Consider the following 54,043-nt stretch of genomic DNA (forward strand, 5'->3'; position numbering starts at 1 on the left):
ACATAAATACAATAAAATCAAATATAGACCTGTAAACATTTTACATGATCTAGAATAAAGTGAGTGAACATTTAAGTAAATAAACCATTTAGGCACGGAGGAGAGAAAAACAAAAAACTCCTATGGATGGCATGTCAGTAGAAAATGAATCTCTAGGGGTCCACGGCTTAGGGCCTAGGCCTAATGGTTGCCTCCCCTCCAGGCAGTATAGTTATTACAGCAGCAAGGAGATCAGAAAGTTCTTTATCGGTGCTGCTGCCTGTGCTCTTCCCTCTGGAGGAGGCCTCTCGCTGGCCATCGAGGGTGGAGGGTTTGGACCATCATCAGGCTTTGGGTTGCGATGGCTCGTCAAACCTTGGGTGTGGATGCCCCGTTGACCCTCCGTGGTGAGGTGCTTCTGGGATGGGTTGTGCCTCATCAGACTTCCATGTTGGGGGACGAGGTGCCTCGTTGGACCCTCAGAGGAGGCTGTTGCTGGAAGACAAGAGGGCAGTCGTGCTCAGATACTGGTCATGCAGTACAGGACATTTCCAAAGACAGTTGTGCAATTGTATGTCCATGGCACACCGGCAGCACTATGGGCTAGAAAAACAGAGACTAAACAGATGAGTCTTCAGACGTGATTTAAAGGCTAAGATAGAGGGGGCATCTCTTACATTGGCTGGAAGATCGTTCCACAGCTTCGGGGCCCTATAACTGAATGCTCGACCACCTGCGCTTTTCTTGTGTATTTTAGGGAGCGCTAAGTAACCGGCTTCCTGTGATCTCAATGGCCGACCTGGAGTGTATTCCATAAGGAGATCTTTTAAGTAGGGAGGTGCCAGTCCCTTTAGTGCTTTAAATGTTAATAAGAGCACTTTAATGTCTATCCTGTAGTGCACGGGCAGCCAGTGAAGAGAAACCAATACTGGAGTGATGTATTCATGTTTTTTTGTTGTTGTTAGGATTCTTGCAGCAGCATTTTGGACAGAAGTGCAGAAATAGCTCTGTTTGTGCTGCCTGATAGAATGGCATTGCAGTAATCCAATCTAGATGTAACAAATGCGTGTATCAATTTCTCAGTGTCCTGTAACGAGAGGAATTGTCTTAGTCTAGCAATGTTTCTAAGCTGGAGGAAGGAAGATCTCGACACATTCTGAATGTGTGATTCAAAAGATTATGATCACAGATGACACCCAGGTTTCGTGCCATCTCCTTAGGGGAGAAATTAAAGTTATCATTACTCAGTTTTGTTAGTGCATGATGAACAGTTCGATTTTTGTCTCCTAAAATTATGACTTATATTAAATTAAATTATATCACCTAAAGGCAGCATGTATAATGAAAAAAGTATAGGTCCCAGGACTGAGCCCTGTGGGACTCCGTACTTAACCTCAGTTAAATTTGAGTGGTTCTCGTTAATCTGTACATATTGGAGTCTGTTTGACAGATATGATTTAAACCATGAAAGCACATTGCGAGACAGGCCAATACAGTTTTCTAAGCGTCGATTGTGTCAAAAGCCGCACTTAAGTCAAATAAAATAATAACACTGGCGTGCCCTACATCGGAGGACTGAAACACATCATTCAATACTTTTAACAGGGCCGTTTCTATACTATGGCCGGAATGGAAGCCTGATTGAAGTTCTTCATAAAGATGATTATTGGTTAAAAAAGCTTGCAGTTGGTTTGCAACTACTTCCTCTATAACCTTAGAAAGGAAGGGAAGGTTTGAGAGGTCGATAGTGTTTAAGTTGGTTAGGGTCGGCACTGGGTTTCTTAAGAAGTGGTTTAATTACAGATATTTTAAATGAATCAGGAACAGATCCCGAGGATAAAGAGACATTAATAATATTGTGTATTCTGTGAATAATTAATGGCAGAGACTGTTTTAGCAGTTTAGTGGGTATAGGGTCTAGTGCGCAGGTTGTTGTTTTCATTTTAGTAATTAAGGAGACCAATTCCTGGTGATTTACTACGTTATACGAGTCCAAGGTAGGCAGGGGCTGTGAAGGACTGCATGTGTCGGCTATAGTATCTGTGTATGTTTCCTGTTCTATCTGTTTTCTAATGCTGTTAACTTTGCTATTGAAATGATCAAGTCACTACAGGTGAAATTGGGGGGGATAACCTCTGAAGGCTTTACCTGCTGGTTAGTAAGTGTCGCTATTGTATTAAAAAGAAAACGCGGGTTATTCTTATGCGTCTCTATTAAATTGGAGTAGCAGAGGACAGGGCCTGCTTGTATCTTATTATACTGTCATTCCATGCCATGTGAAGACCTCTAGTTTTGTTTCTCTCCATTTACGCTCATTCTGTTTTAAGTGAGCGAGTGTGTTCGTCAAACCATGGTGAGTGTTTTGTTGGTTTAATTTGTCATGTCCTTAATGGGGCTACTGTATCTAAAGCAGTGCTTAGTGTATTGTTGAAATTATTTAATACTTAATCTGCAGATCCTGTTTTGATAAAGCTAGCATTTGGCAACAGGGTAGTGAATTTATGAATAGCAGTGGGATTTAGGCAGCGAGTTTCTATATTCCTCTCCTGTGTGTCTAATTCTACTCCAGGCAGCTCAAATGTAATAAGGCAGTGGTCGGAAATTGTCTGGTTTTGGGGTGATATTATTAGGTTGTGAATCTGTACCCCACAGGTAATAACTAGATCTAGTGTGTGATTGTGACGATGTGTGGGTCCTGACACGTGCTGAGTGAAGCCTACAGACTCCAATAGGGACAAGAAACTAACAGTGAGGGGGTCGTTTTTAATGTCAATATGTATGTTAAAGTCCCCCAAAATAATGAGTTTATCATAATGTATGGCTAAGTCAGATAAGAGATTGCTAAATTCGGTCATAGAAAAGGAATAGGGGCCTGGTGGCCTATAAATAGCTATAAGCTGAAGAGGTGGATTAAGCCTAAATTCTACCTGGTGAATTTCAAAAGATGTGAAGCTGTCTAATGGCTTAGTAGACAGGCGCCGGTCTGTGCAGTATGATGCTACAAGCTTGGCACACCTATTTTTGGGCAGTTTCTCCCATTCTTCTTTGCAGGACCTCTCAAGCTCCATCAGCCATTTTCAGATCTCTCCAGAGATGTTCAAATCGGGTTCAAATCTGGGCTCTGGCTGGGCCACTCAAGGACATTCACAGAGTTGTCCTGTAGCCACGCCTTTGTTATCTTGGCTGTGTGCTTAGGGTCGTTGTCCTGTTGGAAGATGAACCTTCGCCCCAGTCTGAGGTCCAGAGCGCTCTGGAGCAGGTTTTCATCAAGGATGTCTCTGTACATTGCTGCATTCATCTTTCCCTCGATCCTGGCTAGTCTCTCAGTTCCTGCCGCTGAAAAACATCCTCACAGCATGATGCTGCCACCACCATGCTTCACTGTAGGGATGGTATTGGCCGGGTGATGTGCAGTGCCTGGTTGAATGTCCATTCAAGTTCATGGCATGTGGATTCCTAGGAGGCTTGGCAGTATGGGATCCCCCTACTGCTGTGTCAGCCCCTGGACCAGGCTCTGCAGTGCCACCAATCCTAGGCAGGGAGAAAGGAACAAGGAAAGGACATTCAGAGGGGACGCGTCAGAGGCCAGGTATGTGAAACCACACATACTATAGTGATCATTTTCTCATTCACGTCCCTCCGCGATCCTCTCCACAAGTGCACTGCTTTCCGTCTCAGGCCCAGCTGACCACCGGGGGAACACACCGTCTCTACCAGCCCTGTCAGGTAAGTAGGAAAAATAGGAAATCAGTCCAGTATCTATTCTCAAATTAACTTTCCTTTTCTCCTCAGGATACCACACATGTTACACAGAGGCAGCCAGGAGCCAGGAAGGGTGCACAGCAATCAGCCATAACTAATTCAAAACCAAGGAGAGTTTTCCCATAAGACATCAGAGTACTTCTCCTGCCATGAACAATTCCCCTGTTCCCATCTGCAGCTTCCTCTGTTCCTCAAGGCTGTCTTCTAGTCTTGTTCCCCATTGTCACACACCCTCCTGCCTGGCTCCCCACAGTGCTGTCCTCCTTCCTTCTCACTCCCAGATTGAGGGTTTGAGGGGATCTTTTTCTCAAAACTTTTTCCTTTCCTTTTTGTTTCTGCTAAGTTTCCCCAAAATGGAACAGTTTCAGTATTTTCTCCCTGCGTAGAGTTCAGCTTTGTTTTATTTTTTAATTGTTTATAAACACATTCTCTGTGCTGTCATTTCCACTTCCCCCAACTCCTACTAGAGGAAATGACTCAATGTATTGCCCCAAATACTGCTCATAGCTTCTCTCATGATGTTCACCCTAGTCTGATATTTATGAGAAATCTTAATTAGCTTTCTCTGGTTACATTTGCCTGCCTAACTCTGGAGATCCTCTATGAATTATTTGGCACTATTGTATGTTGAAAGCTCTTAGATATACAAATATCACTAAACAGAATTGTGACCCATTATAGAGCAGGAGAGTGTAGGTTCAAATTCCTGTTCTAGGATTCATAACACAATGAAGCACTTAAGGAAATCATCACTGAAGATTTTGGAAAATATATATATTTTTAAACTAAAATTGTCAGGAGTTCTGAGGCTTCAGGGATGTCTTGCATTTTCAGTGTGCAAGGTGTTCAGTGTGAGGGGTGTTCAGTGATGCCAGGTCTTATGAATGACTTTTCTGCCTCCCAGTGATGAACCGTTGATTGCTGCCTCGTGCATGTTCACATCTCTTTAGTGCCACTAGGCACCGTTGTTGAGACTGCTGAAGAAAACTCAGTCTTGATTCAGCTTGCTGTGTTAATCAAGCCAAATTCTTAATTCATGCAGCATGGAGAGAGAAACAGTACCACGGCAGTGTAACATTCCTCTGAGCAGGGAGTTTAATACTCCTGCACAGACAAAGAGGCTGGTTATCAGACAAAGAAAAATATCTTACAGAAATCAAATAAAACCCTAGATTGAGTTGGCCTTGGGGTTGTCAGCTTTAGCAGACAACAACACGACTTGACAGACACAGATGTTCACATTCCTAAACTAAAAGAACAATTCTTGCTTTGTATTTCGCAAACTAACTAGCTTTAATACTTGCAACTAGAAAAATATTATAAAAGAGAAAATAAGAATACAAAATCTTTCAAAATGTACTTTTACACACTGTTCCCATGTTAATCAAATCTCAGCTGATGCTCTTGAAAGCTCTTGTTTCTGCTTTCTGTTTTCAATATTCAGCTTCCAAAGCCCTAGAAAACACGCCAGTCACTGATCAATTAAACATGAACAGTCACTTGTTCAATGAAGGTTCCCTTCATTATTACATCTTATTGAGAATGACACAACCTATTTAGCTGGTGCATGAAGTCTGTGGAGTTCAGGGCCAAATGCCAAATTATATTTTACTGAGTTAATATAGAGCACAATATACAAGTGTACAACTGTGAACAGCAAGTTAACACTAATACAAAGACTTCCTTGTCTTGACTTCCTCTTTTATTAGTTGGACCCCTGTCCAACTCCACCTTCCAGGGATACCACCTCACCCACCACAGTAGACCAGGGACAGACTGGGAATAAAAAACGGTCCTGGAATTTGACCCAGACTGGCCCACCTTAACCAGCCTGAGGTAATCTACTGCCACCGCCCCACCGATGCACACGTTCACACACCAGCCCCTAATACCACCACCGAGCTGCATCACCACTATTGTTGTACACTAATGCAACCCTAATGCGATCTACATCTAAACTAGCGCTGCAACTAACAATAATTTTTTTGATTAATCGGATAAAAAGCTAAACAATTTTTCAATTAGATTAGTTAAATAAATAAAACACTAAATCAGGGTATTTATGTGTAAATGTGTACTTTAAAAAGTGCAAAAGCCACATAGTGAGTTTTACTAATATGATCTTAAATTTTGACATTTTAAACCTTAAATAAAACACAAATGTTCGTCCACAGTTTTAAACAGTAAAACTTATTTAAATATCCAAATTATAAATAAGCAAAACAAAACAAAATATTAAGTTGTACTCATATAAACTTCACATTATGATAAGATATTAAGCAGTAGAATTTGTTGAAATATCAAAATTATAAATAATAAACGAATGTTAGTTTGATACAGAGGTAGAATGCAGAAGAAGAGTGAAACTGTCACTGTTCAGTGTTGTTCATACAAACATGTTTCTTATTCACTCTTCCAAAACTTTGAATTGGAATGCAAAAATGTCAGCATGTCCACATGCTCCGGGCTGAGGCTGGCTCTGTTTTTGCAAGCTATGTTGCCTGCAGCAGAGAACAGACACTCAGGTGGTGTTGAGGTGCTTTGGATACACAAGTAGGATTTTGCTAATTTTGCCAAGGTGGGTTATTTATCTTTATTATCTCTCCTCCAAACCAAAGGATTTTCATCCTTGGCTAGGGGTCTCTCAACAAAGTAAGCCAGGACTTTATTTCTTATTTGAGTGTTGAGGTCCTCCTCAGCTTTCTCCTCTCTGCTGTCTTCCTCACTGCTGCCTCCAGACTCAAGGAGTGAGTCAAGCAAAGATGTTGAAGGTTCAGCTGCTGTTCTTATGGCTGAGGTGGTCATTTGCTGCTGCTGCACCATCTCCGTTCTTGCTGCAAGTGCTTCAGTTTGCACTTTAGTTTGCAGTTATAATTTGCTCAGGTGACAGAAATTTCAGTCTTCTGAACCTTGGGTCCAGAGCAGAGGAGAGAATCACAGGATTATCTACCTGATCAAAGAGTGTTTCCTTCCATCTGTTTTGAAGCTGCTCAACTGCTGTGGCTTGGAAGGACTTCACCGAAGCTGAATCGAAGGCAGCACCTTCAGTGGAATTCAACAGCCCTTTCACAAGTGGAGGAAATGAAGAGACTGTTATATATTCCTGCCTGCTCATAAAAACAGTGGCACATTCAAAAGGCTTAAGAGCAGTAGAAAGCTTTTCAAGCAGACTCCACTGGTCTGATTTCAAGTCAAGATAGCATTTGCCTCTGTGAGTGATGGAAGGCTCAGATAGAGTTGCAGTTACAGGCCACCTCTAGACATCTTGCAGCTTAAACAGCTCATTCAATGCCTGTGTTCTTTAATGCAGCATTAATCACCAACTGCAAGGTGTGGCCAGTGCAGCATATACTGGTCCACCCATGTTTCTCCTCCAGTAATTTTGCAGCAGTCACAATACCATCATGTACGTCAAACCTGACTGCTACTTCTTTCAACCACTCTGCAATGTTGGTTGAGGTATGTCTGTCTTCTAGTGGCATGATGGTAAGGCAGACAGATGTCATCTTCCAGTCATTCCCAATGTAATGGCATGTAATGCCAAGGTAAGCTTCAGTGGCAACACTTGTCCATATATCAGTAGTTAAAGCCATTCTCCTGTTGGTGGTGTTTATAGCACTCTTATTTTTTTGGAATGCCTCCTGGTACTTCCTCTCCATCAATTTTGTGAAGTGGGTCCTTGAGGGAAGAATGTATCCTGGGTTGAGTATGCTGACCATTTTTTTAAATCTTTCATCTTCCACCATTGACGCTGGCTGCATGTCAGTTACCAACATATTCAGGATGGCATCTGTTACAATGAGGAGCGCATGGGGGATTTCTCCTCTGAACAAATGGTGAGCTGTTTCTTTCTGAAATAAAAAACCCAGCATTTGAGTATGCAAGGAGAAGCAATTCATGTGTAAATCAATATTTGCATTGTTTTTAATAATTGCTGATGGCAAGTTGACAACCATGATTAATATAAAAAATCTAAATAATATATAATTAATACAACATATTATGTTTTAACATAATTTTTGTTACATTTTTTTACACAGATGTTGTTCAGATGTGAAGATATAAACCAAAAACATCTCAAATATATTATTAATTTAATTTTGAATAATAATTAAAGGATATATAGATATATTAAATATAGAAAGACTGAAAATAAGCGTGTGAACATAGTAGAACCACAGTAGGTTGAGTTGAAAAACAGATGAAAGTTAATTGTAGTAGACAAATGCTATAAAAAGAGAACGGAACACAGAAACGCAGCAAGATAACAGGCTTGATTAAAAGGACAAGAAAAAATATGCATTAGTGCACAAGTGCATAAGCATTCGCTGAAAACCACTACAGTGACTAAAAAAACAATCTTTTACTGCTGTTGTTATTAACTGCCTTTAGATTTAGTGCTTCACTTTGTTCACACTGTTTTAGTTTGACCTATTTCTGTGGTAGCCCTATTTTAATCCATCACTATGTTGCGAGCGAGCTGATTCCGCAACCTGATGTTCTAGACAAAATAGATCTAGTGTGACTGTCCCGAAGTTAGTAAACAAAGCTGTTTACACAATAGCATTGAATTAAACTAGACTATACCATTTTCACATCTTCATATAATGAGGATATGCACAGTTTTTGCTTATCGTGCTGATGTTTCACCTTCATCCGTGACACCATTGTGTTTTCTTTTCATGTGCTCGTGCTCCACTGTGGTACTTCCATGCCACAAGCTCAGCTTTGCATAACTTGCAGGTTACCGCCTTCTTTGCTGCATTTAATGTAAAATGCTCCCATGCCTTAGATTACTTGTGGCGCACACTTTTTTTCTGCCTCCGTTTGATCTGTAGTCTCTGCCATTTCATGTGTGACTGTATTTTCATGAAGGTGATGTCATCAGTAAATGCTATCCGTGACGTGAGCAGACCAACTAATCGATAATGACATTCGTTGACAACGATTTTCACAACCGATTATTATCGATTTTATCGATTAGTAGTTGCAGCCCTAACCTAAACAGAGGGATACTGCTAGTAGATAAGTCTTGCATTGTTTGTACCACAATGCCAGGATTATAAGGAACAAGATGTTAGACCTAGAAGCCACAGTGCTGGTGTGTGACTATGATGTTGTAGGAGTGACAGAAACATGGCTTACAGAAAATGATGGCGAAGAATACAAGTTGAAAGGATACACACAGTTAAGGAGAGACAGGCATAACTGAATAGGTGGTGGGGTTGCATTATATATCAGAAATGACATTGAGACTGAAGAACTCAAATTAGATCCTGCTAATGAAACATATTTTTTTGGGGTCAAACTTCTGAATAAAATATCTGGAGGATTAGTGGTAGGAGTGTGTTACAGACCACCCAATGCAGATATTCAGAAAGTGCACTGTACAGTGTAATCAGGACTGCATGTAGCAAGGATGAGGCTGTTATCATGGGGGATTTCAATTTCCTATACAAAGACAGGAAAGAGAGAGCACATGCATTGATGTGATCTTTTCAAATGACCAAGATACAGTCAGAAGGGCGAACTGTGATCACAATATGGTTAGCTTTGATGCATACTTTCAAAAAACAAGGACCAAGTCTAAAACAATGTTCTACAATTAGAAAAGCAAACCTAGAAGGTATGAGGCAGCAGAAGAGAAGAGTTAGACTGGGGCACATTCTATACAGATTCAGTCAAAAATTGATGGTTAGGTTTCAAAAATATACTACTTGGGGCTCAGGAGAAATTTGTACCAAAACCTAGCAAATTGAGAACCAAAAAACACTGGCCAAAATGGTTTATTATAAATATACAAAAAAAAAATATCAAGAGAAAGAAAATGTTGTATGGTGCATACAAAAGAGATAGAGAGTAAACAAAATGCAAAGAATATGTTAAACTGCAAAGAGATCTTAAGAAAGGGATCAGGAAAGCAAAGAGGGAAATAGAAAGAAACAAAGCTCTTGGAGCTAAAACTAATGCAAAGAGCTTTTTTCAATATTACAACAGCAAGAAGACAATAAAGTAGGAAGTGAAACATTGAGGTATCTTAGAAAACTAAAAGGATGTGGCATGTTCTAAATTAGTATTTTACAGAGGTTTTTACAAAAGGAAAAATAGATCACACTTAGAACAGGGGATGTGCCAACTGATTAGAAAACTGCAAATGTCATACCTATCCACAAGAAAGGGAACAAAACTGAGACAGAATATAGAGGAGCATCTTATTGAAAACCATATTCTTGGAGATAGTCAACATGGATTTAGACGAGGCAGATCATGTCTTACCAATTTATTCAAGTTTTTTTAACATTAAATTGCAACTGCAGCTATAGATCATGTGAAAGCATATGATATGATATACTTTTCTCAGAAAGCTTTTGATAAGGTTCCACACCAAAGACTGATCCTCAAATTGGAAGCTGTAGGCATTCAGGGTAATGTAAGTAGATGGATTATGAACTGGTTGATGTATAGGAAACAGAGGGTGTCGATTAGAGGAGTTGCTTCTAACTGGAGTGAGGTTGTTAGTGGAGTTCCACAGGGATCAGTACTAGGGCCTGTGCTTTTTCTAATCTATATTAATGATCTGGACTCTGGGATAGTAGGCAAACTTGTCAAAATTGCAGAGGATACAAAAATAGGTGGCTCAGCAGATACAATCTCGGCAGATCAGGTTATTCAAAAGTACTTCAGCTGTGGGCTGACACCTGTCAAATGAAGTGCAAGGTAATACATGCAGGTATATAAAATGTCCACTATAATTGCACTATGGGTGGAATAGAACTGGAATAAGTAACGCATGAGAAAGACCTAGAAGTCTAATGGACTCCTCACTTTCTCCATCCAAACAATGTGGGGAGGCAATAAAACAGGCAAGCAGAATGCTATTGTCAAAAGTGTAGAATGTAACTGTACAATGCACTAGTTAGATCTCATCTGGAATACTGTTTACGGTGTTATGAATTATGAAAGACAATGACCACATTTTTATTCTGAAATCATGAGAACCATTTTGGTTTGCAAACAGACAGAAGCCACTTAACTAATTGTGCGGTGTGTTTAGCTCATTTTGTAAACTTTCTTATGTTCTATGTTCTAACTGAATTAATTTACATTTTGAAATTAAAACTTGCAATCATGAATTTTCCATTTTATTATATGTTAACTCTCTATAACCTCTTAATGTTTTGTTTTTGCTTTGAATGTGTGGATTAGGTTGTGTCATGACTGCAAGCTTTAAAGCAAAAAAATGTGAAAAGTGTGAGAGGGTCTGAATAATTTACTGTTGAAAGTTGTAATATTAGTCCTCTATCCCTGCTAGATAGCACTTCAGCTTTATTATTCTCCTCGCATTCTTGATTGTTTTCCTCCTTGCTCCCTTTCCCGTAGCCCTCGTCTTGTAACCCTACATCTTGACAGCACTTAGCTTTCACCGTCCAAGATGTAGGAAGTCTCTTACTGTACTTGTGTAAATTGTAAATTGGAATTTGTAAAATGTATTATCTTAAATTGTTATGTTTGATCTAAGTTGAATTTGTAATGATTGATGCCTTGTACTTTTGCACTTTGTTTGCACTTATGTTGTATGTCGCCCTTGATAAGGGCGTCTGCCAAGAAATAAAAATAATAATAATAATAAAAGTTGGTCTAATACCTTCTTTTAGTAACATAGTTCATTACTTGCTTAGGTTGTTTTAATGCTGGAAAATCATGTCAAGTTAAAATGGATTTGATGGAAAACAATGGAAGTCACATGAACCAGCTTAGTTATTGTATGGCTGCAAATATTTTTTATGGTTTGCTCTACCAAGCTTAGAACTTCCCCTGTGTATGTGCTGCATTTTACTGCTACAACAGGAAATGCCTGCATTAAACTATCTTTAATCAGTACTTAGATTTCCGACCAGCAATTACAAATGCAAGGCAACGATAGCCCACATCCTTTAATCAACAATCTATGATATTTCTATAAATTATTAAAGTTATAATGTGAATTGAAAACTGAGAAAGCAGTTAAATTTGTTACAGGTTGCATTTGGGTTTGTCAGAAAAACTTCAGTTTCAAATTTGTCTGTGCGGAGGTTCTTAAAGTGTACAATATTGTTGAGCCATAGTGAAAACTATAAGGTATATAGAGAATGATAGGTAAAGCACATGGAGTCCATTATACTCATGTTATTATTAGTGTTGAGTCCTCTGTCTGTTAGTTCCCTTTTTGTATTTAAAGCTTTGATGGTATTATATTGCTTAATTTCTCAGAATTCTTATGAAACACAGTAACACAGAAATTGCTCCATCATTTTGTGCACATGCACTAAAGGTTTCTAATTGACAAGCTTCTTTAAAAAGTATTTTCTATCTGACCTGAAGGAGAAGCTCAGGTTGACTTCTAGTGTGCTTGCACAATCATCTAGAACCTCTCCTGGACACTTATTGTTATTGTCTTTCAGAAGCTCTTAAGTAGTTGATAACCATTTCAAAAACAAATCCAGAGAACCACTCCAAACATGTATAGAATATACAGTACAATAAATTAAGAAACGTCAAAATTCAGATGACGTCCCAGCATCGAAGTACATGACATGTCCTAGCATGTTAAGTGGAATAACTCTTGCAAAACCAGACTTCTGATGAAAAAATATTTTTCAGATCAGTCAATTTTCAACCATATTTTTGGCAGTGCTACAGTCTGTATACTTCCAGAATTAGCAGGTGCTCTTTCCAAGATTATATATATATATATATCTTGTTTCTAATTTCTCACTGAAACAGAACTACCTGACACATTCCTGTAGCGGGGAGCAAATAACACAATTGTGTTAGATTATTAACTCTATGCTAGTTCTTTACCTGCTGCATTGGTGTATGGTGTTACGCACTGTCCTTGAATTTTGTCTTGTTGCATACTGTGTAACCTGATCACTTTTGATAGAGAGACAATTACTCCCTCAATAGATAGGTGGACAAGGAACAATTCTTTAAATTAGTTTATTCAGCTATAATGAAGTGCTCTGGAGACCAGTTGGGAAGTTAATTCTATTCTATCATATAGAAGATTACTCCCATTTGTTGCTGGGCAACTACATGCCATCAGTAAGGTACCCCACACTTTATCACAGACTACTCCATTGTCTTCTGTTCTCTATATTACGTTGGATGAAAACTTTTTCTAAAATTCAGCTACACAGAACTACTGCACTTAGTCTCTGAAGCAATACATAGAGCTTAAATTGGGTACACAGTCTTGTTGCAACAATGGTGCAAATAGAATATTTTGGGCTTCAAGACAGGGCACTGTTCCTCATCACTTTCACATGTTACACTTTTACACTTCCTTCTGGAAAGTCTGTTGTTTTCTTCTTCTTTATATTAAGCACACTATTCCCAAAACATATGAGTTTAAGAACACCCCCCCCCCATCTCATCAAAATCCACCAAGAGATAATATGCTATATATAGAGTTTTCCTCCATCAGTGCATATGCACCAGGTCAAATATCTAGGACATACAGTGTGATTCATGAAGAATAGACCTGGCCTCAATTCTATAGATCTTCTCTTGTATGGATTTTAAAAATAATTCAAGAAAACACTACATAGACTAACTTCTGTATATATATATATATATATATATATATATATATATATATATATATATATATATATGTAATGTTTGTATGTTCTATGGCTTTACAATAAATGGATGCACTCATGGTTACAAATGCTCATGTGGAGAACATATGATGGGGACGAATTGCTGTGGGGACGAATTGTTATAGGGGTGAATTATCTCAGGGACCAATTATCAGTGGGACCAATTATCGTGAGGACCAATTATCGCTGGGACGAATTGGCGGGGACGAATTGTCATGAACCCCAGGCAAATTAATATTTCCTTGTTAGAAATCTCCAGGGTCACAGCACAGAGGCACAAAGTTATTTCTATTTTCCTCCAGAATATTTATTATTTTTATTATTATTATTATTATTATTATTATTATTATTATTATTATTATTATTATTATTATTATTATTATTATTTAAGACCAAGGGTTGATCTAAACCCTCTAAACATCTTAACATGTACTGTGAATACCTGTTGTGCTTATTTTCAGTTGTCTCACTACTTTTGGTAATATTGTATGCATTTAAATCTTATAAAACAACTAGTCCTAAGTAGGAAATACATATTTTATATATATATATATATATATATATATATATATATATATAGACTCAGGTTTTCCAGATCCAGCATGTTTGACTCAGAGATTATATGCATCATTTGTGAGCTCTAAAGATAGGACTTTATTCCACATTCCACACTGAGAAAGCCCTTTATTTTTGCATTGCTGATAATCTTTATCGCGTGGTGCTGAAAAGTCAAAGTCAAATGAGCGTTACAGGCCTTTCAGTTTTGCACGATTGCCTTGAAAGAGCTCATGTGTGACAGGTCAGGTATAGGGAACCTAGAATAGTTTAGAGCTGTACTGGGCATCTCTGTAATAATAACCAGAATGCTAGCATTCAACAAGATGTACCATTACTTTCAGGACTCTAAAAGGTAATGATCAACCAGCTTTATCTATAGCTGGTGTAGGATAATCCAGTCCTCAGTGCAATGCAGGTTATATGAAGTGTGTAACTCAGCAGCCACAATTTTTCCTGGGCAGCTTGAACCACACAACCACAACACCTGCTTGTGTGAATTACTACCATCCTATTCTGGGCCCTGAATTCAGTTATGCCATTTCCATGTATATTCCCTGGTCCTCTGTGAAAACATTTGGGTTGACTTGCTCACTCATTGCGTTGTGCATTTGTTTTCCCGTGTCACATCTGAACTACTGCCAACTTTTCTTTTGGAGTATTTCAGCTCAGTTTTGTATTTCCTCTAACATCATCTATATCTACTGGTACGTGACATAGTTCACCTGCTCTGTGTTATTCAGGCCAATTCATAAATCTTTTCTGATATCAAAAAAGGGTCTGAGTGCCAAACAGCTCCATTGGTGTATTTATAATGTCAATTTCTGATCAAATGAATCTAGTCAAGGAACAAATAAGCAGGGTGCCATACATGAAACAGCACATTCATTCTCACCGTCATCTCTCTCATCTCTAACCCTTTGGACCTCTTCAAATTGAATGAATGTTACCTCATTTCTCCAACAGCAAGTAGTGTCTGAAAAATGTTCTCAGAACCGAATGACAGGAAATGATGAGGAAGAAGCCCTTGTGTTTGAGCCCACAGTGCATTAGCAGTGAGCAAGTCTTCTCTATCAAGCCCTTTGCAGAAGCTTATTTTGTTTCCTTGCCAAGCAGATAAACCTCTTTGCATTCAAAAAGTAAAGCCAATAATAATAAAATGTTGTTGATTTGGAAATTCCTGCCTGTGACTGAATCCAGTTTCTGTTTTGTTTCTTGATCTGTTATTAAACAGGCTAATATAGAGACCTTTGTAACTTGGCATTCCCTGAGACTGAAACAGGTAATTTAATAACTCACATCATGAGTTTTGATCCTGTAGCATTTCATCATAAAAATAGTTACTGCATTGCTGTCTGCTGACTGTGGATTGTTCAAACTAGGAACTGTTTGATGAGGTGTGCCTTGTTTATCTATGAGGTAGGTGCATTTCTTGGTGTCTCATAAACCCTTTTTCGCCTTCTTAGGTGTCTAAAATGATCGTTTTAAAAGTGCTTCCCCATCTGTGATTGCAGTTCAGCAGCAGTTGATGGTGATGGTGGGAGGGGACAGCAGCGCACGTCTCAGTGCGTCAGCGCTGGAGCTCATTGTGCGCCGGCGGAGCGCAGAGACGGTGCGCCACTGATGGGACAGAGGATGCCAGTGAGTCTAGGTCTCTATATGATGCTCATATCATTTATTTTCGAGTCTGGGAATTGAGGTAAATGCTGTGACATGTCTGTAGATACTCTGCTTTTGAAGTGAGTACAGATGATGATGATGATGATGATTGTAATGCATAGAAGTTTCCCCATTGATTGCTAGACTACAATTGCTGTTGTATACCTAATACATTTCATATATTATTATTATAAGTAGTAGTAGTAGTAGTAGTAGTAGTAGTAGAATTAGTAGTGTTGTTATTAGTAGCCTATACATCCATCCATCCATCCATACATACATACACACATATATAATCTATTGAAATTGTATCGATATTTAATATGATTTATCAAAATACATTTTGGAGTTTCCATTTTATTTCCATTTTATTTTATTTAGTTATATGTCGGAATAAAGTACATTTCCTCATTCTAAATAATATGCAAGCCAATATACATGTGTCTCCATGAAGATGATCCACGTATATATTTCGTTGCCTGCAGTGCAATGTACTTTATCAATGTAATCGCTGTTTATGTGATGCAGTTTAAACATTCACAAACTTCTTGACGGTGATGCCGAGATTTACACGTTTGTGCATCCTATAGCCTATATTAGAATTATCTTTATATAGTTTCTCCAGAATGCGGGACCAAACTGTAAATAGCAATTCATTTAAGGTTACGAGTAGAGATAATATCGTTGTCAACAGTATATAACTACACACACATAGTAAAATACACATTATGTAGTAAATCATAAAATGTCTACCTGTTTGCAATGGAAACATGTATTTCTACTGATTCGATGGCAGTTCTACTATCATAATAATATAGTGGATCCGTTCATTACTGCACAGTGCGTGTCAAGTCAAGAACTGAAGAGCGGAAAAGCAAGCGCTGAATGGGGAATCGTGTGGGGTTTCCCTTATCTGATCAGTACTAGTCTGTGCACGACTTTCATCTTATGAAATAGCACTAGTAAAGGAAATGACCAAACATACATCTTCTTGTTTGATATGGTTATAACAATATTTGTGTAACTTAAGTCTAGGAGATACTGGACCTGTAGTATGTATTGTAAGATTTGATTTGGGTTGTTTCTCAGTGAATGAATGGTTATATATATATATATATAATATATGTTTTTTTGTTTTGTTTGTTTGTTTGTTTTTTCACAGTGACTAAGTGATTGAGAAAATTTCCTTTTTGACAAATCTCTTCTCAACATCTGCCCGTGTGGATTCTCTTTGCTTCATGATTTCCTGTCTTAGTCTGAACTGAAGGCAGCTTTTTCCTGGAATTCCTGCAGTGGAGGATCGTGCTGGGACTTGAGTGGCCTGGGGTGAGTTCATGTGTTCTTTGTATATGTTCAGTTATCAACACAATTCAAAATAGACTCGCCTTGTTACACCTGCTCATGTCGAGGGTGAATTTCATCAGCATGAATATGTGTCTGTGGGGTAACAGCAGGGGTCTGGGCATGTGATTACACAATTTAGAAAATTCCTTAACTTTCATCACTTGAAATAGCGTGTTATCTGATTTTTGATTCCACCCCACCCCACCCCCTCCCAGAAAAGAGGAACTTTATTTTTACACCACTGCTCTGAAATAAGTAGTGTAATATGGTGATCTTTTCTCAGCTGTATATTCGTTTGTGGATGTCTGTAGATAACACTTTCTTTTTTTTTTTTTTTTAATAAAAGAACCAGACCTTTACTCAAGAGACATGACTTGCAATACCTCCAACGGGATAAATTTGACCAGTCTGGTGGACTCCCAATTCAGGTACATCCTCTTCCCAGTAGTTTACAGCCTGGTCTTTGTTGTGGGGCTGATTGCCAACTGCTATGTCCTCTGGGTCTTCAAGCAGATGTTTAAAAGCGAAGGCGTGAACGAAATCAAGATTTACATGATCAACCTGGTCGTGGCGGACTTGCTGTTTGTTGCTGCCCTGCCGTTGTGGATTGTCTATTACATTAAGGAAGGGAACTGGTTATTCTCGGGCTTCCTGTGCAGCATTTCGGGCTCCTTGTTCTTCATCAATGGATACTGCTCGGTCTTATTCCTGGGAGTCATCAGCTTCAACCGCTGCAGGGCCGTGACGAAGCCATTGGAGACTGTCAGGTCTACCCAGATCAAACGAGGCATAGTGGTGTCAGCCACCATCTGGGTCTTAATCCTGGCGTCTGCATTCTCTTCTCTTTTCGATGACCACCTCAACAGTGATGGCGAGTTATGCCGCTGTTTTGAGGGCTACCACTACCAAGATGAGTCAGCAAAGAAAAAAGTGGCCGTCCTCAATTTTGCGATAATCGGCATGTTCTTCTGCGTTTTCCTCCTGGTGGTGGTCTGCAACCTCCTCATCATCCGCACTCTGCTCTCCCAGACGGTGAAACAGCAGGGAAACCGAAAGAGAGGGGTCAAACAGAGAGCCTTGTGGATGGTGTGCGCGGTGCTGGTGGTATTTGTCGTCTGCTTCATCCCCCACCACATCGTCCAGGGGCCCTGGACACTGGCCGTCCTGTGGGGCAATGATAAGGCCCTAAATGATGCACACCAGATCACTCTGTGTCTGATGGGCCTCAACTGCATCCTAGACCCCATTGTCTACTGCTTTGCCACCAGGAAATTCCAAATCCACTTCTTGTCCCGGCTGAAGATATTTAATGGCAGCCGCAAGTGCTCCAGGTACACGTCAGAAACAGGTGTTTCCATAGAATACAAACCCAACGGCCAGCTGATGGAACAACTCAAGCCACCCCAGGAATAGAGGAAACTGCTTCATGGGTGGCATCTTCACGTTGTTTTAATCTATATAGCTGCACTTGTCTGAATGTTCGCTGTGGGATACCAGAGAAGAACCCAAAAACATATTTAAACCTTGCTGATAGTGGTTCACTGTAAGAGAAAACCTATTATAATTCTCGTGCTATTCTCGTGCAGTCAGATTGATTGTGATTATGTGGCAATTAGCATGTATACATTCCCTTATATATAAAATGCTATAATTGCTCTTCTTAGGCACTGATTTTGGTTGCCGGCCACAGTGCACTTATGTTGGATTTACACAGAGACATTCTTACACAGGTTTTACATTCTTTCTCATGAATTTAAAACCAGTTCTGTATGTTTTGGGGATCTTACAGAATACAAAGACTTGAATTGTTCTTCACCGTAAATTATAGTTGCATCCACATTAAACAAAATTGTGTTTCAACATGAGTTTAGAGAGTTTTGGACTGGATCCAAACTACTAACATGTAGCATTTTACACAATAGTTTGAAAGAAAAAGAACAAAAAACACTCAGTTTGTGCTAATTAGGGAAAAGCATCAGAAGGCTTACCTTATCTTTTTTTATGTAGCATTTACAGCTAGTTCTCACAAGTAAGAAGGGATAATTTTCTTGTGACAGTTTTGCTATTTCGTTCTTGAAGCGGATATATTTGATTATTTTGAAGGTTCAGTCAAACATACTGATTCTGTAATTGTAAGGTACAGAATTTTTATTACAGTTAGAAATAGACATGCTTGTGTAATTATGTGATGATAGTCAGGATAGTAGGTCAGGATTTTGCCAGAAATTTGATCCAACCTGCAACCAAGAGTTTACTTTGAAAACTGCATGTATTCGGGGTCCTGATGGCTTTAACCACATGTGTTGTGGAGCTGGACAGTGAACAGAAACGGGCAGCTGGGGTTAAGCACATTAGACCTCACGGTGAGAGGAGATGATTAACAATTGCCAGTATTGTATAATATGAAGAACAATTATGCTGATTTCAAATTCAAATCAAAGGAGAACCTGGTAAAACTGTTAACTTCAAAGCAGATAGCAGATTAGCAATTAATTTACCCTGTCACTGGATATTAGTCCCTAACCCACAGTATGAACAATGCACCATTTTCAATGTATGCACAAAGCTTCCTACTTTGAGAGATTTTACAGAGCGTAAAATAATAACTTGAAGGTTATAATTTACACTTTTGCTCTGTCCAGAATATTCTGAGATAAACTGGGATTGCCAATGGAAAATACACCATCATAAATATATAAATGAATAAATAAATATAAATATATAAATATTTAGTATTTTCAACTTTTCTTTGTTAGTAAAAAGTTGGCAGAAGAAACGACTGATCTAATTAAATCCATATAGGGAAAGTAATCACTGCACATCTCAGAGGTTGCCAAAAATGCATGAGAAAACATCCAGTTAAAGAAATACACACCACATAAACATAAAATGAACAGTGTGATGTTTTTTTCTCTAAAAGGGAAAGATCATTTATGTAATAATCCATTTAAATTTGGCTTGAACTCATCTGGATGGTCTGGCCATGTGGATAAGGCATCAGAACCAGAGTTTGTTGCACATGTAGCACCTGTTTCATGCTCTGTTTCACCTGTACACATTTTCTCCTTTTTTTAAATGAAGACTGCGCTACTTCGATAAGTCATTTTGTAACACTGTCAAAAGAAGGTAGACATGTTATGCTATTAGAGACAATATCAGTACAGGCATTCTGTTAATCTATCTGAACAAAAACATGTACAATAAGTAAGTGTATTAAGGACATTGTCAGCTGAGCTAATGCAGTTACATACACTTCTGACTTTGTTTTATTTGTGACAACTGTAATCCATCTGTTGCTGTATGTTTATTGACAATGTGTTTTTGCTCCTTAAAAAGGGAAAAAAATTGAAGTGCAACTTAAAGAGTTAAATTATTTTATGTATTTTTGGAACTATCGTGATTTTTATTTTATTTTTCTATTATCAAGTGATGCGAAAATTGATACTCGTTGCTGTTATTTTTGTATTTCATTTTTTATTTGTATTAAAAATAATAATTATAATAATATTGTTCTGTCTGTCTCATTCACCAGCAGTCCTCATTTTTCAGTATTGAGATGTAATTATGTAAAGTCCCCTTTATGGGTATGATCCTGTGATATGCAGCACTGTAGCATCAACCACTGCAATCATGTTTCTTTTGACCTGGTTATCAGGACTTTATTCAAGGTCTAAAAAGGAAATCACATAATGATTTTACTAGCAGAGCTGCCAGCTTGCCCTTTGTCATTTTAACTGCTTATGATTTCCAGGACTTTTTTTGGGTTGTTTCTAGAAAGATTGTAGAGAACTGGTTCCCTCATCAGGGTTAGGTAGCTTGTTTCATACAACTCCCACTCTTTGTGTACACCATGGTGGACTTTCTTATGTTCTTATGTTCTTATTACTTTCTATCAAATGATCATTTCTTTTTTTTTTGGTTTTAATTTTGTGAAGCAAATACCCAACCATGTTCCAGGATAAATACTTAATTAAATATCTGATGTAACTCTTTCCTTTCCCTTTTTTCAGCTAAGGTTCCGTAAAATACTATTTCAGTATTTTATCTCTATTTTGTTTTATTGTTCATCAATACATTCTCTGTGCAGCCATTTTCACTTCCCCTGACATCTACTAGAGGAAATGACTCAGTGTATTCCTCCAAATCCTGCTCATAGCTTCTCTCTTTATGTACAACCTAGTCTAAAATGTATGTTTACAGCTGTTTACATCTTAATTTGCTTTCTCTCATTACATTTGCCTGCCTAACTCTGGAGATCCTTGAATTATCTGGCACTATTATAGTTTTAAAGCTCTGAGAATATTTGGGAAACTGCTTAATGCCTTTATAAGGGCATTTGGTTTTTAAACAATTGAGTGTGCATGTACAGACAAAGCTCCCAAAGTATGAACTGGGCTAAGAGTTTTAAACCACTAATTAAATGTGTGTCCTTAAGAACACACATCCTGGGCCCTTTGAAAACCCTTGTTTTGTCCTTGCAGGGTAATCACCATTTGCACATGTTTTTTGTTGTTGTGGTTTATATGCTTGTAGCAGTTGTATCAGACTTGTAGTCGAGTCACCATAGTTCGAGTACGAGTCACCATGATCTGAGTCCCGAGTCCTTGATTTTCAAGACTGAAATCTAAACTTGAATTTAACTTACGAACAAGCCCAGATTACAAATATTAAAACTTAATTGGCCTGTTTTTCTATTTCTCTGTTATTGTTTATTTATATTTCTTAAAAAAAACATCCTGGACTCCAGTACTACAAGTCTGTGTTGCATAGAGGAGAATTGAATTGGACACTTAACAGAGCTGTGACCCAGTATACATTGTTAGAGTGTAGGTTCAAGTTTCTATTCTAGGATTTGCAAAATAAACACGAGCGACTGAGAAATGGCAAGTGATTTCCCCTTTCAACTTTTTTTTCATTATATAGTTGCAGGTTCCCTGTATGTCTCTTACTTGGACCCATGATATAGGCATTCAAAATGTGTCTGAGTACACTTTTTCATTTAACAGAAATACTCATTACTTTTTGTCTTATTAATAATAATAATAATAATAATAATAATAATAATAATAATAATAATAATAATAATAATTCCTCACTCCAAAATTCCTTTCTCATGAAAACAAAAACCAAAAAAACATTCCATGGTAATATATTTAGTATGATGACCTGATGTTTTAAAAAGTAGTGTGCACTAATGTCTTTCCTTTCTTTTTTCTCACCCTCTCAACCCCTCTCACATCTCTTCCTGTCTCTCTGTTATTTCCTCCCGGATGCACTTGCTTAAACTTAACCTTTCGTAACCTGATCTTTTCTTCTTTCCCTCCTCTTCTGATCTCTGCATTTGAATTCCACTGGGATCAACACCTCCCCTTTCTTCCACTGAGACTCTAGGACAGGAATGGAGAACCATTTTTGACTTGGGTACCCAAAGTCTGGTTTATGTACATCACTAAGTGCCAAGGGTGCCAATGATAAATTAGGTATTTAAACGTTTATACAGGGGCAAAATTGCAGCTTTGTTAAACAATATTTATATTTATTTTTTGCAGTAATTAAGTTTGTATGCAAAAATGCCAATAAAACAAACTGCAATCCACAATGCAAAATAATCGAAAACACTATTGACACATAGAACCTCTCCATCCACCCCCACCACCTTGCATCCACTGCTACTTCCCCCCCACCTTGAACCTGTTTACAGCTTATCTTAATTTGCTTTCTCTCTGCAGATCCTGTTTGAATTATTTGTCAGTATTGTAGTTTGAGACCTCTGAGAATATTTGGGAAAATTAAGAATAAGTACTGGACCCCCCATTTCACATTGTCTGTAAATGCTACTATAGGAGTCACCCTTGACCCGCTCTGTCCTATTCCCAGCACATCTCCACTCTGACACGCTGATTCTTCCTGAGCAATTTATACCCAATCCATTCTTTCCTTGTCAACTAATTGACCCAGATGCTTGTCTAGTCCCCGGTTCTCTGCCTGGATTGCTGTTGCTCCCTCCTCGTCTGCTGTTCTCTCTGCCTTGATTCGCACAGGCTGCTCCACTCCCTTTACTGGCTCTCAATCTCAGCTCATACGCCGTTCAAGACTGACTCTTGACTACTTGAATATTTATTTTTACTCCAAAATTGTCTGAAGTTTCAGGGATGTCTTGCATTTTTTGTGTGCAAGGTGTTAATTCTGAGTAGTATTCAGTGATCCCAGATCTTATGAATGACTTTTCTGCCCCCCAAGTGCTGATCCGTGGATTGCAACCTCATGCATGTTCACATCTCTTTAGTGCCACTAGACACCATTGTTGAGACTGTAATTTATAACACGGTTCCCATGTTTATTTCCCATGGGCTGATGCTTGTGAGATATCTCCACCTGATGCTTTCTGATTTCAATATTCAGCTTCCAAAGCCCCAGAAAACGTCAGGACCATTAAACAAGACAAACACTTTTTCCATGAAGGGATCTGCGATTCACACTGAATATTGGAGGCCTACTTTGCAAAAGGTAGAAATCAGCAAATTACATATGTTCTGAGTTTTAAATAAGTGACGTTAAATGAGAAAACAAATCAGCAGAATTTATATTTTTTATGAACATTTGGAACATTATGGTCATACACATCACAGAATCAAATTACTTTTTTACAAGAATAGCCAGGGATGTACATAAAATACGGGTACGCTGCACAATTCTGCGATTCTCTCAGGAGGATTTACATACTAGGCTATCAATACAAATATATAGGGGGAAAGATGATGACAAAAGTACCCAGAACCAAATGAAAAGCAAACAAAACACATGGAGGACATAAACCTGCTCCATTGATAAAAACTATACATGTTTCTCTGAACAGGAGCCGACTGAAGTATAGACGTTTCCACTGGTGTTGGCGTACCCTCCACGTTTGTGAGAATGATGCGTTTGATTTGGGTTCCCGACGTTAATTCACAGCGCCTTGCAATTATCCAATTCATTCATTTATTCAGCACTTGTTTTTTCCCGTTTATCATTTGACTGCAATATTTTTGGCTTCGATTGTTTCATCTCTTCAACACAAGTATCGCCAGAAGGGAGGATTTACGGTGTATTTGTTTGTGTGGATTTGCTACTTTGAAACAGCCCTGTAAGTTAGTTTGTAATTCTGGTGCTTTCTGGGAAAACATCTGTTTGCAACAGAAAGAGAGGTAAACAGAAACAAAATGCTGTATAATATCATACAAATAGTAACAAACATACAGGCCTGAATACATCCAGCCCCATTATTTTTGGTTGCGTGAAACGGCATGTGCTTTATTACAGTCCAGTACAAATTTTAATCTGTTGTTATTTTGTTTAGTTGTTTCTTTCATGATCACAATAACAGTTTGAAGTGGTTTAATTTAACGCCATATGCAGCGACTACTGCTTGTGCTGAACTATCATTGGAGCCAAATAAAGACTTTTAAGACAGATCATCATAAACATCCTCTTCCATCTGTCTGTTAGAGAGAGGGCAGTAAAATCCGTCTTCAACATCCTGGTAATGATTTTTGCTGGTATTCTCTGTCTTGTATTCACTGCAGTTGGGAAATGAAAATAATTAATTCCATTAATAAAACCGGCAAATACATTCATTCATTCATCAAATCTATCAATTAAGAACGTTTCGAAACTCAACATTTCTGAGTGCAATTGTTTTTGCCTTTGAATAAATTAACAATCTCAAATGTTTGCAATTATGGAACCAATGACATTTCTACTCTAATCCAAATACATATATTGATCTCATAGATCTCAGCTATGTTTACAGAAAAACAATGTTATACATGTCTAAGTGATAACTTAATTAGAGTTATTAAGAGGTGCTATTGAAGGACATGCAGCTCCCCAGGAAATTATTTAACAGATGCAGGTAATGGTCTTTAAATAGATCAGTCACTGTTTCACCTCACACATCCCGCAATTCCCAAGTTAGCCACCAGAGGTCATCATCACCTGAATTCTAACCCTGGCTCAATCACTCCTGTAATAATCAACATCTCTCAACACCATGTGCACTTGCTCAATTATCCTCAGCTCCCATTGGACCATCACTCCCCATCACGGCTCTCTGCTGCATATATAAAGCCCTCTGTAACTCCCTCTGACAATTTCAATGTCACACTTCTAAGCAGTCTCCTGTACCATTGTGATTCCCTGCCTTTGACCTCGCCTGAGCTTTTGAACACTGACTGCTGGATTGTCCTTACTAGTCTGTTCACCTGATCTCTGACCTCCTGCTTGCCTTAATGGCCACACCTTCTGGATTCTCCTGGACATTACTGTTGGCCAGCATTGACCCCAGCCTGTCTCTGACTACCTCTCTCTCTGCACCTGGGTTCCTCTCCACGGCAGTGCTTCGTTACAATCAAGTTTTTGTATTTTATTGCATTTTTAGGTTTTAATATAAATGACTTACGTGCTTTTGTGATATTTGTCTTTTGGAGTTTGCTTGCCCGCTGACACATCTGTAAACACAAAAGAACATAAACATTGTTTAAGGAAACCTATTGCCTGCGTACTCCAGTATTACAGAAAATACTGCATAATACATAAAGGAACACAATTGTATAACTGTGTAGATGTACAATCCAACCCTTTTAAATGGAGTCTAACCACAATGTAACAGAATCTAACTATCTGAAAACGCTGAAAGCAGATTAACATTGTTGTAAGACTGTTACAGTACTTGGATGTGAATTAATTATCCAGTCACATTCCATTATTGCAAGTGCTTGTGATTGAGTGTGCCTTGAATAAAGGTGTCTGTCAAATGAGTGAATAATATTATTGTTCTTTCACATTTTCTGATGGTTAGCATGGGTCTGAGTATTCCCAACACACACACATATCCTGATTTTGCTGTGCAGTTGTTTCCTGGAACAATATTACACAGACCTAATAGTAACTGTAACCATCTCTGTAATGTTGTTCCAGGAACAACAGCCACATGACAAAATCACCCCCCAACACACACACATTGAACACGTTCCCACAAATTCATTGTCTTGTTCATTATACCCAGCTGAAGGCTGAAGTCACCTTTTGTGGGTGGTGTCCGAGTGTCTGTGCTCCTCTCTCTCATCCACACGCAGCCTGCCACCATGAGCCCGATCAGGATGAACACAGAGAAACACAGGCTTACCGTGGCAATCGAATGCACCTCTGCAAGAAATATATACACATTAACCAATGACGATGATGAATAAATAAATAAATACATTGTGGTCACAAAAAAACGGATAAAATAAATCGATCTTACCAGCCTTGGGAATGATGTGCACTGTCACTTCCCTGCTGTTTAGAGTGATATTTTGTCCGTCATATTCGTTTTGTGCCTTGCATGCGTACTGCCCGCTTTGCGCCGGGACTGTCAGCCTGAGCTCCTGCTCCTGGCTGATGATGGCCTTCCTTGCGCTCCCCTTCTCCTCGAGCTGGTACCAGGTCCAGGTGATGGGCTCTGACCCTGAGTCCACCTGGCACCGCAGGACCATGAGCTGCCCCTCAAAAACAAACAGCTGCTTGGGGATGACCGAGATGGAGAGATTGGTGATGGGGCCTGGCAAGCATAAAGAAGACAGAGAGAGTGATGCTGATATAATGCTGACATAGTGTTAAATTGTTTGAACATTGTGAAATTATTTATGGTCTCACGAACTAGTTCTCTATTTTAAACCTCACTCATTTAAGATATGTAAAAATAAAATATTCTGACAGAGAGCGCAATATACTTGTGGGAGGAAGGGTTTGTGCATTTTTTTATTTTGTATTTTTTTTGCAGCAGCAGGTTAACTCAGTATGGGCACTGTTGCATGGGAAAATTGCAGTAGAAGTAGTACAAAAAGGGCCTGAGCTGCCTCCAGACATCGTGATTTTGCAAGCCTGCAGATAAGTATTTGTATTGGTGTACGTCTTGATAAACTGTTTTGCAACTTCCACAGAGGAAGAATCCTTCTCTATCTGGGAAAGTTTTAAATTGAGTCTCCTGCCTAATTTTATTAAGCTCCATATTTAACTGTTTTTACATTCTGTACTTGTACTTTTATTGCCCCTTTTAACATTTTAAATATTTTACTGTATGTGCACTTTTAAATGATAACTTTTAAATGTGTCTGACTTGAACTGTGCCATTTTGTTTGCTTAATTATTGGGGTTGTATGTTGGATTGTTTTAATAGTCACAAGGCACGAGTGCTGAACCCAGGGCAGCTGGGAAATGGTTTGAAGCTGTTGTACTGTGTAGAGGGAGAAGAAATCTTAAACCTGCTAATGCAGTAATAAGCGCTGGGGGATATAGGCCTTGGCTCTTGTGAGGATATTTATGGTGGAGGGGCAGAAATTGGAGTCTCACGTTAAATCCAATTAAATTGTGGGAAACAAGTGTCTGTGCCTGTGGCTGCCTGTGTCTTCCAGATGGTGGCACTAAAACATGTTTTAAACTTAGTTTTTTTATACTTCTATACCAGAGACCGTTCATTTGAAAGATGTCAAAGATGTCATACACATCACACGACCCATGGTGCATTATAAAACAAGTGTGAGAGTACTACTTGCATTAGCTTGTTGTTGTTCCTGGAACAATATAACTCTGACCTAACCTCTGTAATGTGCTTCCAGGAATAACCGCCCCACAGCAAAGGTCAGGTCATACGAAACCTCTTCAGTGTGTTGCAGGATGATCTAAATATGGTTGTTGTGTTGCAGACAAAACAAACAATACATGCAAAAATTAAATTAAAGCCTGCTCACTCTGCACTATCAGCTGGGCTGTGGCTTTCTCTGTTCTGGAAGCTCCATTGACCACGTTAGTGGCGATACATTCATACGTCCCTGCATCGCCTACCTCAGCCTGTGGAAATGACAGAGAGGCGAGGGAGCTAATGAGGTCGTAGCTACTCTTGTGGGGGTTGAGTCTGCGCCAGCTGTACGAGATGGGCCAGGATCCATTTTCCGAAAGACAGGTTAGAGTAATGGGAGTTCCGGCCATGATGTAAGGCTTATCCGGGTTTCTCGTTATAGTAGGTCTGGAAACAGCAGCTGCAAACAGATGATACCATTTAGGCTGGAGGTGTCAAAGGCAGAGGTCTACACACACACAGTTTATTACCAAAAAGTGGATGTTAAAGGAAAATCTTTGGGAGGCTAGGGTTTAATGTAGAAAATGTTCAAAGTGTTTAGCATAGCCTGCACCACCCTGCATAATTAATTTTGATTAATGAATTATGAAGAGGGAAGAACTATGGCAAACAAAGATGTAAAGTGTCAGTTATATTTTCTGAAAACAATTGTCTCCCAACACAGGGAAGTAAGCTTTGCATTGATGCTAACTCAGTTGAGGTTCCCACAACTTACTCTCTTTCACTTTCAGAGCCACCGTGCCTTGGGTCGAAGAACTCAAGTAACAAGTGAACAACCCGGCATCTGTCACTTGCAAATCGGGGAGTACCACATTAGTGTCGTCCCTGCCTCTGATGCGAGATGTGAACTGGTTAAAGCGGGGCGAAGGGCCAGAGAAGCAGAAGATGTCAACCTCTTTGCTATACCAGCAGTTGTTTTTAGGGAGACTCCCTCCACTTCCCATGTTAATGCAAGGCAACATGGCGGATCTGCCTTTGAAGCCCTCGATATAAGGCGGGGAGCCTGCCAGTGCAGGATCTGAGGAAAACAAACAAACAAAACCCCCAACACTCAACAAAATAAAACAATCAAAGCAAACCACAGACATTGTTTTAATGTATGGCATAAGTGGTAAAGCAGGGATATTGCAACTTGTAAACTGTAAATGTTTTATTCCATACGACCCCTAAATGACAGAAATTAAGTATTGAGTTGGTGTATTATATTTTCTTTATGCACAGAGTGCAGTAATGGGTCAGATTCCCACAGGTTTTAGACGTACCTCTCAATTGACAACTGACTAATGCCAGTAAATTACTGGTAATTAGACTTATTATCCACACAGTTAATTGAACTGGGTGGATATAAACCTTAATCTCTTGAGGCCTGGAGATGCCCGTTCTTATTGCCTACTAACAGTTTTTACATTTAATTTTATTTTTAAAATTCAGGTTTGAGCTGGATCTTAGAGAAAAAAAATACCTTTGGATGCTTCGCTCCACAAATGATAGGTTGGTGAATGTGAGACAGATCAAGTCATGCATAAGTGATCTACCAGGAGTGATGGGTGTGGGATATAAAGGGTATTATTATCATTATCATTATTTTACTTGGATTTATGTAATAGCCATTATTTATAATGCATTAGATTCCTGGCCTCCTCGTGCCACCGTGTCTGCAGAAAGACCTCTTTAATTAATTGATTGTAATTTTGTTCGTTTTTGTTATATTTTCTCTAATAGTCAAAAGCAATTAGAATATAAAACATAATAGATATAATACTTTAAAACTAAATTAAAACTACCACAGATTGTTCCCTTTCTCTTTAGCAAATGGAAGTAAACAAAAATGCCTTTTCTCCATATTGTCAGAGTTAAAGGTACACATTTATTTTTAAATCTTCCTGTTAAGTTACTCTCTTCCATTTTGCAATTGATTCATGTTTGATTGAAGAATTCAGACTCTGACTGTGTTAAAGTAAGCTTGGTTTTATTGCAATTCTATTGAGTGGTAGCCACATTGTGCTCTTGCATCGTCTAGCTTTTGTATACAAGTCTAAAATATGACTTTCTCAAATGTTACAGTGAGATCACAAATAAATCATGTAATCAACAAGCACCATCAAACCTTTGAAGGTCAACATTTACTATTGGCCACATCCCAATTATTATTATTATTATTATTATTATTATTATTATTATTATTATTATTATTATTATTTTATTATTATTATTATTATTATTTTTAATTATTATTATTGTATTACTATTCAAAGTCCTCACTTCAATATGCTCTTTGTCCTGCCCTTTATGTGAAATATAGGATGTTAAAGTACAGTACCTGTAGTTAAGATGAGATTCACTTGCCCCACATGAGTGGAAGACCACACATATGTAAACAGCCCTGAGTCTCCTTCCTGAAGATTGGAGAGAAGCAGGTTGCAAGTCTGGATTTGCTGGCTTCGACCAACAAATCTTCCCATTGAAGATCCTGAGCAATACACTGCAGTCCCATTTAAGTACCAGCACGAACTACTGAAAGATGTGTCCTGTTTGTACTTGGTACATGGAATGGTGACCTGACCACCAATCATCCCCATCACTATCAGAGGGTTACTCGAGGCGGAGAAGGTGCCTTGCAAAGGAACAAGAACCAAAATCAAAAATACGAACATGTTGCATTGAACTCTGACACTTTGTTGAAACAATGCTACTTAAGCAATACTGAAGTACGAAAGAAATAAGAAAAATGCTGTGAGTGAAATAAATGCAAAATCTTCCCTTCCCTATACTTTTCTCTCTCTCTCTCTCTCTCTCTCTCTCTCTCTCTCTCTCTGTCTCTCTCTCTCTCTCTAATCCCTCAATATCCAGTGCTCTTACATCATACAAACCATACAGGTGTGGTTTTTATTAGTTAATTTTAACCATACAATGCCCAGAATTAGCTAAACATATTGATGACTACATTTTTATAAATCAAATATAAAATTATGAAAATATACATAGAAATAGAATTAATAATAATAATCATAACAACTAGAATTTAAAGTATCTCAAGTACTTAGTCTGCATATTATTGTATATTATTTAGTATGGTAGTACACTCTTAAAAAACAAAACTCTAACTTTAAGTCAAATAATTGCCAGCAGATTCTGTCACATTCTCCTAAAAACTACAGTCTTGACCATATAAGCAAAATTACAGTAAGGGACTTCATTTCAATACACAGTCATGCCATACAAACTGACATGCAGCCTCAGACCAATAACAGTAGCCTAAAAGCAACCACATCATATGCGGCGCATCACTGTCATGGCAGTAAATCAGTTGACCATCTTTTTGACTGTCAAACTGTCAAACTGTATCTGCTATCTGCTGTAGTTCTTAAATCCCACAATTGGGTTCTGCTGCCCATTGTCTGAAAGGATTTGTCGCTTAATTACTGGTCAATCATTGTCATCTCAAAAATAATTATACAAATAAATCATGAGCTTGCTTAAATAGACCAGGGTGTGGAAAAATAAACCCCATTTTAAAGTAGAATTGTCCACACCCTTCTCTCCTTATTCAAGACTGTTCTTTAATTAAAGCAACTGCATACCAATTTGTATTTAACTCCAACTGACTTTATTGAGGTAACATCATGTTGAAAATGCAAGTCATTGTTTTCTTAAGTTTGGCTTGTGTGCCAAAAATTTGAGTGGATTACTATGAAGTGCAAACTTGTATTAAGCAAAGGAATGACTCACACTACAAGCATTGCATGCAGTACTGAAATGTGAAAGAAATCTGAATGCACTGGCTTGGATTTCAGGAATTGTGCACCACTTCAAATAATGTTGTTACCACAGCAATCCTCTGCTGCAAAGCAAGCCATGCACATTAGCAGATCAGTATGTAATTTGTGTTTATTTTATGATCCAGCATAGTTTAAATCTACACCTGAGTTATTCTGTATTCATAATTGTGTTAAATATATTTAGGCATTGCAATGATTTTGTAATGATGTGATGCTGGCTTATCACACAGCCAGGAACAGTGGCCAAGTTCCTGGCCTATAACAATATCTTAACCCTTTTCATTTATCTTAAAGAACAGAATAAAAACATGCATAAAGGATAGAAATATATTAAAGGAAAAGGAAAAAGGTTTTCTACTAATATTAACAGAATATTAGTCAATATGACAGAGGATGTGGTGAAATATAACACATCAATCAGACTAGTTACTATAAGTCACATTGCTGGAAAGTGCAAACAATTTCTATGTGCTCTTGCTGAACAGGTAATTACTAGGGCACAGATTGCACTCTACAGAGGTATTTTCCCTCTGGGCTTTAGAAAAAGGAAACATTATTTAGCATTCAATTACTGTCAGAAATGTGCAAGTAAGTTGACAGTACATTTGAGGAGTGTAAACAGCTGTGGACAAAGAAATAGGTCACCAGTGGACACATCCTAACAACTTATTTTGTTTACTTTTATTGATTTATTGTATAGATGCTGTAATTATATGATTATGTATAGTGTTTTTAGACTGATAACTTTTGTTATGTTTCTAATCTCCCTGTCTCACTTCTTCATTCAGATCGTAGTGCAGTAATACAATCGGGCGTTACAGCAGTGTTTTAATTTCTCCCTGTGCTTGCTGTTTCACTGCTGAATATTTTCAGATTGTATGTGATCACTGGGTATAAGCCATTTATGAGTGTATGTTTTAATCAAATTATGATACCCCTCCAACTCCTTTCAGATTCATTAGAAATTATGAAACAGACACATCTTTATGCTCAATAACTTGTGTTATGCTATCATAGCTCATAGGGTCACAAATTGAATATTATATTATACAATTGAAATTTTGTTTAATACTGGATATTAGTTTCAAAAGGTTCTTCCTTACCTGTTTCAATATAGATAAATAACTGTAAAACTGAGAATAATATAAATCTATGACTTAGCTAAAGTATTTTTTTACATTTGTGTTGTTTATTATTTATTCATTCTTTTGCAAATATAAATAACATGCAGAGGGCTGTAGGAGACATTTTTATAATCTTTCAGAAAAGCAAACACAGAACATTGATTTTCTGTGTTTTGCACTTGTGCCTGTATTGTTTACCTCTTTATTCAATGCCGATAATAACATTTATACTTTTGCCATAAGGTAGATCCCAAGAGCTTTAATTTAGTATATAATATACATTTTCAGCCAAAATGTCGGTTGTGTCCCTCTGGTTCTCAACCCTCAATACATCATATATACATACATACATACATATACACCTACCTTCTGGAAGAATTAAAATAAGGAGAAGAATGGGACACTTTCTTATTTGTTGCATTCTTTCTGAATTCTGAGCCAGTATTCACGCAACTGTGTGATCTAGAAGAGAAGAAATGATGACTGTTTGCAGAAGTGGTTTTTGCTAAAGCATCCTTGGCTGAAATGTGAAGTTGAGCGTGGCTGCTGCTGGCTTCTCCCTTCCGAAGTGTGCATGTTAGCTCTTTCTACAGGAAACAGGCGTCCCACTTGAAACAAAAAAGATATTGACAGGAAATTGCATCTGTGGGTCACTATGTAATAAGTTTGGGATTCTTTAGGACCGTGTTATATGGCAGGTGGTGCCGGGGTTGGGGGGGTTATTATATATTGATGTGTTTTTCCTTTTTGGCATATTTCCATTTCGTTCGATTTGACTCTTCTCAAAACAAAGAAATTCCAATCTTCACCCACTTGGCTATATCACTGGGCTGGAACTAAACATAATTGCGTTTTTGCCCATTAAACATGTCTACTTCACGTCTTCCTCAGAATAAACCTGAATGTGGTCGTTGATATATTGCTGTTAGCTTAGTGTGTTCTAGTTTTTCAGCTGTTGTACTGCTTTAAAACAAAACCTAAACATGCAGTTGTTCTTTTGAAGCTTGTATATGACTCTGTTCGGTCAACTGGAATATTTATAGTGTAAATTGAGTCAGTGTTGAACAAATTCTGAGAATTTATTTAACTTTATCTTATTTATTTAACTTTAGATGCATTCAGATTTATATTAACATATTTGATATTCTCCACTATTATATGAAATATGTTCTACAGCACGCTCTCAACATACAACATCAGCCATAACATTATGACCACTGACAGGTGAAGTGAATAACACTTATAATCTCGTTATCATGGCACCTGTCAGTGGGTGGGATATATTAGGCAGCAAGTGAACATTTTGTCCTCAAAGTTGATGTGTTAGAAGCAGGAAAAATGGGCAAGCGTAAGGATCTGAGCCACTTTGACAAGGGCCAAATTGTGATGGCTAGACGACTGGGTCAGAGCATCTCCAAAACTGCAGCTCTTGTGGGGTGTTCCCGGTCTGCAGTGGTCAGTACCTATCAAAAGTGGTCCAAGGAAGGAAAAGCGGTGAACCGGCGACAGGGTCATGGGCGGCCAAGGCTCATTGATGCACGTGGGGAGCGAAGGCTGTCCCGTGTGGTCCGATCCAACAGACGAGCTACTGTAGCTGAAAAAGTTCATGCTGGTTCTGATAGAAAGGTGTCAGAACACACAGTGCATCGCAGTTTGTTGCGTATGGGGCTGCGTAGCCGCAGACCAGTCAGGGTGCCCATGCTGACCCCTGTCCACCTACACCATATTAAGCAGGTGGTCATAATACTACTATACTACTGTATACTACTACTACACATTTAAATATACACCAAATGCATTTGTGAATACGTTTTCCCTGGTATATTTAGGAGTTATGATGACATAATGGAGATCAATTAAGTTCAAATCAGTAACTAGATTGTGGCAGCAGGGTTTAGATACAGAGAGATATACAAATCTCACTGGGTATAATTTGAAATGGGGGTTGATTTTCACACTGATGAAGTGTTGATTTTGCACATACTCCCTGCTTGTAAAGTATAAACTAAAATTAATGTGTGTCCACAGCACTTTACCAATCATATTTGAAAATGATTTTACGGCTGTCTCATGTGCAGTAATTGTACAGGAAACACAAGTTACATTTTAAGCTTCTTTTCACATCTAACATACTGTTATGTGTTGGTCTGCATTTCCTGCTAAGGGTGCAGATTTTAAGTGGCACAATCAAAATCAAAAATGCAAAATGAAGGAAAGATTGTTAAATTTTAATTGGAAATTCAACTATACTTATACTGGATATTTGATCCTACAATACAATACTTGAATGCTTTTTACTTTGTTTACTTTTTATTTATGTACCTTTTGTTTTTTTGTTTTTTTCATGTGTTTTTTTTCATTTCAATTAGAATTTTAGGTTTGTGGTGCGTAAAGTGAAACTCTCGCAACTTTATCCACATATTATCCTTTCTTGTTGAAGGGAAACAGAATAATTATATATCAATCTTTAAAACAACAACAATTTAATGGGAGTATTTGAGGTGGCAGTAAGATGTATCCACCTTTGCCTTAATACTATGAATAATAATTCCCTCCCAATTATTGTTTAAGTTTTATTAGTATTAGTATTGGTATCAGTGTAATAATTATTTAGTATTATTGTATTATTAGATTAGAAATGTCTGCAGTTGTGCACACATACATAATATGTGAACTCTGCTGTTTTATGTTTTTTTTTGGTATTCAGTTGCAACATTATTTTGAACCCACCAAATCTGGTCTTAGAGCACATGCCACAAAAAGTCAAATGGGAAGAAAATAAGAGAAGTGGGCTGCCTAGATATTTACAGACTGGTGGAAATTAATAAGAGAAATGTAATCTCTTCCTTTATATTCACCACTGTAGTGTGTCTTAAGCATGGCAGACATAGACTGTGCCTTGCAAAAGTATTCAGAACCTAGAAGTAAATAGAGAGTTAATATATAATAAACATTCTGAGAGTTCTGGGTATTGTCGACTGAATGATGCACATTTTCTCCCATCTCTGATGTTGAACTCTAGCTCTTTCAATGGTTGGCCTCATCTTCCTTTGACACACCCGCTAATTCAACAAACCTGTACTCTGTGGTGGCTTCATGCTTTTGTAGAATGCTGCTTTCTTCTACTCACTATGAAGTACAGGTGAGGCGAGAATTTGATTTAATCCAGCCCACAGTGTACTTTCATTGTTCTGATTCACAGGTACCTTTATTGGTCTTGTTCCCCAAGCATTCTTTGTATTTATGTGTAAAAAGTGAGAATTAAACTCTTTAAGCTGGTATTTAATTGCTTTAATGGAATACAAAGTTAAACCCGTCTTAATAATGACTCAGAAAGATTGCACCATGAATGAATGGCAAATCAAAGACTGATATCATTACTTTTTTATTTATTATTATTTTTCCCCCAACCAAAAATAAAACTTCCAATGTCTTCATAATTGACCTATATACAGTTTTGTTTGCACTTCGTTTTTGAATACATGATCCTTTGAAAAGTGGTAGCAGTTAAATAGATACAGTGCCTTGCAAAATAATTCAACTTCCAAATAGGACTTTAAATTTAGAATCTACACAATCTACTCCAAACTGATAAAGCAAAAAAGAAAAGATGATATTATGCCAATCAGTTAGATTTTCAAAGACAATTTTGAGATTCTCAATTGCATAAGTATTCAGCCTCTCGGCTAAAGCGAGTCTCAGTCAGTTCAGATTCATATGAACATTTACAGAATTAGAATTATGCCCTCTGTCTTTGTGTAATCAAAGTGGATAATCTTGATAATAATTTGTTTCTGTATGTGTCCTTCAGTTAAATTCTGAATTTCAAACCACAACTCGTGGTGATACAACTAACCATGAAGACTAAGGAGTTTTCTAAAGTCAGAGAAAAAATATTAAAGAGTGATCAAGAGAATGTTACAAGAAGGCATCAAAGTCACCAATTACACTGAAAACCATCATTAAGAAGTTGTTCAACCCACCCTGTCTCTACTCAAATTAGGTTCCCCTTTTAATCTTAGCAGCCAGGCAATTAGGCAACTGGTTAGGGAAGCCACTGAGAAGCCAAACAGTGACTTTGAAAGATTTGCAAAGTCCTATATATGTCTGAAATGGGAGTCAGTGTTCATACATTAATAATATCACAGTCTTTATACAAAGATGGCTTGTGTGAGTGAGTGGCAAGAATGCAGCCATTACTGAAAAGACCCATCTAAAATCTCGTATGGGGTTTGCGACAAAGCATGTAAGTGTCACTGCAGACATGTGACAGAAGGTTTTGTTGTCAGATAAGACAAATTCAAAGCATTACATCTGGCCCAAGCCCAACACAGCACATCAACCAGTCAGCACCATCCCAGCTGTGAAGGGTAGGGGTGAGAGCATCATGTTATGGGGGACTGGGAAGCTTGTCAGCATGGAGTGAACAATGGACAGTAAAAAGACCAGTCAGAGAAGAATCTAAAACTGTGTTGAAAAATCTAATTTCAGCTGTACAATACCCACAAATTCAAGGCCAAAAGCACACTAGAATGGTTTTAAAAGAAGAGAGTGAATGTAATAATAATAATTACAAAAAATGCTTACTACATACCTATGCATCTGTTATGGTATAAAGCCAGTTGGCAGAGACCGAGAGTTTCCGACTGGAGAGGTAAGGGAGGAAATGTGATTGTGAGGGAGAGACAGAGAGAAACAAAAGGCAATGCACCAAAATATGTAGTTGACTGATTCAGCTGCTGCAGCTAATGAACGTATGACATTTAGTCACTATTGAATTCATGTTTGCAAACCAATTTGTAGATGAAAAAGTCAGCAATAAAAACCATCACCACTACCAACAATCCTCTGAGGTGGTACCTGACTGACGAAATCACTGAAACATTCAGACAACTTTTGCGCTAAAATAAATAAGTAAAAATAAAGTCCCAGAAGCTCCTGCAGCTCTTTACACAAGACAGCTAGTGTAAAACAGCGGTGCCGCATGATACACACAAGCTGCATTCCATCGCCTGTAGTTCTAGGCAGTTTTTTCAGTGTTTGCTGTATCTCCTCAAGACAGAGTGTCATACATGTCTTCATCTTGCGCTCTCGGCAGGGTCAAGTCAGTGTAGTTGTTTCCAGACACTTCATAGTTCTCATAAATGTCCCCGGACATCTCCAAATTTTTGTTCCTGGTGGAAAAGAGTAGGTGTTAGATAATAACAGTATTGCTACAGTATATATGCAGCTTCCCAACTTTGAATTTGAGATAAAACTGAGAAGAGACACACAGACCAGTCAGTTGGATTCAGCTGAAAGGATTCGGAGACCAGACAAACACTTTGGAAAAGTTCCCAGTAAAGTTATTTAGAAAAGGCGTGAGTGGATTTCAAAGAAAACTTTAACATTAGCCCCAGTATAAAGGTTATCCCTTTGGAGATTCTGACACTGTAACATTTATCGACCATCTTCAGGCTTAGTTGGAAAAAAGAAAAGCAACAAAACGGAGGAATATGTGAAATGGGAAAATAATTCTCACTTATCCCTTGATGCATTTCCTGAAGAGATCATTTATACCATTCCTTCTTATCTTATCAGATATATGATTATATGATATTTTTTCCAAGTATAGATACACTACCTAAGCTTGATGAATGATATAACATACATAGATAATAAATGCACCTACTTGTTCAGAGTAATTGTGAAGTCCAGTTTATCACCTAAAAAAAAAAAAATGCAAAAACAAATAATATAACAGCTACTGTAGATAATGGCAATACTAATAATCATACATATCTTATAAATGGTATATTAGGGTCTCATTTGGACAGTCATATTCAATAACCCTTCTAAATGCAATCTCTTAATATTGCAAGTGTTAACTTTGTGTCATAAATAAAATCACTTTTGCAAATTCAGTAAGAAGAAGTTGAAGGCGGGAGTTTGCTGTTAAGACACCCCCTAATACTTAGTCAGTACTGTATTACTGTAAATGTTTTTGTGCTGAAAATAGCTACTCAACACACCCACACATTCACAAAAACATTCACAAGAAATAAACCTGAAATAAATGTATAGTTTTAAATAATAAATGGCATCACATTGTTTTCAAATGTTGCTAGTAATTGACACTGATTCAATTCAGTCCCATACATATGAGGATTGTTTTGTGTAAGTTATACCTGAGTGATGGGGGACAGATTTGCTTTTTCATACCAAAGTGACTTAACTATACAGAGAGTGAGGGAGCTGGAGAGTTGAAAGGTCACACAGACACATAAGTTGGCTGGAGGGAAACAGTGGGTTGGCCTCTTTAAATGTACAGGCAAAGTGAATTAAAAAAAAACATACAACAGCAGCAACATATTTGGAAGGTCAGGCCTTGGTGAATAATGACTGAGAAGTCAAAAAAGTTACCTTTTCTGGATGGGTGGGTTTCTGGTTTGTTTACTCTCTCTTTCTTTAATTGTATCCATAGCCAAGCAATGATTAGGATTAAGACAACCCAGGAGAGCACTACCAGGATCAGAGTGGCCAGCCCCACAGTAAACTGGGCTGTGTGAGAGAGTGGGGGGGGTGAGAGAAATCAACGTCACCATCTTCTGCACTAAGAGCTGAAGCCATTATCCACAGAGTCAGACAGAGCAAGAAGCTAACCAATTATAAACCCTCACAAATGGCCAGATCAAAGTACAGCAGCATATCAGTCGAGCTTTAGGAGAGTGCTGTAATACATTTGGAAAAGGTTTTTGTGTTTAAAAAAATGGACGCTATATAGGAAATACCAAAGCATCAGCTACTTTTTGACACCGTTTTCATCACAGCAAAGTGAATGTTATGTTACTACTGTTACACTTGCATGTGATTTTGCAATGACTTTCCAACACTTTAACATTCTATCGCAAAATATGTATTTTTTTTACCCTAGGTTTTTTCACTTGCCATTTAAGTTCTTCTGTACTTGAGGGATTTTGTGTAACTAGCCCCAGTGTGTTGGTGTTGTGACAATTGTTACAGTGACTTAATTTTTTGTAAAGTTCCAATAATGTCTGGAATTTGTCTGAGGTTTTTGAAGGAGTGCGGGCATTATGGACTTTTCAATTTTTGCTTTCTACTGGAAAGGTCAACAGTCCTCCCTGGTCACTTTTACAAATAGGTCAGGCATGAAAGTGTGTACTGCAGATCCAGGCTGCTGTGCTGTACCTGGCGTGGAGACGATGTGGGCCTCATAGTTTGGACTCTGTTTAATCTGAGTTATGGTCATCACCGTGCTGTTAGCCTGGCAGTAGTACACGCCGCTATCTTCCACTCTGTCCAGTCTCAGCTCCCTGCCAGAGCCCACCATGCTAGCTCCACTTGGGCTCTGTCTGTACCAGCTCCAGGTCAGGTTCAGCCTACTGGTCTGTGACTGGCAGCTCAGGGTGATGGTCTGTCCCTCAAACACAAAGAGCTCATTGGGCGTGGCCAGCACAGACATGTTCGAAAGTATTTCTGAGAGATGAAATAACAAGGGAAATGAAAGAAAGAGGTTGCAGGTTCACACATCTGGTCAGTGTTTATAGATTAAGTTAAGTTAAATTACAGTGCATTTGTGTAATATGTTTTGCTTTTACCCGGTCATGTAAAAGCTAAACCAAATGGATTGAAAAACAGGAACATAGTATAATATCTTCCTTCACAAATGGTTGCTGAATGAGGAACTACAGCATGCTGATGGGAAGACATATACTCCACAGCATTAAAAAAGTACATTTTTAATTACATTTTTTTAACTCCTACTTTTTGTCAAAAGCAGGAATTTGCATGTTCTTTTTTCTCTGCATCTTTTGATGGCATGCTTTTGCTGTTCAAAATTATTAAGAACAAGGAGTGGATCATTGAGCCAGATTTATAAATGTTAAGGTAATTGAGAAAAACACATATTCCCAGTAAATAAGAAAAGATAAGTAGTACTTTATTAATCCCCAAAGGGGACATTTGTTTGCAAAAGCCCAATACATGCACGACAATAAGTACTACATAAAAACACAACAAAGACACACATACCCACTACAGTAAGTTCCACGACCGTGCTGTTTTCTCCAAGGTGTGTTGCAATTGAGCAGTTGTACTGTCCCGAGTCTTCTACTTTGATGTTGCTCAGAGATAGGTTGGCTCCCACACCAACTTGTTTGTACACATGTGAAGACTCATTCATATGGTACCAGGTGTAGTATATTGGCGGGATTTTGAAGATGGACAAACACCTCAAGGTGACATTACTTCCAATCCGCACGGTGGGTGCAGGGGAAATGTTCACATCTGGCGGGGGAACTGAGAGGCATAGTTAAGAGTTAGACACATCATTTATAAGAGTGCAAGATTTGATGTGCTACTGTGCTGCAGTAAGTGATAGCAGGGAGACGTTTTATTCAGGAATGGCTGACTGCTGAGTTTTGAAGCACCGTCTTTAATTGAATACATGAGCTGTATTTCACAATGAAGCAGAGTGTTGGGGCAACAAACTCCAGTCTGTTGGTCTTCCTCGCTGATCAACTGTTGTTTTTTATGCTATTTTCACAAGCAGTGCATGACTGTCCTTAATCACTAATACTATTATTCAATTATTGTTTATTTCTTTTCTATCTTATTTTTCATAGATGCAATGATTCATATTATCTCTTGGTTATCCTTATTTATGGAAACACATTCTTTTCTTGTATTCATTTTTCATGTATTCCCTTAATTACTTTATGATTGATTCATGGGTTGAGAGAGAGAGAGAGAGAGAGAGAGAGAGAGAGAGAGAGAGAGAGAGAGAGAGAGAGAAGAGAGAGAGAGAGAGAGATAGTCAGTCAGTTTGGAGCAGCCTAGAAGAAGACCTGGCTTGGATTGCAATTGATATGGAGACATTGAGAAATGACTGTGGAGAAACAAGCACTTGATGATTATTGGCTGGAGACGACGGCAAGGACTCCCTGGTGGATAAGTACCCTATTCGCTTTTTACACACAGTAATTGTATTCGCTGAAGCAATGAAAGGCATAGACAGTGACATTGGAGCCCTTTATTGAATACATTACATTACAATATTGAACGGCATATATGTATTGTACACAGTGTCCGTTCACAGACCAGCACCTAGAGAAGAAATAAAGAGAGACATTAATATAACACGGACGGATTGTATGAGTTGTCAGTGCCTAATTTCACCCTCACCTGCAGTCCCGATTGAATTCCTGTCTGGCCGGCAAAGAGCAGAGATAGGTAGACTCCCCCACCAACTTGTTTGTACACATGTGAAGACTCATTCATATGGTACCAGGTGTAGTATATTGGTGGGATTAATCTGGGTTTGCCTGGCATGTACGACTACCAGCTCCAGAGGAGCTACAAAGAAAGCCAACGTTAATTGGGCACATACCTCCCTGACCTGGTGTGGTCCATGGTGTTGATGCCCTCCTAACGAGATGAAGAGAAAGTTATTAATAGACTTCACTGTCAAATTAGTGGTGTTTATTATTGCTGCTAAACCTATACTGCGATTATTACTGCTGCTAAATGGAGCTGAGGTTATTATTGCTGTTAAACTATACTGTGGTTATTACTGCTGCTAAACGAAGCTGTGCTTATTGCTGCAAACGGAGCTGTCCTTATTATTGCTGCTAAACTATACTGTGATTATTATTTCTAACGTGTGTGATTATTGATCAATTTGCTTTTAGATAGTTTTAATATAATTTATAATATAACAAGTGTTTAAATATAATTTACTTGTGTTTAGTTAGGTTAGGGATTTTAGCTCTTTTATTGGCCAATCATTTTATTAAAGGTGGGTTTTTAGTTTAGGTTTTAGTATTAGTAATTATTATTCCCCTGTGTATTGTATTTATAGTGTATGTACTGAGTGCACCTTTCTTGCCCTGCCCTTGGTGTAGAGCGTGCTTGTAACTAATAACTGGTCATACTTACCCATTCATATTGTGGTGTCTTGGGTCCCACTGAGACTGCCCAGGGAGAGAGAGTGAAGGGGTGTAGCAACTGAATTGAGGTGGCATAGTCGTGTATGTGTACACACTGACCCCCTTAAAGTGTGATTCTAAGGAGAAAGATAAGCTAAGCTGACCCTTTCTGTCTGTATTGAAAATTGAGTTACATTTTCTACACAGATTTTAAGCATTATATAAGCATTATATCATGATATAAGAAAAGTGTAAGAAAATAAAACCAAATTAATTTATGTTGGGAATGTTTTACGATAAACATGCAAGTCATTCTGATACTAGCAGAAATACAATATGATTGTTGGGAAGATTGTTTCTGATTACTTCAGTTTGGGATAGCCTATGATTACAGTAGAGTGTGGATGAGGCATGATAGTTGGTCACTGGTTATAATAGTTTGGGGAGGTAATATACAATTATCAAGACACTGCTTTCAGTGACCACTTCATGTAGATTAACTCTATTAACTCTTTGATCAAGAATGATAAAAGATCTTTAATTGAGACAGGTAGAAAACAGTGGCGCAAGAATGGCTGTGTGAACTGGTGGCTAGACCTTGACCTTCTTATACTCTGTATGATAATGTAATAGCATTTTGAATAAGGATTGTCTATGATTAATAGGGTACAACCCAAATGGGTTGTGTCTAGGTGGATAAATGGTGGATCTTATTATATGATATGATATCATACGTGGCCGTATTAATTAATGTTTCATATACAATGGGAGAAACCTGTTAATCATGAAGAAATTCCTGTCCTCTTTGACGCTTCGCTGTACAGAGCATGTGCTCACATGTTCTCCCAGTAGGTTCAAGTAATCAAGCTTATTTTTACTACTGAAAATGCTGGTGGTTTTCTCCCGCACTTCTCTAACTTGCCACCAGAAATCATCATCACCAGAGTTCTAACCATTGCAATCCACATTCCTCAAACCCCAGTGCACTCTCAATCATGTCCCTCAGCTCTCATTCACACATCATACTCCAGCACCAATTGCCTTCCATCTCCCACCCCTGGTCACTTCTAAGAATTGCTAAGTCTTGTCTTCTTGTGAGTTGCATTTCTAAGTATTCCCCATTGATAAAGATTGCCTGTTTTTGACCTCCTTGTGTACCCCCAACACCGATTCCTGGATTCTCCGTACCAGCCTGTTCGCCTTATCGTTGATCCTTGCTTGGGTCATTGACCTCGCCTTCGGATCATCTTTGACATTATTGTTTGCTGGTATTGACCCTCGCCTGTCCCTGGACTCCCTTTACTCTGCACCTGGGTTCCTCACACCCATCACAATATGTGAACTTAACTAACTAACAGAAAGATGATTACATTTTCATTACATGTCTCTGATGTATGGCAGATTTGGTGTTGAGGAGCAGACTCTAGGATAACACACACAAAACAAGACTTGAAATACAGCACTGGAAAACATTTTAAATGTCACCTCGTCAAGGCATTAAAGATTCAAATGGCAATAAAGGGAGATTCTGACGCTAAACCAAACAATTACTCTGCAGCTGACTATTATAAGTCCTAATCACCATGACTAACTCCCCAGGACTAACTCCTCACTACATTCCTTTAATTGAAATGTAAGAGAGCAGAAGCACAATCTTTAGTTCATGTTCAATATAATGTTATAATAAGGGGCCACATCATACCAGCAATTGAGATTTCGTTTTTTGTTAACACTGGCTTGAATTATAATTATAATTACATTGCCTTTATAGAACATGATGCACTGGGGTCCAAAGGTGTTCGGCGACAGTCTTGATAAAGGTGATCTGTGCAATACAGTTCGGTCCCCCTCTGCTATTATATCTATGTTACAACAGTCAACATTCAAATTCTCCATACCTTATTAAAGTGAAGCTAATCAGAATTTATGGTTGTATGTGTTTGTAAGTGTTATGGTGAATCCTGGGTGAATCCAGATCGATTCTATCATATAGGCAACTTAAAAAAAAAAAAGAAATTACCAAATAATGGTGGATGTCAAACTGTGCGTATATGCTCTCAGTTTGTTCTGATGTCGTGTCATAACTTTCTGGATAGCGGAAAAGCTACCAGATTTGTTTTCCCAATGGCAACTATTATCAGGTCAACTGAGTCTTAGCATTTCATGGTCTTACTCCTAGTAATTATCTGGACTAAGAGAGCATACATGATGGAGATTGACATCTGCTGTTATTTGGTAAGTATTCAATTTGTGCACATTTTTCAAAGTTGCTTATGTGCATCAATCTGGAAGAGAATCTTACTCATACACTATAACAACACATAAAGACACATAAAATGATGATTTCAGAAGGCAGTAACACCAAAGAGTATCTGTGGTACTTTGATACTGATTTCAAGACACAAGAAGTTAATTTGTGGTAGGAGAGAGGGTGTTAAACAGATTAGTAAAACTTGGGCCGGGATTATATCAATACCCAGTTATAGAAAACTGCCAAACTCTATTTGGTTGTGGTTTATTTTTAGTAAGATGCTACTTCCTTCAACTCAGAAATGTACAGTTGCTATTAGCGGGTGGATCAAAGTTTTGATTTAATCCAAAAGATTAAGATCCAAAGATAAAACAACATCATTGAAACATTTAACTCCATACACAGCTGCATCCTCTGTTGAATGAATTCACATAATGCACATTTACTCATTCATGGTGTCATGGTGATTTATTTTTTCTACTGCATATTAAATTAACATTTCACAGTATTGGAAAGTAAGTAAGTTTGAGAAATATGCGCAGTATCAAATCCAACACTTTGGACAATTCAGTATATAATAAAGTAGAAATGAAAACGTACCTGCTTTTGTAGAGAGAATTAAAATAATTAACTGGTGGACTGTGAACTTCAGTGTTTTCTGCATTGTGTCCCAAGTGTGAGCTTTACCTGGTGAAGGTGCAGACCTAACCTCTGTTTTTAAGTGCTGAGTAGGAGTGTAGGGGAAGTTTAAAATAGGAACTTAAAGATACATAGCAGGAACTTTCAGCTTCTCCTCTGATTTTTTACCTGGTACAGCCTTTCTAGAGTGGTAACAGGGCAGTCATTGAATACATTTAATAAACATTTAATAAAATAAATTTGAAAATCAAACAATGTTTTGTAGGCCAAAGAGTAAAATAATAAACAAAAGAGCTCATTTTTATACTAGGTCACATTCAGTTCAAGATTAGGAGGTAATTCAGAATCTCTCTTCTCTCCATTTGTTTGCATTTTGTTCATTTTTGTAACTTTGAACCTCCACAGGTTGTGGACTCAAGTGCGGGGCTAAGAAGACAGGTCAAAACAGGTGTGAAGTCTAGAACCAGCAAACTGGGCAATGGAGGTTAGGCTAGTGTCGTGGTCGGGGAAAACAGGCAATAAGTCAAACGATCAGGCAAAGAGGATACAAAGGGAGATCCAAAAGACGGTAATCAAAGAACTGGCAAAGGTCAGGATTCGGAGGAATCAGTAATAGGAATAATAATGATCAATGGTGTCACACAGGAGGCTTACAAGACTTCGCAAGGAGCCAAGGTAACTGGGGACAGGTGTGCTAACTGGCAAATTAATGGAGAGCCCCTGCTGAAGCTGTGTGGGTAGTGGTTCACACCAGGAGGCTCTCCCCTTCTTTCTTCATGCTGTGTAATGGTGATGATTAAACACCGCTCGTCACGGGACCTGTCACAATAGAGACCAATCGGGCACTGACACATTTGGAGCACATATTATTTATTCACATTGTTTTTCCTCACTATTGCACATTATGATGCAGATCAACAACTGACACACACATGTAGAAAAGTTAGGCCAATTGACACACACCTTATACCAGGGCTTCCCAATCCGGTCCTGGAGGACCCCCTGTCCTGCTGGTTTTTGTTCCAACTGAGATCTTAATTGATTCCTTAATTGAACTAACAATGCAATATAAAGGCTCAATTATATAATTAAGAGCTCAGTTGGAACAAAAACCAGCAGGACAGGGGGTCCTACAGGAATTGTTTGGGAACCCCTGCCTTATACAATGCCTTCAAGCAGGAAAGAAAGATAGAATTCAACAAAGGGACAGAGAATAGGACAAAACCAAAAGCAATTTTTCTGGCTTTATGTCAGGCAGCATACAGTTTCAGTCTCCTTACTTGAGACCGTATTAAACCTTAGAGTCTTCAGGAAACAAAGTATAGCCATTATAAATCAACCTGCGTAAAGCACCGTGATTCATTGTCTGCTGTAAATAACTTTCGAATTAGGAGCTGCTGCACAGGGGCAGCATTGAAGGACAGGCTGCACTCTCCCTCTATATTACCCCTCTGCTCTCCTCCTGTTCTCGATCTCTTCCCTTTTACGTTTGGGGTCCTGGCATCATACACCCATTGGCACCTAAACGCCAAGCCCTGCGCTCTATTCATCAGCAAGTGATGAGGTGCCAGCCATGCCCTCGATGCTTCCTGCAGGGCTCATTTCTCTCTCTCCCTCTCTCTGTCACTTTCTCTCTGTCACTCTCTCTATCTCTCAGGGACACACAAAGACAGGTGACACAGATTATGGTCTAGTTGTACCAAATAGAGCTGTCAGCAGGAGATGCTACTCCTTTATCAGGCAGGCAACCCCCCACCTCCCCAAACCCCTGCCATCTCGTATTTTCCCCAGTCATTTAGCACATGATCTCCAATTTGTTTTCCACTTTCTCTGACATCTTCCCTGTCTTCAAGTCAGCCCTTGTGTGGGGCGTTGTTATTGTAAACCTTTTCAGATCCCCACTGGGAAATAAAACCCTTCGCTACAGCAGTTTACCAAGGCTGATCTGCAATATCCTAGCTGTACATTTGTGAACTGTGGGAAAAATAGAAATTGCCAGTTAACAATAACTTCCTTTTTTTTCCCTTTTACAAATTAAAAACCATTACACCCAAGACTGAGAAACGCTGTTTAAACTAATACATTTAAAAAAGCAATACAATTAAAATAAATGCTTTCAGAATCCATCTCTTTATATCTGATGATCATTTTGTGCTGAATCACCGAATTACATTATTTCAAATGAAGGGTTTGAATGCTTTAAATTTCAGTCGAGGGTGTATATATGTTGTGAAAGTGGAAATCCCCCATGCAGGCTGTGAAGCTGTTTGGCATATTTATTGTGGTCGTGATGCTGTTTTATGGTACCAGATCCCTGTTTACATGGTTTGCTGGGAGGTACTGGGGTGGACTGTAGTCAGGACACTGGAAAGCTGTTCGCTTATTTTTTCTGCTGATTAGATGGGCATCACTGAGGGTGACACACAGCTTGCTAAGAAATATAGCAGCATGGATGCAGAATTTTCCGACGGCTCCCAAAGCGCGTTGACAGACTAGCAAAACAACCAGCAATTGGCATTAGCTGTGCTTAAAGAGAAGGCAAGATGACAAGGGAGCTTTGAGGGCAGTTGACATTGTCCTGTGCGATTGTTCTCAAAAACACAGCGGCCTCTTCGGTTGAAGCTTAATGTCAAACATTATAGGGAAATAGACTGCTGGGATAGACTGAGCTGGGCTCTGGAGAGATGTGTTGCACAGCACTGTCCAATGTCTCTGAAGACAATGACTGTGAAATCGCACGTAGACAGGGAGTGCATGCCATGGTTGGTGGCTAACCACATTCTTGTTTACTCTTCGCTTGCTGTCTCATCAGTTTGACGTCTGATCTGTTCAAAGCTCATAGAAAGTGGTTGCGGGAATGCGGATCACACCTTTTACCCCCAATTAGCATGTTTCCTCCTGCAGTCACAGTTGGCAGATGCTAGTAAGGTTTCCTCCACTGTCTGAAAACAAACTATTGATGCACTTATTGCACAAGAATAAATTCTCCAAATAGGACTAGGCATTTCTTGAGAGATGGCCGTGTACAAGAGGACGGGGGAGTGGGGGGGGTATTTGACTCTAACTGAGATTTCTGTCTCTTTTTGTTTTCCTGGAAAACAACTGTGAAGAAACATCCATATTTAAGGTAGTCTGTGTTCAACATTTATTAAGAAACAGACTGGTGACAAATATAAGGAAAAAACAACATAAAGTGTCTCAGTAAGGTGTTGAGCCTCCACAAGCCACCAGAACAGCTTTAATGCACCTTGGCATAGATTCTGCAAGCAATAGAACACCATTCTTCAAAAAGATATTTCCTCATTTGGTGTTTTGATGATGGTGGTGGAGCACGCTGTCTAACACCTCGGTCCAAAATCTCCCAAAGGTGTTCAATTGGGTTGAGATGTTTTGAGACACTATTACAATCAAGCAGGAGTCAAAACACCAGCACTTTCCATAGTGGATCAGGAGGAGGTGACATTGAGACTGACTTCTCTCACTGCATTAGAAACTGCTCTGTGGGGAGGAATTGAATGGCCAAGTATTCCTCTGGCCATCACAGAGGTCATGAAGACTAAGTTCAGGCCTGCAGACTCTTCAACACATTGTAGACAATCCCAAATGTTTGGTCGTATATTGTTAATTACGCAATCAAATAATAAAACAGTGAGCACACCATTTTTATTGGATTTTTTTGCTGACATCATCCCTGCACTGAAAGAGTATTTGACTGTCTCTGCCTAAGGGTAAAACACACATTAAAATCCCCCAGCTCTTCCACTTTGTTTCTCATCGTAGGTGTTTCTGTGAATTTGGCGGTGGCCTTGGTGATGGAATAGAGCCTGACTAAACTACCCTGGAATGGGGTGCCCTTCTGTGGAGAGGGGATCACTCCTAAGAACATAAGAACATAAGAAAGTTTACAAATGAGAGGAGACCATTCAACCCATCGTGCTCGTTTGGTGTCCATTAATAACTAAGTGATCCAAGGATCCTATCCAATCTATTTTTAAATGTTCCCAAACTTTCAGCTTCAACCACATTGCTGGGGAGTTTCTTCCAGATTGTAACAACTCTCTGTGTGAAGAAGTGTCTCAATTTCCATTTCTGGCACGGGTCTGTGTGTCCCTGCTGATCTGGAAAAGCTCCTCTGGTTTGATGTGGTCGATGCCTTTCATGATTTTGAAGACTTGAATCAAGTCCACACGTAGTCTCCTCTGTTCCAGGGTGAAAAGGTTCAGTTCCTCAGTCTCTCAGTAGGACATTCCCTTCAGACCTGGAATAAGTCTGGTTGCTTTAGATCAGCGATATCTTTCTTGAAGTGTGGAGCCCAGAACTGTACACAGTATCCAGATGAGCTCTAACTAGTGCATTGCACAGTCTGAACATCACTGCCCTTGTTCTCAATTCTACACTTCTGACAATATATCCTAGCATCCTGTTTGCCTTTTTTATTGCTCATGAAATACATCATCTAGTTCTGTTCCTCCCATAGTGTAATTATAGTGGACATTTTTGTTACCTGCATGTAATACCTAGATTAGAAATAGCAAAGGCTCTAGTAATGATCCCTGTGGAACTCCACTAACAACCTCACTCCAGTTAGAAGCAACTCCTCTAATCGACTCCTCCTGTTTCCTATACATCAACCAGTTCATAATCCATCTACTTACATTACCCTGAATGCCAACAGCTTCCAATTTGAGGATCAGTCTTTGGTGTGGAACCTTATCAAAAGTATATCATATCATATGCTTTCACATCATCTACAGCTCCAGTTGCATGTTCAAAAAATTCTAATACATTAGTAAGACATGATCTGCCTCGTCTAAACCCATGTTGACTATCTCCAAGAATATGGTTTTCATTAAGATGCTCCTCTATTTAATCATTTTTTTCCACCATTGTAGAGGTGATGCAGGTAATACTGATTGGTCTATAATTACCTGGCTCAGTTTTGTCCCCTTTCTTGTGGATTGATATGACATTTGCCATCTTCCAGTCAGTTAGCACAAGTATCTTTTGGAATAATTGAGTTAGCGGCCTGAAAATAATTTCCCTAATTTCTGTAAGTTTTGGCCTGACACTCCTGGCCTGATACAAAATACTCCTGTTTCCAACTTCAGCGCTGGCAGAACAGCAAGATGATTCCCTTTTTTTCTACATCAACTGTGATGAAAAATTGGGTGGGAAAATAACTGGAGATCCCAAATAAGGAAGAAAATGGAAGAAGGACTGCAACAGTATGGCATAAAAAACAGATATTACATTGTGAGCACTGTGATTTGTGTTGCTGATGGAGATTACATTGATAATACATGAAGCAATCGGCAACAAACAGCAACAATATAGTGCTAGTGCTGCTAAAAACAGGCAGCTGCCCAGCTTTGCTAGAAATGTTGCACTACTTCAAATGGATGGTAGATGTCAGGATTAGCTGTTGGCAGTGAACCGCGGGTTGAATCATCGCTGATGGAGAAATATAACTACACATCAACTGTGCAACACCCGGGACCTGAGCTGGGTACATTGGGACAGAGAGACGCCTATATGTTGTGTTTGGCGGGCTTAGCTTCAGTACTTTAAGAATCCAGCTCTTTCTCAAAGACCTCCTTATTTTATTATGTTTTCTCGTTATGTTTTCCTTGTTTTTGTTCTTGTACCTTATAGCAGTTTGATTGGCTTTTTCCTCAAACATGGCCTTTGAATTACAGATGGTGCTTGAAGTGTCAGATGTCTTTTTCAGTAGTTTCCAAATAAAAGAAACCTTACTCTCTGAAGAAAACAGAAAGTATCAGTATGTTTATTTTTTTATTTTTTAAAAGCTTGTGAGTGATTAGCATTGATCTGTTTCCATCCTGCTCTGGATTGTTAAGCTTCTGTCATTATTTGAAGGTGCTGCTTTTAAATGTTTTTTACATTTTAAAATTCTATTCCAGATGGTTGTTAATCACAGGATTTAAATACATGACTTTGAGGTTTTTCAAAAGTAAAAACTGTGCAAAAATAAACCTTTCCCTGTCCTCAGCTGAATCAGTTGGCCTTCTGCTGGTGTCAACACACAATGTCAACTTGGAGTCTTATAGAAGGAGAGAAAATGTACTTGTACCAGTTAAACCTGCAGGGATACTGATAATAAACTGCCAGGGATTTGTACTCACCTACTGTGAGTTTCAGCATGTTAGGGATTTATAACACTGACCAATCTTACCCCACTGCCTCCGAGTCTCTCATCCTCAGTGATCTTTAACTAATAGTGCCTGGGTGAGGTGTAAACAACTCTCTGGGGAATTATGAACTCCTGTCTTCTTTTACAGTCCCTCTCAATATGCATGTGATGGTATAGTGAATGGTAAGTTAGTAGCCACTCTGTATAATTTAACACTTCTGATTAACTGTCTTTTCAAAATAACTGAATAAGCCTTTAATAGTAATTACTGTGTGTCTACATTCTGCAAACAGTGCTATATGTGGCATGATGTATCACTACCAAGAATTGAAAGATGGCATTCACAATTTTGATGATCATGTAATTCTGGATCTAAACTTTTTGATAAACTCTCTCCAGGTGTGTAAGTGTTTGTATGGAATATTATGTTTTTCCTTTAACATCACTCTATTTGTAATAAAGTAAGTTGTAATGTGCCCATGTGCAGTAGTATATAGCAACAAGTTAAATGTAGAAGCTGAAAGTCCTTGTGATCATGCAGACCTTTTACTTGCATGGAAGCACATGTCAAATGTCAGTTTATGATTTTGCAAGGGGATTGGCCACCCATACCAACCTCAGAGAGCCTGAACCACTGCCTTTCAGCCAATATGAAGATCGGTTACTTATGCCAAAATCAGAAAATGTACAGTTGGCTAAAGAAGGTAGGGTAAAAGTCAACTTGTCTTGGTTGAAGACAAAAGCAACAACACCGGAGCCTAATGGACATCCATTAATCGGGTTGTCTCAGCACTTTGCTCTATATGACACATTCCATGAAAACAACATGAAAGATGAAAAGGATGCACTGAGGAGGATCAGTCTTGTTCCTGAACTGGCAAGCTGGCTCAACAGTCAAGTACCAGAGCAGTTCTTCTCTACAATGAGAGATTTTTCTAAATGTGATGTCACCATCAAAGCACCTTATCCATCTGTCTAATGAGTTGGCAAACCAAACAAAATGGAAAAAGATAAATGCAACATTTCACACAGTGGAGACTCAAATAAATGAATATGGCCAGACAGTGTTGGGTAATTTATTTGTGTTACTTGCGGGACATCTATAAAACATATTTTGATATGCATTTTATGACTTTATTTATCAATTTGTAATCTCTTTGGTTATCAGTGGCTGATCCAGAAAGGACTATAGAGCCACGACAGGACCAGTGCTGATTGAAACTACGTCTAGTAAGGAAGTAAGTGTTTGTGTTGACATTAAGACATGTTTTTTGGAAATTTGTTTAATTGGATTTTTTTTCCTTTTCTTTCTTTTAAAAAACAGATCAAAACACCTGTAGATCTGGACATGTGAAAGACAAATCTTGACAATGTGTGAGCAACCAGTGTTGGTGTATGGGGCTTCACCAAGCATGTACATTTCACCAAGAGGAAACTGGTATCAATTGGTATCACATGAAGATTACCCACATGATTATAAAACTATTGAATGTGCTTTGAAAATGCTCGGTGTCCACTTCTTGTAATCAGTTCTTCACTGCTGTCTTTTTTAGCTGAATTATGTTTTGGACTGTAATAAAGATCCAATTGAGTCAATTCTGAAGTCTTAAAGCGTTCAGACTTCTAATCTCTTGGCTTGAATGAGCAACTGGATGCTATGGTGAGTACATATTATTATTATTATTATTATTATTATTATTATTATTTATATAATAATATGTATATAATAACATTATTAATATTATTAATATTACTTACATAGCCAAATTATCTTTTGATTAACAATATTACTTACATAAATGTTTGCTTGTGTGTAATTTTTCATTCAATGAGTGATTTATGAATGTTAACAAGTTTGTTTTATACATGTTAAGCCATACAAATTCTTATTGTATATTATGGGAAAGATGTCTATGCTGCCAGACAAATTATTATTAAAAGGGGGATATCTTCAGATGAAATTCAATGTGGACGAGTGCAAGGTATTACATGCAGGTAACAAAAATGTCCACTATAATTACACTATGGGAGGAATAGAACTAGATGAAGTAACGCATGAGAAAGACCTAGGAGTCTATGTGGACTCCTCACTTTCTCCATCCAAACAAAGTGGGGAAGCAATAAAAAAGGCAAACAGAATGCTAGGGTATATTGTCAAAAGTGTAGAATTTAAAATAAGGGCATTAATGTTCAGACTGTACAATGCACTAGTTAGAGCTCATCTGGATACTGTGGGCAGTTCTGGGCTCCACACTTCAAGAAAGACATCGCTGCTCTAGAGGCAGTTCAGAGGAGAGCAACCAGACTTATTCCAGGTCTGAAGGGAATGTCCTACTGAGAGACTGAGGACCTGAACCTTTTCACCCTGGAACAGAGGAGACTACATGGGGACTTGATTCAAGTCTTCAAAATCATGAAAGGCATTGACCACATCAAACCAGAGGAGGTTTTCCAGATCAGCAGGGACACACGCACCCGGGGACACAAATGGAAATTGGGCTTCAAGGCACTCAGGACAGAGAACAGGAGACACTTCTTCACACAGCGATGTGGTTGAAGCTGAAAGTTTTGGA

At 38.5% G+C, this 54,043-nt stretch overlaps 3 protein-coding genes across 6 annotated transcripts; 1 reads left to right on the forward strand and 2 right to left on the reverse strand.

Moving 5' to 3' along the window:
* Positions 1-15,461: 15,461 nt before the first annotated feature.
* Positions 15,462-20,908, forward strand: LOC136763442 (platelet-activating factor receptor-like). 4 transcript variants are annotated; one of them, XM_066717470.1, is made up of 3 exons: positions 15,462-15,581; positions 16,762-16,925; positions 17,290-20,908. In XM_066717470.1, exon 3 carries the CDS (start codon positions 17,313-17,315, stop codon positions 18,354-18,356), a length of 1,044 nt encoding a protein of 347 aa, XP_066573567.1. In that variant the 5' UTR covers positions 15,462-15,581; positions 16,762-16,925; positions 17,290-17,312; the 3' UTR covers positions 18,357-20,908. The 4 variants fall into 4 exon arrangements, with proteins under 4 accessions (XP_066573567.1, XP_066573565.1, XP_066573564.1 ...); XM_066717468.1 differs by having other exon boundaries at positions 15,478-15,679; XM_066717467.1 differs by having other exon boundaries at positions 15,478-15,639.
* A 2,610-nt stretch (positions 20,909-23,518) lies between these two features.
* LOC136763443 (platelet endothelial cell adhesion molecule) lies at positions 23,519-33,060 on the reverse strand. The gene is made up of 8 exons (XM_066717471.1): positions 32,870-33,060; positions 29,921-30,214; positions 28,316-28,618; positions 27,713-28,000; positions 26,227-26,523; positions 26,007-26,129; positions 25,384-25,432; positions 23,519-24,502 (listed from the first exon to the last, which is right to left on the reverse strand). The coding sequence occupies exons 1-8, from the start codon at positions 32,922-32,924 to the stop codon at positions 24,388-24,390; spliced, it is 1,524 nt and encodes a 507-aa protein (XP_066573568.1). The 5' UTR covers positions 32,925-33,060; the 3' UTR covers positions 23,519-24,387.
* Positions 33,061-35,875: 2,815 nt separating this feature from the next.
* On the reverse strand, positions 35,876-45,366 carry LOC136763444 (B-cell receptor CD22). Its single transcript, XM_066717473.1, has 6 exons — positions 45,281-45,366; positions 40,535-40,801; positions 39,692-39,979; positions 38,906-39,043; positions 38,175-38,208; positions 35,876-37,677 (listed from the first exon to the last, which is right to left on the reverse strand). Exons 1-6 carry the CDS (start codon positions 45,342-45,344, stop codon positions 37,557-37,559), a joined length of 912 nt encoding a protein of 303 aa, XP_066573570.1. The 5' UTR covers positions 45,345-45,366; the 3' UTR covers positions 35,876-37,556.
* Positions 45,367-54,043: the final 8,677 nt, after the last annotated feature.

The sequence above is a fragment of the Amia ocellicauda genome, chromosome 11, assembly GCF_036373705.1.
Source record: "Amia ocellicauda isolate fAmiCal2 chromosome 11, fAmiCal2.hap1, whole genome shotgun sequence".
Lineage (NCBI taxonomy): Eukaryota > Metazoa > Chordata > Actinopteri > Amiiformes > Amiidae > Amia > Amia ocellicauda.

What these genes read in the sequence shown, in the direction of transcription:
- LOC136763442 (XM_066717470.1), top strand. Translation starts at nt 17,313, where the DNA reads ATGACTTGCAATACCTCCAACGGGATAAATTTGACCAGTCTGGTGGAC.
- LOC136763443 (XM_066717471.1), bottom strand. Translation starts at nt 32,924, where the DNA reads ATGCAACAAATAAGAAAGTGTCCCATTCTTCTCCTTATTTTAATTCTT. An exon ending in TATTTTAATTCTTCCAGAAG is followed by an intron (nt 30,215 to 32,869) that starts GTAGGTGTATAT and finishes TTCCTTTGCAAG; the next exon opens with GCACCTTCTCCGCCTCGAGT. An exon ending in GCACATCATTCCCAAGGCTG is followed by an intron (nt 26,130 to 26,226) that starts GTAAGATCGATT and finishes TATTTCTTGCAG; the next exon opens with AGGTGCATTCGATTGCCACG.
- LOC136763444 (XM_066717473.1), bottom strand. Translation starts at nt 45,344, where the DNA reads ATGCAGAAAACACTGAAGTTCACAGTCCACCAGTTAATTATTTTAATT. An exon ending in AACCCACCCATCCAGAAAAG is followed by an intron (nt 38,209 to 38,905) that starts GTAACTTTTTTG and finishes TTTTTTTTTTAG; the next exon opens with GTGATAAACTGGACTTCACA. An exon ending in TTCACAATTACTCTGAACAA is followed by an intron (nt 37,678 to 38,174) that starts GTAGGTGCATTT and finishes CTTTTCCACCAG; the next exon opens with GAACAAAAATTTGGAGATGT.